Source organism: Papaver somniferum, chromosome 5 (assembly GCF_003573695.1).
Source record: "Papaver somniferum cultivar HN1 chromosome 5, ASM357369v1, whole genome shotgun sequence".
NCBI lineage: Eukaryota > Viridiplantae > Streptophyta > Magnoliopsida > Ranunculales > Papaveraceae > Papaver > Papaver somniferum.
Window position 1 is genome coordinate 172,884,396 of NC_039362.1, and position 70,326 is coordinate 172,954,721.

Below are 70,326 nucleotides of genomic sequence, written 5' to 3' on the forward strand. Positions count from 1 at the left end.
GAGTGAATGAAATGGAACCTTTAGTCCCACATTGTGGAAAACTAAAGAGGTGCTCCACTATATTACCATGTTCTCATGGATATGTTGTAAAACAATGTGGGTGGAGAAGGTGGGGCGAAAAATACATGTTTCGACCCATGCCCATGCGCGTGTACCAAGCACCAAGTCCGTGTCTACTTGAAATTATTTTTTACAAGTTTTTAACTTGATAAATAATTTATTTAAGAGTTTTATTTATGGAAAAAATTCCTTTTTTGTGTTTAATTGTTTTACAAGAAACAAAACTCATTTTATAAGAAAAAACTTAAACCTAACTTGATTTGCAAGTTAATTTTCCTATAAATACAACTCGAAAATCTCTTTTCAAAACACACAAGCAGCGACCATCTCTAGGTCTACTTTTCTTCATCTTCTTGCTTTTATTTTCGTGCGGCGTTTTACTTCCATCCCCGTTGCTGAGTTTAAGAGTGGGTAACTTGTATTGTGCTAATACAAGTTATATCGGGCAGTCTTATCCTGGACACATCTTCGCACGTTGGGGTTTAGCATTACTTTAGAGTATACCCGCGAACTAATGTGTTAAGGACATCTTGTTGAACCTGTGATTCCGCCCTCATCAATTTGTTCGTGGTAGAGTTGTTTGATACGGTTCTTTATATTTATTGTTTGATAAATCTGACGTTTCTTTTATTGTTGCAAGACTCCAACACCAAATACACTTGAAACCAAAGCCTTGCGAGTACTGTACTGGAGACCCAAGACCCTCACCTGGATGATATTACACTGCAATAATAAAATTTCAGCGGGTGTCTCCCGTTGTATGGTTTATGGATAAAAGATCAAATTCAACATAGAACTACATGAGTTAATATAACCCAAACACAATTGCCAAGTTATTGAACCATACCGATTATCTAGAATTTCAAGTTAGTACCACCACCTCTAGAATCTGAAGTGCACACCTGAAAAGGCTAATTGTCTAGTTTACTCATATATAGTTATAACTGAAACAAACTATCATAGGTAACCGATAAGGAAAACACACAATTTTGTGAAAATTCAATGCATCAACAATATTTAAAATACTGGCCTGCAAACATAGAGGACTATTATCTTGTCTACAGATGCTTTTGCAGCAGCATATGAATTTGCATACGAATTCAAATTTTCAATCATATTCAATTATTATGGCGTGAAAACTTAATTAACAGAAAACTGTGGAGATTTCCCAGTACAATTCCAATTCCTGAAAACATATGAAGGAGAATTCATCATCTTTCAAGTTTCAACCCCCCTTACCGCAAATTCTTAGTCTTCGTCATTATTTATCATTTCCTCAATTCTCTCTTCATCTACAATCTCTACTAACGACCTAAAATTAAACCCAATTGGATCCTCCATTAACCTAAACTAATTCAATCTTCTTCACAATACGATTAGTTTCTTCTCGCTGAAAATGAGATGGAACTAATCATTTTAATTTTCTAACTAATCAACTCTAAAAAACGCCCTGCCTTTCCCACAACCAATTAAACCAAAATTAACAACAGAATATTAAAAAAAAAAACACTTAATTGCAAAATAGATTCCCCACTTATGTTGAAATGAGAAATCAAAATGAATACAAATTTTCTCACTAATGGGTTGATGATTGAAGAGAGATCGATCCAAATGCAAGGTTTTATTTTCCTTCCTCTGATTTCATTTGATTTTTCTTCTCGTTATTGATGAAATCGAACCACCCTAAGAAAAATCACCACCACCATCAATTAAAAATGTTATTGAAACACCCTAAGAACAATCACCACCATCATTTAAATCTTCGAAACTTCATCGTGAAGAAAAAATAGAGAAAAGAGAGAGACAGAAAACAACAAATACGTATTTTCCCCTTGATATTTTGAAATTCACCATAATGTAGTGAGGACACAGAGAAAAGATAAAAACACAGAAGGGTTAATTCGTCATTTAACTGTCAACCGGAGAAAACACCTCTTTTCTTTATATTAGTTAGATAACTCGGAATTGAGTGATTCTTAGCTCGTTGAATCCGTAAGCTCATTCATTATAACATGAGAACCTTTCCATGGATAAAGGTTATTGTCACAAAATTCGTGGCTCAAATAACCTCGAGTATCTATACATAAATTACATTTACCGCCATAGGAATTGTTCCATAGAGTGAGCATTTTTTCGATAGATTAGAAAGGTAGAATTGAACAAGAGTCAAAACTAAATCAATTACCACATACCTTTGTTGATGAAGTCCTCATTGATGTCTTTCTTCTAGTCTTCAATCTTCATTCTTCAAAGATAGCTTCAATTCTATTTCTTAGACCTAATCTAGTCTGAAGCTAACTTTAGTATACTAAATCAAGAATGCGTTTTGGCAACTAAATTTGACAAATATCTTGACATACCAATGCTAGTGGGTTCAACCGAGCAATGCTCTAACAGACACGATTTCGTTGAACTTCCTATAACCAAGGGAAAAATCAAGACATATCAGCAGAGAATGTTTTCTTTCGAAATTGCTAACAGCTTATTCTAACAACCGAATGACCGCATGGTGATGTGGCAACAAGTGGCAGTAGGAAAAATTTTATTTATCATCCACGTCGTTAAAGTTAATATTATTTCTCCTTTGATTCCCCTCTTCTCTTCATCTCCCGGTTACAAATTGCAGTAACAAAATCAAATCGCCATGATGTTCACGGGGTTTAACTACCAATAGACGATCAATGTTAGAGACAGGAAAAGAGATTTCTAGAGAGACATTGAATCATCTAAAAATAATTGAAAAAGTTATGGGTTGTAGAAATGTCTTCGAATTTGAAATTTAATCTTGATCATACTTACCATCATGATTGGTTTGAAATTTCTTATGGAATCTTCCATTGAAAAACAATAGAATTTCGAAAAAGAACAATCTTCCTCTTACTTGATAATTGAATTAAATCGTCTAAATATATGTTTATTGTGTTTGTCTATATATTGGATCTTATATCTACTTCCTAAATCAATCAAATTATTTCAAGATTATACCTTATACAAGGGCTTCTCAGCTTAGGGGGCATAAAAGAAAATTTCTGTCAAAAAACAAGATAAAAATTGTGTATCTGAATTTATTTGTTTTCTGATTTGACGACGTAGTTAAGAGATGAAACTTATTTTGCAACTTCAGCTACCACATCAGATTCGGCTGTTAACTAGCTGTTATTCAGCTGATCACCTAGCAAGATTGGTTTTCTTTGCACATCAGAATATGGAGGAGACGAATATCCCGTTAGAGATGCTCTAATAGAGAGTCATCTTTTACAAGACAATATAAACGCATTCAGTTAATATAGAATGCAAATTTGTGCACCCCACCAATACCGGGGTGCACGTTCCGACTGTCGTCATTGGCTCAAATTGCATTGTGTGGTTTTTTTTTTCCCTAAAATTATGGTAAAATTGTACAAATTCGCCCCAATAGAATTCATCTTTGGCATCAAAAAGAAAATGTTTGTTTACTCCTAAACCTTCATATGATTAAAAAAAAAGTAAATAAAAAAAAATGAACCGTTTCGTTTCATTTCTCAGCATTAAGCACCCACCCACCCATCCCCTCTCTCAAAATAAAAAATAAAAATAACAAGGCTGTTATAGGGGCGGCCGGCATGTTCTATTAGAGGGGCGGCAGTGTGATAGCAATGTCGTTCTAGGTGGTTAGGAGATGTCCTATAGGGGTGTAAAATGACTAGATTACCCTCCCAATTTTTTAACCTAAATCAAAGCTAAGTTGAAAATTTGTTTTCTTTCTTCTTCTCTTCTCCTCCTGCCATCAACCGTAACCTCCATTAAAACTCAAAATTTCATCGTCTTCGATTAGTCGACGATTCGAAAATTAACCAAGTATAGTGTAATGATTTATATGAGGTATGTTTTGAAAACCTAGTTACGATTTGGTTTATTTTGTTCGATTTAAGTTTAATTTCTATCAAAAATTAGGGTTTTAGATGAAAAATTGAAATTGATATTGAAATTTCTGGGTTTATGTGAGTTACGGTTGATTTTAACTCAATTACGAACCGTAATTGGAGATTTTGATGTTGTTACGGTTGGTAATAGTTCAATTATCAACCGTATGTTCTTATATCTGAGAATTTTCTTCAGTTACGGTTGGTAACCATTTTAGTTTACGAACCGTAACTCAGTTACGGTTGGTATCGAGCATTTGGTTACCAACCGTAACTGAGTTACGGTTCATATCGAGCATTTAGTTACCAACCGTAACTGGTTTTAAGATTGGGTTTTCTTCATATTTAACCAACTACGGTTGGTAGTTCATCTTTTACGAACCGTAATTTCGATTTACGGTTGGTTATGAGCAAAATTCCAACCGTAATTAGCTCTGAAAATGTAAAAAAAATGAATTTTTTACGTACTTTAGATAACTTTGAGCAACAAAAAGCTAGTTGGGACTAATTTAGAAGTATACCCGGTCATTTTCGGGTCCTGGTTCTTCATTTTGTTGGTTAATTTCTTCAATTGATTGAAATTGACCTTCTCCTCTAAAATTTTTTTTAACTTTAAATATCTGATTTTGGTTTTGATTTTGAGTTAATATAAGTTAAATTAATCATTAACACTAAACTTGATTATCATAACTAAACTAGGTTATTAATTATGAGGGTTAATTTGTCATTTTCAATTTTTTTTTTGGATAAGGGACACTAGAATTATCATGTAATTACCCTTTTTATCTTATTACAATGCCACCCCTCTAATAAACCATGCCGCCCTATAATAATAGGTAAATATGAACCGTTTCGTTTCATTTCTCAGCATTAAGCACTCACCCACCCCACGCATCCCCTCTCTCCTCCAGTCTCCAAAATCTCCTTTTCTTCTTGAAACCCTAAGTGCGTGCCTCTCTTCTTCTGCCATTAAGCCTTCTAATCATCTTAAAGGGTTACAATGGGGAACTTCAATATTCTTCCAGAAGAGATTCAGATAGAAATCATATCTCGTCTTCCAATTAAATCTGTTCTACAATGCAAATTGGTATCAAAGCCATGGAAAAATCTGCTTCAACATCCATCCTTCTCACAAATGCACTTCAATCATCATCATCTTGATTCTTCTTCTGGTAACTTAACTTGTTGTATTTTCTATTCTCGTCAACCATATGTTAATGAATTTTATTACAGTGAGTATGCTGAAAATTGTAATGAGGCACCCTCTAATAGAAGAACAAGGATGAATTTAGGCGCTCCATTTGAGAATAGTTCTATATTTGGTTCTTGCAATGGTTTAATTTGTTTCAGTAGAAGGTTTAGGAAAGGATTTCGTGAATGGGATTATGGACGTGCTTATATCTGCAATCCAAGCACCAGAGAGTATACTACCCTTCCAAATTATGGAGGAAAGTACCAGTGGAATGGATTTGGTTATAGTTCTATGACCAAAGAATACAAGGTTGTTAGGATATGTAAGTCTGGGGGAGACTCAAATGTTGGAATTGCTCAAGTATACACTCTTGGTAGTGGCAAGGGATGGAAAAATGCAGGAACGGTCGGCATCAATATGCAACGGATTTGTGCTGGTGTGTTTGTAAATGGAGCTCTTTATTGGGCGGGGAAAGACAAGGGAACTATTGTTGCTTTCCATTTGGATGATGAAAATTTTAGTGAACTTCCACCGCCACCACCTTGTTTGGCACAACCTGGTATTATTGATGCTAAACTAAGGGTTTTAGGTGGTTTTATAAGTGTTACTTATGAATACTGTTCCGGTGATTGTGACATATTGTTGCTGAAGAAGAATAAAGATAATAATGATTTTAGCTGGAGTAAAGAGTTTAGTTTCGACAGTCACATATCACGGCCATTTGAGTTTACCAAGAGTGGTAGGCTTCTGTTCTATGGTCAAAGTGTATAGTTATGATCCAAAAGCTTCATCTGCTGAAATGGATGTGAGCTTTGGCAAGCGTAATTTTCAAGCAATTCCTTACAAGAATACTTTCGTTTCATTAAAAGTGTTAGGAGAAATGGATACAAAAGCAATGGAGTCCTGTGAAAGAGCAAGTTCAAGCGAGGAGACAAGCAACAATGATAAACTGAAAAAGCCGCAAAGGAAAGTAATAGATCTCTAGGTAAGTGTAATGGTAACTACCTTCATTGAAAATTTTCAGCATTTTGAGATTAGATAACAAGCCAGCTTTTCTGAATTTAATCAATAGACAATTTGTGCTGCTATAATGTCATGTCTGAATTCCTCTTATAGCTTTGTATTGTTATGTTTATTGCGTAACTAATTTGTGATTTTGTCTTAATGGAGAATGTAATGTGAACTTTGCTTAACTTATTTACCTTTATAAGAGATTGAAATTAGAGTCTTGAGTAGTATGTGCTGGAAATATCATGGGAAACGAATAGCTATTCCCATTAGTCCTAGGCTCATATCCTTCTAGAATGTCTATTCGGTTCTCAGTTCTGAGCTGGTATTCCTTTATTGCTGTCATTTTGGAGATTTTGTGTGTGTGTGTGTGTGATTTTAAGTTGCTGAATTTGTTCAACCTACAAAAACAAGTTCGTTGGATAGGAATCAACAGAAAAATTGTTTTCATTAGTCAGTAAATGTACAAAGAAAGAGAAAGAAACTTTCACTATGTACATTGTAAGCCGTTTAGATGAGAGTGAACATACTTAAGACCTAATTTTGTATGCCTGCTTGGTGCAGTGATAACCATTGGGTTCAGCTGCTAACGCACACTCTGCCAACATTAGCATCTATGACAAAGATTATGTTGGCATCCGTTTTTGGTGGAATGAGTTCACCCAGTAAACTTCCCTTTTCTAGTCTAAATGATTTACTGTTCTGAGGTTTGACAGATTGCTCATGAGTGAACACTATTCAATTCAACTTCCCTCACCTGCCTGGGTCTTTTAGTTTTCTGAGGAGATCACCTTGGTCTTAAATACATTATCAAGTAGGAAAAGTAGAAATGCACTTAGGATTTTATGGGTTATCCACTGTGTGCCATCATTTTATGGGTATATTGCTGACTTATGCTAAAATTTAGGCTTATAGATCTCAAACCATTTGCACTTTAGAGAAAAAGAAATGATGCAGCTCTATGTTATTTGGATTTCTTTTGCTTTATTGAAGTGACTATGTTTCAGTAGGAGAATGTTGTACATGTTAACTGATATATATCATTTATGCAGTAAAGAATGGAAGTTTCCTCGGTGTTGCTAAGGTACTAATTCATTTAGTTATGTGTATCATTAGGACTAGCAGGGGCTTATGAGAAAGATAAGCAGTGCAGCTCTCATTAGGTGTTGCGTATCTATTTTAAAGATATTTGTAAATGGACCTTCTTTAACATCAGTAAGCTGGTCCAAATCTCAAAGTGTTATGCATCCTGAACCAACATTTTCTTATGCTTCTTTCTGCTGTCCGGGATTCAATTGCAGGCTACTGCGCTTACTTCCTCATGACCAAAGAGCAAAAGTTATTCTTTCATCTTCAAGTTCTGGTGATGCAGAGCTGGGAAATATATCGAATGAGAGAGACAGAGTTTCATGACTGAAGTTTATATTTTTTTTATCTGAATTCACTTTTTTTAAGGCACTTTCGTTGAAAGAAGTTCTATTGGCTTATTTACAGGAACCAAGTCAATGAAATCCTTTACTTCCCTCTTTAGGATCCAGGCAATAACCAAGGCCAGTCTGTAGCTTGTTGTTAGATATCATGGGAAATGTTCTTGGAAATAGAATGCTCATAATTTATTTGTACTTAGAAGCTCCAGGAAATCATCCCAGCTTGTAGCCTTAATGGCCTTTGATGGTGCAGGTGAATGCGCTATTGCAGAGAATGCTGTATGTTTGTGCTCCGACTCTAAAGCTGTAATTGTGGCTTTTTGCACTGGTAAAATTCCTCTGGCAGTACAGTCCAGATGGTTGAGGATTGTCAGAAGTGTTAGAAGCACTGAGTTAAGGTTGTATGGTAATAAAGCTTTTTGCTCTTGTTTTTTTTTGCTTAAATCTGGTTTAGCCTTGGTATTGTCTGGGCTGAACCCTTTAGTAATCTTTGAAAAATACTCTGAAAGCAAAAGAAATTGCAATTTTAGCAAGACAACAGCATCAGCAAAGATTGTGGGTTAAAGTAAAAAAATTCAGATTTTTTTGATCTCTGTCTAGCTCAAAGGGTAGTGAACAAGCAAATGATCAACTCCTGCGATACGTCCAACCCTTAGACCAGACTTTCGACTAGCAGGAGGAAAATTGCAATGAGCCATCATACTCGCATAACACAGAAGAATAGTATAGAACAATTAGATATATTATTAAGTATATAAAATGTCATTAGTAGTATTTGGATTCAATGGTAGAGAAAACTAACTGAACCCATTTAAAACCTCGCTCTCTGCTAACACTCCTGTTATAATATCTACAAAGGCTCATTCCCCCCCTGCTAAGCATCTACCTAATGGGGATGTAAGGGAGGATGAAGAAGAACCACAACTCTTTTTATCTTTTTTCTATACATACCATGTCAAGATCAAAACCCGGTAAAGAAAAGAACAAAAAAAATCGAAAAGTATTAACAATCAGTACCCTACTAGCCCATCTTTGAGCAGAAATCTTGAGGAGGTGGATTTCCGTGTTACTGTTTCCCGTATTTCGTTGCCATCCAATGTGCTGGTTGACGTGCTAGGCCGTGAAGGAAGTAATAGGGGGACAAAAGGCTGACCAGATGGAGAAACAGGTAGCCTGGTTCTTGATGGTGGCGAAGGTGAGAAATTTAATCGTGGTGCTGGGTGAACGATCCCGTTGAGACTTGGAGATCTTGACATGTATTTTCCAGCAATTTTCGCAGGTTCTTGAAGAGGAAATCTGCAGGAATACTTCATGTCTTGTATGTTTTTTAGAGACTCGAGAATAGTTCTCATGGTGGGTCTTTCAGAGGGTTCCTTCTGGAGGCATTTGAGAGCAATGTCTGCAACTGTTCGGGCCGCTTTAGGAGGAAAACGACCTTTTAGACGCGGATCCATGACCAATGATAACCTGCAATCATCAGCTAGGAAAGGCCGGCTCCATTTAACCAAGTTCCTTTCTTCCTTGGGGTGTCTACAGTCAAGATTCTTCCTACCAGTGAGTAACTCAAGCAGAACAAGGCCGAAGCTCCATACATTGCTCTTTGGGGTGAGTACTCCTCTTTCTAATGTCTCCTCTGGAAGATTTGCAACTGCCTGAACAGGGGAAAACGCGTGTTAAGAGATTTCGTAAAAATCAAAAGATATTTGGCAGTTATTTGGAGAGCCTTAAAGATGATTTTGTTAACAAGTGGTAAAAACAAAGAGGTGGCGTGGGGGAATCGGACTATCTAATGATCACATAACCACCTCAACTTCTTCACATTCATTGGTCGTAAAAGACATGAAGTCTTTTCAGCCAGGACAATGAAACAATGCCAAATAATTGGATAGTTGTAATAAGTATAGAAAGTTCAATAGCAGAAAAAAAAATGAAGTGCAATAATACATTATGCTGAAATAATCAAGGAATTGGTAAGAGAATCGCTTCATAAATTCATGACTTACTGGGGAAGTATTTGATATTTCTGCTTCTGGATTGCGAGTAACACAACCATAGCCCGAAAGCTTTGCACTGAAGTCTTTGTCTACCTGTATGTTTGCAGTTGAGAACTCTGTGTACATTGCCTGCATACACAGCATAAGCATCTAGCAAGTCAGTCAAAGGAAAAGCAAGGGATAAAAAGATAAAGCTCCATCGGACTTGCAAAATTTGTACGATTATGTCCAAAATTACCTGGAAAGGTCCTTCTTCATGTAAGAAAGCAAGACCTTGTGCAGCACAAAGAGCCACTTTCATCCTAGTACACCAATCGATGGGTGGCCCATCAGATTTACCATATAAAAGCAAATCTAAGCTCCCGTGGAAGAGTCTCTCATAGACCAACATCCTTTGGTCTGAGCCCTCACGTGCATGGAAACCAATCAATTTACAGAGCTGGGGATGTTGCAAAGAAGAGATTGTGTTGACCTCGCTAATGAATTCTTTAAGACCCTGCAAGAACATACATGAGCTGAGAATCCACTCTGAACCCTATGCAGTTGTGCTGCCACAAGTGCAACCCAAAAACTTAAGAGATTCTATTACTGCAAGGACCATGCTCTAACCAACCGAAAAAATTACCCCTGTGGGTTGGCTTACAAGGGAACCGTATGCAAGAGTCAGCATAATCACACTCACCCATGGCATACTTAACCGATGTGAGGTTACATATTTCTAACCGCTAATAACGGCTAATTTCACCAGGGCAGAACCTCAGTTCTATGTCGCAGTTAATAATATACAGCAGTGGTACATGGAGCTAGGGTAAACATACCTGAGTGGATGGGAGAAGGCGAGTAACAGTAGCCTCCATCCTCTTGGAACTGGTTGAATCATCACCAAATGAAGCTTTATACATTACAGCCGAAAGACCTTCGGACATGCACCGATCCGCCGAGAATTGCTGGCAAGCACTTGATAACTCCTCATAAGAAAAGTTCTTTAGCCCTCCTCCTGACGGTGGCAATGGCAACGGACCACTAAAATCCGCCGGTTGTTTAAAACTTCCCAAATTCTTCAATACACTCTGCGGCGACGGCAAAGGAAGTGGTTGTGGTGATGGCGACCGATACTCCCTACTCAAATACCTAAACGAACCAGAATCATCCCCTCGTTCGTCAAAATCAGCCGAATAGAACATAGTATCCCTTTCCGCCGCCTCATTTAAACTCGACGGAGCAGATAATGTCCTACTCCTACCAGTTATTAAATTACCAACAGGTTGTTGCTGTACCACTCCTCCTCTACTCTTAAAACTCGACGGAGCCGATTGTAATGACCGGCGACCGCTAACGTTGTGTGGTTCAGGGAGTACCGACGATGATGGTGTAGATGTACTCTCCTGTTTAATAGATACCTCCGGCCGTTTTGATTTCTTCTTTTTACCTCTTTTCAACACTGTAAAACACCCCATTACCACAAATTTTCTCCTTTCTGCAACAACGAATATTGAATTTAATTGAAATGAATTTCTCCAAAATTCTGTAAAATTTTACACGAAATGAAATGAATTTGTTGATTGTTTGTGTGTTTGAAATGAAACCCAGGAGATGAAACCCATGAATTAATGAAAGGAGTCAAACATGGAATTCAACACGCTTTAAAGTTAGTTAGGATCAGTTTTTGTTTTTCTCAAATTACACACAAAAACAAACAAGTTTGACCCGTAAACCCAGAAATGAAGACCCATAAAGTAATCATTAAAAATCCGAACTTTGATGATGATGAATTGGTGATGATCAATTATCAAACACAGAAAACAAGAGATACAGAATCCGAGAATCAAGGAAATGAAATCTAAGAAGCAAGAATCTATAAAGATTTGATGGTACTTACTAACCTTAAAATAGAATCTTCAAGCCGGAAAATCTGTTGAAATACTCCTCTGGATGATGAATCTAAGGTGAATTTGGATGATGAATTGAAAAAATTGAGCTGAATGTGTGTGGAGGAGGAGATACATAAACCCTAAGTTAGAGAGAAGAAGAATTGAAGATTTACAGATAAGATGAAGAATTTAGAATTTGGAGAGAGGCAACAGTCAAACCTTCTCCGGTTTTTTATTGGAGGATTCATTCCCATTGTTACATCATTTTTTTCTGTTTATTCGAAGATTACAAACATACCCCTATTACTAATTTTGGGTGTTTAACAAAAAAAAATATTTATTCCTTTTATTTTAATTCTCTGGACGCAAGAACTATATAATAGATTTTTTGGAGTCTAATTCTGTGTACACTGTTTCGAATTGTATTTATTGGACTTCTTCATATAATTTTTGGAAACTATCAAATCGTTCCGCGTGTTTATAATTTTTTTTTCTACATGGTTAGGAAAATCCTTAAATCAAATAAGGAACTAGAAAGTTTGTGATTATTTTTAAAGGGTGTAAACAAAATTAGAATTGGTTGATTAGTTAACATTATTGCCAAACTTTGTAGGGTTTTTATTTTTGATAATAACAAAATTCGAACTTAATCTGCGGTTTTTCACGTCTCTTGGAGGACTTTGACTAATCTCGAGACATAAAATGAGTATCTATTAAGGAAAATCGAGTCTCCACTTATCGATTTGTGAGGCGAGTTTTGCTTGGTCAACTTCGTGATGGTTATACGTAAAATGAGTCATTTGTCCAAATATTTTTAAATCACAGTTCAAATGGACGAGTAAAAAATAGTTTGGGTGAAATGACCAAAAAAAAATAATAAATTTCATCCTAGTTTAAATTTAAAAAATAGCACTGGATACATCATGTGTAAATTAAAAATAAAAAAAAATATTTGAAAATGTGCACGATGAAACTGGTTACATCCTGCCTATTTTTACATTTTTTGTCCATTTACCCAGGAATTGTTTATTTTGGTCTTTTTAACCAATTTTATGATGGTTATAATAGAAACTTTTGTATAGATTGTAATTTGTTTCATTTTTTTCAATAATCTGGACCATTTAACTAAATATAAAATATAATAAAAAAACGAGATAATGTTGAAACACTTTACCTTAAAAAGAAAATGAAAATTTGAAGTTTGAATTTGTATACACTTTTTCTCTCGTGTAAAGATTTTGTCTATATATATTTACATAATTATTCGAATTAAATAAAATTCTAAAAATGAAAGACATCTGAAATTTATGAGAGTGCATAAACTTAATTTAGCGTGCGATTCAGTACAAAGGGTTTTCTTGGACTGAATTCGTGATAGAAAAAAAATATTATTTATTAAACTTTATAATAAAAAAATCAACATAATAAAATCAAAGGGTGTTTTTGGAAGAAATGTTTGGTAAACAAAGTAGCAATGAAGTACTGGTACTTTGTCCAAGTTTGGAAAATTTTAGTCAAACGTTGAAATCAATATTAAAACATTCATACTACTTTTATATTAGTCAATGAGACTTTATGATATGGATAGGTTCTTGACTGATTTTTAATCATTGGATGGTATTTTAAGATTCAGACGTGGACGGTATTGATAATATCTTGAGCACCGCGACAAACATAAAAGCACCACGCATTGGTAGACGAGGTGATAAGAGTTGGAAAAAGGGAAATACCGAGGTTAGACCATTATCCAAGATAAACAAAGAATAAATAGTGCATATGCTGATATGCTTCTACATTTATGAAGTTAGATTTTTCTTCTTACTAGTTAAGAATTTTGTGGGCGAACTTAGATTATTGGTATCATATTTGATTTTTTTTTAATCATATATTCTCTCCTTTCAAGTCCTAAATTAGATGAAGGTTTTCATATTTTCTCCCTAAATCTTTCTGATTTGTCCATGTTTTGTAATCATATATAAACATAAAGTATAATATAAGTTTAATTTCCCAAATGAAACTTTTAAATAATCCACTAATTTCCAAATCCACACTAAAATCTAGAAATTAAAAATTTAAATCATATAATATTCATCTTAAAATTTTTTGAAGACTTACTTGATTAATTTGTAACATTGTTGAATTGAATTAGTTTTCTTTAGTACTGTAATATAGTGACATTCGGAATTTTGTAGAATGTTCAGTTACTCGATTGATAAACATCAAACACTTTTGATGTGGATCGTTTTTTCCCAATGAATAAGCGTTGGGCGAAAAAAAAGTTAAGATGAGAAAGAATAAATAGTGTGTTCACTTGTGGAATTTTGAAGTTGGATTTATTTTTTTTATCGGTAAAATTTTTTATGTTAGTGAACTCATATTATTGGTATCATAATTCAAAGATTTAACATTATGCTACAGTGACATAATTATACACAAAATTGGTCAAAAAGACCAAAACACAAAATTCCTGGGTCATATAGATTCTTAGCTTTTGATACTGTTTATATAGCCAAAAATCAGAACTATTCTGTTTATATAGCCAATTTGGATATTTGGCCCAGGAAAATTTAAAAAAAAATGTCTCTTACCTAAAATACCCCCTAACCTTTTAAACCCTTCTTTTCAAAGAGAATTTATTTCTCTTCCCTTCCCGCAGAGCTCTGCAGGACCTCCTCTTCCCTTCCCGCAGATCTCTGCAGAAATCGGCAATTCAGAGCTCGTTTTTTTTTCTTCAGATCTCGTTTATCAATCATGATGATTAGCGATTGTTTAATACGTTTGTAGAATCCAAGTTTCATCTAATCGAAGTTTCATCAATCGGAGCTCTGCTGCTAATTTGTTTACATATTATCAATTGAATACATCCAGATTCAGAAGATTTGTTTTTATATATTCCTTTTGAAGATGGATCGTCATTTTCTCTGTGTAGTTATCCGGGGTACCGATGCGTGTCCATACCAAGTTACTACGAAGTCAACAGTTGATGAGTTGAAGGCGCATGTATGTTCTTATTGGAATAGCATTTTACCGGACTCAATTCAGTTTGTATTTGACTATGAGGGGAGAAGCAATGTTGTTGACAGTGATGTGAAGCTCTGTTCTTTCTTGTCATTGTGTATTGTTAACCAGTTGTCTTTCTTGGAGCTTCGTTTATTTGAACGTGTTCCTCTTCGTGCTCCTGATTTTGTTCGTGAACCTACTACGAGCGAGTTTCGTTTAACACCATACCCTAGTAGAGATCTGTTGGTTAATCCTTGTCATCTTTCGAGCAGCAGTAGAATGAGCGATTTTCGTTTAGCACCAGAGCCTAGTAGAGATCAGTTGGTTAATCCTTGTCATCTTCCGAGCAGCAGTAGAATGAGCGAGTTTTGTTTAGCACCATACCCTAGCAGAGCTCAATTGGTTAATCCTTGTCATCTTCCGAGCAGCAGTAGAATGAGCGAGTTTCGTTTAGCACCAGACCCTAGCAGAGCTCAGTTGGTTAGTCCTTGTCATCTTCCGAGCAGCAGTAGAATGAGCGAGTTTCTTTTAACACCAGACCCTAGCAGAGCTCAATCGGTTAATCCTTGTCATCTTCCGAGCAGCAGTAAAGTTACTCCTACACCTACAATGACGGAGTTGCTTTTAGATCAGTCACCTATTCCTTCCTCTCAAGAGCTTGTTTCGTCTCAAGATATCCCCATGTCTCAAGAACGTACATACAATGGAAAGTTGGCAATTAAAAGACCTTGCAAGGCGGCTGAATGGGAGTTTATTATAAAAGGTGTTGGTCAAGATTTTTATGGAGGACGATATGAAGATCATCTTGTTGTTGAAAAATATAACCATTTTTTTGGTCGCAGGGTGAGAGTCGTCAAGAGCAAGAACGATATACGGTGGAATGTTATTACAAGGAGAAATTGGAATGCGACTGGATGTTCCATGCAGCTCCCAAGACTTCCAATGTGAAGGGTCATTATTCCTCAAGACCTATAACGGGGAACATAAATGTTGTGCTGGTTATAATGATGGAACAAAGGCTGATCCGGTTACGCGCGAACTTATCAAGAGTTTGATATTTGAGCAGATTGAACAGAATCCCAACAAGAAATCCAGGGATATTGTTAGAGAACTCAAAAGTGATTATGGGTGCCGGGAAAGAATTAAGTTTCAAGGAATTGTATGGCGAGGACACTAAATCATACACTGACTTGAGATGGTGGTGTGAAGCCGTGAAGAAACACGATCCAGGTAGTATGGCTGATTTAGTTGTTGAAGGTGGCGAGTTTAAGAGTTTGTTCTTAGCCTTCGATGCTTGCATCTCTGGTTTCGAATATTGTCGCCCGGTACTGTTCTTGGATGCAACTTTCCTAACTTGAAAATTTAGGGGTTGTCATATGGCGGCTACCGGGAAGGATGCGAATAATGGTACGTCTTCTTTTATTTTTGATGTCATAAAAAAAAATTTATCTCAGATTATCGCTGGATGAAACCGGTTTCATCCTTAACTGGTGAAGTCAGACTAGAGAATAAAACTGGTTTCATTCTGTACAATAGCAGTTTCAGTCAGTTTGATATGATTTTTTCTTTTTGTGTTTATTTTGTTTCTGTAGGAATACTTACCCTGGCATATGGTATCGTATCAGCTGAAACTGTTGAGAATTGTCATTGGTTCTTGAAGAAACTAGAATCTATCTTGGGTCCTCGTGTACTAACTTTTATTTCGGATCACCATGAGGGTTTGATCCAAGGGATTCGTGATGTTTTCCCAACTTTCTATCATGTTTGGTGTTACCAGCATTTGAAGAATAATGTCCGTAGTAAGACCAACAAGAAAAAGGGAGAGCATTGTGCTGCGATGGGTTTGTTCAAAGAATGTTTCTATTCATCGACTCATGAAGGCTTTGATCAGGGTATGCAAAAGTTGAAGGATATGGGATGTGATGGTCTTCACAAATTCTTGAGTGAGATTCCAGTGGAATGTTGGTCCAATGCACATTGTCTGGGCTGTCGTTACGACGACATGTGTTCAAACATTGCAGAGTCCTTCAACTCTTGGATCAAGGAAGAAAAAGGTATGCCTATTGCAATACTTGTTAACTGGATCAGACTTAAAATTATGGAACAGATGAGTGCAAGGAAGAGGAAGGGGGCGACGTATAAAGGATTCATTTGTCCCAGGCTAGAGAAAAAAGTGTTGGCTTCCATTCGTGTTGGTGTCCAGTGGATAATAACCAAGTCTGGTGACATGGAGTGGGAAGTTTTTGATGGAAAGCACACGCATGCTGTTAATATTGCGAGGTTTCAGTACAGCTGTAGGGTTTGGTTTACTGAGAAGTTCCCTTGCGATCACGCTATTGCGTGTATGCATTCAAATAACATCAATGTTTACGAGTACATTAATCTGTATTTCAGCATTGCTAGATTCCGTGCTTCGTATGATCGTCCTATCAAGCCCATTCCTGATTAAGACAAGCCTATTGATGTTGCTACTGGAGATCTCGTGAACCCACCAACTGTCGTAGGAAAAAAACATGGTAGACCGAAGAAGAAGCGGATTCCTAACACGGGTAGTGCAAGTTTCAAGAGACCAATTACGTGCGGTAACTTCCATACTCAGGCACATCATAACAAGACGACGTGTCCTCATCCTCCTGCGGAAAAGCACGTTAATTTCCCAAATGAAACTTTTAAATAATCCACTAATTTCCAAATCCACACTAAAATCTAGAAATTAAAAATTTTAATCATACAATATTCATCTTAATAATTTTTGAAGACTTACTTGATTAATTTGTAACATTGTTGAATTGGATTAGTTTTCTTTAGTACTGTAATATAGTGACATTCGGAATTTTGTAGAATGTTCAGTTACTCGATTGATAAACATCAAACACTTTTGATGTGGATCGTTTTTTCCCAATGAATAAGCGTTGGGCGAAAAAAAAGTTAAGATGAGAAAGAATAAATAGTGTGTTCACTTGTGGAATTTTGAAGTTGGATTTATTTTTTTTATCGGTAAAATTTTTTATGTTAGTGAACTCATATTATTGGTATCATAATTCAAAGATTTAACATTATGCTACAGTGACATAATTATACACAAAATTGGTCAAAAAGACCAAAACACAAAATTCCTGGGTCATATAGATTCTTAGCTTTTGATACTGTTTATATAGCCAAAAATCAGAACTATTCTGTTTATATAGCCAATTTGGATATTTGGCCCAGGAAAATTTAAAAAAAAATGTCTCTTACCTAAAATACCCCCTAACCTTTTAAACCCTTCTTTTCAAAGAGAATTTATTTCTCTTCCCTTCCCGCAGAGCTCTGCAGGACCTCCTCTTCCCTTCCCGCAGATCTCTGCAGAAATCGGCAATTCAGAGCTCGTTTTTTTTTCTTCAGATCTCGTTTATCAATCATGATGATTAGCGATTGTTTAATACGTTTGTAGAATCCAAGTTTCATCTAATCGAAGTTTCATCAATCGGAGCTCTGCTGCTAATTTGTTTACATATTATCAATTGAATACATCCAGATTCAGAAGATTTGTTTTTATATATTCCTTTTGAAGATGGATCGTCATTTTCTCTGTGTAGTTATCCGGGGTACCGATGCGTGTCCATACCAAGTTACTACGAAGTCAACAGTTGATGAGTTGAAGGCGCATGTATGTTCTTATTGGAATAGCATTTTACCGGACTCAATTCAGTTTGTATTTGACTATGAGGGGAGAAGCAATGTTGTTGACAGTGATGTGAAGCTCTGTTCTTTCTTGTCATTGTGTATTGTTAACCAGTTGTCTTTCTTGGAGCTTCGTTTATTTGAACGTGTTCCTCTTCGTGCTCCTGATTTTGTTCGTGAACCTACTACGAGCGAGTTTCGTTTAACACCATACCCTAGTAGAGATCTGTTGGTTAATCCTTGTCATCTTTCGAGCAGCAGTAGAATGAGCGATTTTCGTTTAGCACCAGAGCCTAGTAGAGATCAGTTGGTTAATCCTTGTCATCTTCCGAGCAGCAGTAGAATGAGCGAGTTTTGTTTAGCACCATACCCTAGCAGAGCTCAATTGGTTAATCCTTGTCATCTTCCGAGCAGCAGTAGAATGAGCGAGTTTCGTTTAGCACCAGACCCTAGCAGAGCTCAGTTGGTTAGTCCTTGTCATCTTCCGAGCAGCAGTAGAATGAGCGAGTTTCTTTTAACACCAGACCCTAGCAGAGCTCAATCGGTTAATCCTTGTCATCTTCCGAGCAGCAGTAAAGTTACTCCTACACCTACAATGACGGAGTTGCTTTTAGATCAGTCACCTATTCCTTCCTCTCAAGAGCTTGTTTCGTCTCAAGATATCCCCATGTCTCAAGAACGTACATACAATGGAAAGTTGGCAATTAAAAGACCTTGCAAGGCGGCTGAATGGGAGTTTATTATAAAAGGTGTTGGTCAAGATTTTTATGGAGGACGATATGAAGATCATCTTGTTGTTGAAAAATATAACCATTTTTTTGGTCGCAGGGTGAGAGTCGTCAAGAGCAAGAACGATATACGGTGGAATGTTATTACAAGGAGAAATTGGAATGCGACTGGATGTTCCATGCAGCTCCCAAGACTTCCAATGTGAAGGGTCATTATTCCTCAAGACCTATAACGGGGAACATAAATGTTGTGCTGGTTATAATGATGGAACAAAGGCTGATCCGGTTACGCGCGAACTTATCAAGAGTTTGATATTTGAGCAGATTGAACAGAATCCCAACAAGAAATCCAGGGATATTGTTAGAGAACTCAAAAGTGATTATGGGTGCCGGGAAAGAATTAAGTTTCAAGGAATTGTATGGCGAGGACACTAAATCATACACTGACTTGAGATGGTGGTGTGAAGCCGTGAAGAAACACGATCCAGGTAGTATGGCTGATTTAGTTGTTGAAGGTGGCGAGTTTAAGAGTTTGTTCTTAGCCTTCGATGCTTGCATCTCTGGTTTCGAATATTGTCGCCCGGTACTGTTCTTGGATGCAACTTTCCTAACTTGAAAATTTAGGGGTTGTCATATGGCGGCTACCGGGAAGGATGCGAATAATGGTACGTCTTCTTTTATTTTTGATGTCATAAAAAAAAATTTATCTCAGATTATCGCTGGATGAAACCGGTTTCATCCTTAACTGGTGAAGTCAGACTAGAGAATAAAACTGGTTTCATTCTGTACAATAGCAGTTTCAGTCAGTTTGATATGATTTTTTCTTTTTGTGTTTATTTTGTTTCTGTAGGAATACTTACCCTGGCATATGGTATCGTATCAGCTGAAACTGTTGAGAATTGTCATTGGTTCTTGAAGAAACTAGAATCTATCTTGGGTCCTCGTGTACTAACTTTTATTTCGGATCACCATGAGGGTTTGATCCAAGGGATTCGTGATGTTTTCCCAACTTTCTATCATGTTTGGTGTTACCAGCATTTGAAGAATAATGTCCGTAGTAAGACCAACAAGAAAAAGGGAGAGCATTGTGCTGCGATGGGTTTGTTCAAAGAATGTTTCTATTCATCGACTCATGAAGGCTTTGATCAGGGTATGCAAAAGTTGAAGGATATGGGATGTGATGGTCTTCACAAATTCTTGAGTGAGATTCCAGTGGAATGTTGGTCCAATGCACATTGTCTGGGTTGTCGTTACGACGACATGTGTTCAAACATTGCAGAGTCCTTCAACTCTTGGATCAAGGAAGAAAAAGGTATGCCTATTGCAATACTTGTTAACTGGATCAGACTTAAAATTATGGAACAGATGAGTGCAAGGAAGAGGAAGGGGGCGACGTATAAAGGATTCATTTGTCCCAGGCTAGAGAAAAAAGTGTTGGCTTCCATTCGTGCTGGTGTCCAGTGGATAATAACCAAGTCTGGTGACATGGAGTGGGAAGTTTTTGATGGAAAGCACACGCATGCTGTTAATATTGCGAGGTTTCAGTGCAGCTGTAGGGTTTGGTTTACTGAGAAGTTCCCTTGTGATCACGCTATTGCGTGTATGCATTCAAATAACATCAATGTTTACGAGTACATTAATCCGTATTTCAGCATTGCTAGATTCCGTGCTTCGTATGATCGTCCTATCAAGCCCATTCCTGATTAAGACAAGCCTATTGATGTTGCTACTGGAGATCTCGTGAACCCACCAACTGTCGTAGGAAAAAAACATGGTAGACCGAAGAAGAAGCGGATTCCTAACACGGGTAGTGCAAGTTTCAAGAGACCAATTACGTGCGGTAACTTCCATACTCAGGCACATCATAACAAGACGACGTGTCCTCATCCTCCTGCGGAAAAGCACGTTAATTTCCCAAATGAAACTTTTAAATAATCCACTAATTTCCAAATCCACACTAAATCTAGAAATTAAAAATTTTAATCATACAATATTCATCTTAATAATTTTTGAAGACTTACTTGATTAATTTGTAACATTGTTGAATTGGATTAGTTTTCTTTAGTACTGTAATATAGTGACATTCGGAATTTTGTAGAATGTTCAGTTACTCGATTGATAAACATCAAACACTTTTGATGTGGATCGTTTTTTCCCAATGAATAAGCGTTGGGCGAAAAAAAAGTTAAGATGAGAAAGAATAAATAGTGTGTTCACTTGTGGAATTTTGAAGTTGGATTTTTTTTTTTATCGGTAAAATTTTTTATGTTAGTGAACTCATATTATTGGTATCATAATTCAAAGATTTAACATTATGCTACAGTGACATAATTATAACAAAATTGGTCAAAAAGACCAAAACACAAAATTCCTGGGTCATATAGATTCTTAGCTTTTGATACTGTTTATATAGCCAAAAATCAGAACTATTCTGTTTATATAGCCAATTTGGATATTTGGCCCAGGAAAATTTAAAAAAAAATGTCTCTTACCTAAAATACCCCCTAACCTTTTAAACCCTTCTTTTCAAAGAGAATTTATTTCTCTTCCCTTCCCGCAGAGCTCTGCAGGACCTCCTCTTCCCTTCCCGCAGATCTCTGCAGAAATCGGCAATTCAGAGCTCGTTTTTTTTCTTCAGATCTCGTTTATCAATCATGATGATTAGCGATTGTTTAATACGTTTGTAGAATCCAAGTTTCATCTAATCGAAGTTTCATCAATCGGAGCTCTGCTGCTAATTTGTTTACATATTATCAATTGAATACATCCAGATTCAGAAGATTTGTTTTTATATATTCCTTTTGAAGATGGATCGTCATTTTCTCTGTGTAGTTATCCGGGGTACCGATGCGTGTCCATACCAAGTTACTACGAAGTCAACAGTTGATGAGTTGAAGGCGCATGTATGTTCTTATTGGAATAGCATTTTACCGGACTCAATTCAGTTTGTATTTGACTATGAGGGGAGAAGCAATGTTGTTGACAGTGATGTGAAGCTCTGTTCTTTCTTGTCATTGTGTATTGTTAACCAGTTGTCTTTCTTGGAGCTTCGTTTATTTGAACGTGTTCCTCTTCGTGCTCCTGATTTTGTTCGTGAACCTACTACGAGCGAGTTTCGTTTAACACCATACCCTAGTAGAGATCTGTTGGTTAATCCTTGTCATCTTTCGAGCAGCAGTAGAATGAGCGATTTTCGTTTAGCACCAGAGCCTAGTAGAGATCAGTTGGTTAATCCTTGTCATCTTCCGAGCAGCAGTAGAATGAGCGAGTTTTGTTTAGCACCCCCTAGCAGAGCTCAGTTGGTTAATCCTTGTCATCTTCCGAGCAGCAGTAGAATGAGCGAGTTTCGTTTAGCACCAGACCCTAGCAGAGCTCAGTTGGTTAATCCTTGTCATCTTCCGAGCAGCAGTAGAATGAGCGAGTTTCGTTTAGCACCAGACCCTAGCAGAGCTCATGGTTAATCCTTGTCATCTTCCGAGCAGCAGTAAAGTTACTCCTACACCTACAATGACGGAGTTGCTTTTAGCTCAGTCACCTATTCCTTCCTCTCAAGAGCTTGTTTCTTCTCAAGATATCCCCATGTCTCAAGAACGTACATACAATGGAAAGTTGGCAATTAAAAGATCTTGCAAGGCGGCTGAATGGGAGTTTATTATAAAAGGTGTTGGTCAAGATTTTTATGGAGGACGATGAAGCTCGTCTTGTTGTTGAAAATATAACCATTTTTTTGGTCGCAGGGTGAGAGTCGTCAAGAGCAAGAACGATATTATGGTGGAATGTTATTACAAGGAGAAATTGGAATGCGACTGGATGTTCCATGCAGCTCCCAAGACTTCCAATGTGAAGGGTCACTTATTCCTCAAGGCCTATAACGGGGAACATAAATGTTGTGCTGGTTATAGTGATGGAACAAAGGCTGATCCGGTTACGCGCGAACTTATCAAGAGTTTGATATTTGAGCAGATTGAACAGAATCCCAACAAGAAAGCCAGGGATATTGTTAGAGAACTCAAAAGTGATTATGGGTGCCGGGAAAGAATTAAGTTTCAAGGAATTGTATGGCGAGGACACTAAATCATACACTGACTTGAGATGGTGGTGTGAAGCCGTGAAGAAACACGATCCAGGTAGTAGGGCTGATTTAGTTGTTGAAGGTGGCGAGTTTAAGAGTTTGTTCTTAGCCTTCGATGCTTGCATCTCTGGTTTCGAATATTGTCGCCCGGTACTGTTCTTGGATGCAACTTTCCTAACTGGAAAATTTAGGGGTTGTCATATGGCGGCTACCGGGAAGGATGCGAATAATGGTACGTCTTCTTTTATTTTTGATGTCATAAAAAAAAATTTATCTCAGATTATCGCTGGATGAAACCGGTTTCATCCTTAACTGGTGAAGTCAGACTAGAGAATAAAACTGGTTTCATTCTGTACAATAGCAGTTTCAGTCAGTTTGATATGATTTTTTCTTTTTGTGTTTATTTTGTTTCTGTAGGAATACTTACCCTGGCATATGGTATCGTATCAGCTGAAACTGTTGAGAATTGTCATTGGTTCTTGAAGAAACTAGAATCTATCTTGGGTCCTCGTGTACTAACTTTTATTTCGGATCACCATGAGGGTTTGATCCAAGGGATTCGTGATGTTTTCCCAACTTTCTATCATGCTTGGTGTTACCAGCATTTGAAGAATAATGTCCGTAGTAAGACCAACAAGAAAAAGGGAGAGCATTGTGCTGCGATGGGTTTGTTCAAAGAATGTTTCTATTCATCGACTCATGAAGGCTTTGATCAGGGTATGCAAAAGTTGAAGGATATGGGATGTGATGGTCTTCACAAATTCTTGAGTGAGATTCCAGTGGAATGTTGGTCCAATGCACATTGTCTGGGCTGTCGTTACGACGACATGTGTTCAAACATTGCAGAGTCCTTCAACTCTTGGATCAAGGAAGAAAAAGGTATGCCTATTGCAATACTTGTTAACTGGATCAGACTTAAAATTATGGAACAGATGAGTGCAAGGAAGAGGAAGGGGGCGACGTATAAAGGATTCATTTGTCCCAGGCTAGAGAAAAAAGTGTTGGCTTCCATTCGTGTTGGTGTCCAGTGGATAATAACCAAGTCTGGTGACATGGAGTGGGAAGTTTTTGATGGAAAGCACACGCATGCTGTTAATATTGCGAGGTTTCAGTACAGCTGTAGGGTTTGGTTTACTGAGAAGTTCCCTTGCGATCACGCTATTGCGTGTATGCATTCAAATAACATCAATGTTTACGAGTACATTAATCTGTATTTCAGCATTGCTAGATTCCGTGCTTCGTATGATCGTCCTATCAAGCCCATTCCTGATTAAGACAAGCCTATTGATGTTGCTACTGGAGATCTCGTGAACCCACCAACTGTCGTAGGAAAAAAACATGGTAGACCGAAGAAGAAGCGGATTCCTAACACAGGTAGTGCAAGTTTCAAGAGACCAATTACGTGCGGTAACTTCCATACTCAGGCACATCATAACAAGACGACGTGTCCTCATCCTCCTGCGGAAAAGCACGTTAAGTACCTGCTTAAGAACATCTCCAACCTTCATTTCTTCTGTGCAACTTTTTACCATGATATCTTTTATTAGATTTTTACCATGATATCTTTATTAGTTTATTCTTCTCTGCAGCATCTTGTTGCACATTTAAGATTCATTTACCTTGAATTATATTTTCGCAACTAGTATTTACCTTGGATTGTTTCTTTTGTTCATAAAAATATATCTTATGGAATTATTTTTTCAAGTATTTCTCTTCATTTTAATAGTATATATCTTTTAGTCTTATGTTAATTGTTTAATTGTACATTCCCTTCAGTTTTTCACTGTAAAATTTGAATGTTTGCGAAGATTCAAATTTAATTGTACGGGATGTAACCAGTTTCATCCTGCCTATTCTGCAAAAAATGAGATTTTTGGCCAGGATGAAACTGGATTTCATCCATCACATATGGACAGAAAAACTATTTTTTGTCAACCTGCACACTCTGAAAACAGTTTTTATACAGGCTTTGATGTAACCAGTTTCATCCAAGCCTGGTTACAATCTGACAAAAAAAAATGAAGTTTTATACAGGCTAGGATGTAACCAGTTTCATCCAAGCCTGGTTACATTTTCAACCTGCAAATTTAATCATTTTTGTCTAACATATTCAAACACAACCATCATGAAATTGAAGTATAGGCATTTTTCAGTAAAAAAGTTCATATTTTAATTAAGACGAATCCACGGATCACAACTGTATGCGAAGACATAGTTCAACAAAAAAAAAGTACTACCAAATGAACTACATTAATAAAAATTTTCTAAACAACCTAAACATATCAAACTTTCCAGCAGCTATTCTCATCAGTTAGGATTTCATATGCCAGATTGACTCGTCTTGTGCCCATATCCTCTCTAATAGTATCTTTGCCTTCAAAGGAGTAACCGTATGTCATTGCCCATTCCATGTAGTAGATAACATACATCATCGAATCATCACTGCAAGACAAATGAATATGTAATGTCAGATTAACGATCTGGAGAAAAAAAATGTAATGTCGATTCAAACTTCGTTTCAGTTTATATGTTATAATCTCAGTTCAAAGAGTTAACGACCTACCTTTCGCACTGTTGTGGAAAATCTGATTGAACGACGACATCAACGTCATCCATACTAGTACTTTGAATTTGAACTTGAATGAGATGATTTATTCTTTCCGCCATCATTTGAGCTTCTTTTAAATAGTTTGAAGAACCTATGCGAAAATTGTAGTGTGTCCAAGTTCTTCCATGGATGTCAAGGTGAAGCAATGTGAAATGTTCTTTCTCATTCAACATTGGGATGAACAAGTGTTGCGTTTCGACATCAATCTTTTGCAGTTCAGTATTTATCATTTTTGCAGCGTCCAACTCATCTCCCGCAATGACATTAGCCTGAATACAAATTTGAATCAAAACCAGTTAAACCATATTTTTTTATATGGATGAAACTCAATTACATCCTGTCATTAATGCTAGATGAAAACCAGTTTCTGCAGGTATCATATGAAACCTAGTTACATCCTATACATAATAGCTAGATGAAACTCCGTTTTATCCTACACTAGTGAGAGAATTATATTTCAAGCAACAGATGCAAGCCAGGTACATCCTACACTAACTTAAAAGTTATATGAAAACAAATTGCAGACCTAAGTTCATTCATTTTAAAATGTAGTATTCAAAATGTTTACCCATACAAGCGCACTGAGAAAGATTGACTTGGAGTGTCCTTTGGTATCACCGCCAGATTGAAACAATTGTCTCCATTTTTCGATTTTGAACTCCAAAATAGTGTTCACCAATGGCTGATTGAAAACAAGTTGCTGGATGTGTTCTCCACTGATACATACACCTCCATTGGACTTCCAAACGCAGTCGCTGCATTTAAACAAGTTCATACAATTTAGTATAAACTTAGAAGTACTTTTACAGAAATAAGAAAAGTAGAATGAAAAAAAAACAGCAAAAGAATGCAGATACATACCTTACTTTTCCAGTTACAAAGTACTCCTTTATTAACTTCTCTTCATCTTGTCTTATTCCGCTCATCAAATAATTTTTTCACATCTTGTTGTTCCTTGTTAACTTCCTCAACTTATCGTCCTTCTGCTTCTTCTCTGCACGCTCATCATCATCTGATACAAACTTGTTATTTATATCCCTTTTATATACGTTCTTCACTCTATTCTCAAGCGATCCAATAACTGCCAGAGGTTCTGCTGCGATAATTTCTTCTTGGTTGATTTCTGATGCAGGAACTGGTGCTAGAGGTTCTGCTCGAGGAACTGGTGTTACAGGTTCTGCTTCGGGAATATTGTCAGCTTCCTCCACAGGTTTGTTCATCTCTCGAGTGATGTCGTCTTTAGGAACAGCCTCCTCCACAGGTTTATTCATCTCTTGAGTGATGTTAAGGTTGAAATAGTCTTCAGGTGGGGTGTAAAGAATAATCTCTTGAGAGGAAGCTTGCGGAGTTCCCGGTTGAGGCTTGAGTTGCGCTTTCAAGGCTTCCACTTCACTTTGCAAGTCTGAGATTGTCTTATCCTTTGCTTCAGACTCAGCCTCCTTTGCTTCCAACTCTGTATTCCTTGCTTCCAACTCGTCATTCAAGTGACGGATAATCTTGTCCTTCTCAGCTAGTTCATTATTCAACTTGGAAACATCATCTTCATCTGTGTTTTCTTCTTCATCACCAAACAAGCATAGTTTTTTCTTCCCATGACTCCATCTACCAACAAAGTCAACAACCTAAAATTTATCATAACACATGATGTAACTGGGTTTCATCCACTAATAACACAGGATGAAACTTGGTAGATAATGGGTTTCATCATTTTATAACATAAGATGTAACTGGTTTCATCCAGTTATAATAGGGGATAGAATTTTAAAAATGAATCTAAACAACATCAACACAAGATGTAACTGGATTCATCCAGTTATAATAACAACAAGATATTTACCTCACTGCTTGAAAGAGTTTCAAGCTTCCCCTCAATTTCGCAAGATACTTTATACAAGTCCCATCTTGCAAACCTTGGCCATGAATCACTGTTGTCTTTCCTGTTAATGCCTTTCATTTGCTCAAAAATCCATAACTGCAAAAACAAAAATATATCCAAAAGATAATATATAAGATGTTACTCACTGCGTGATACATTTAACGTAAGAAAAAAATATATTCAAAAGATAGAAGACGATACTCACCAGCAAATATAAGCTGCAACCATAGATAGAGTATGGTGTCTCGTATACAGCTTTAACATTTTGCATTAAATGCTCGTGAATGAGATCGGGCCAAGATACTTTGTTAATAGTGTCGATTGACTGTAGGAAGTTCAAATACTTGTAGTGGACATACATACCTCCAGTGTTTTTGAAGAATACTGTACAGAACATGAACAACAACAAAAGTTTCGCCAAGTCTTCTTCTGTTCCTTCTTCATTCATAGCAGTATGTATTCCTTCGACAATGTATTTCTTATCCAACTTGTCCCCAGTATTCTTCTCTTTCCTTTTCTTCTCTTTGGCTCCAACCTTCTTCTTTTCATCATTCTTTTTCTCCTCTTCATCCCTTCTCTTTGGCTCAAGAAAGTACTTTTTGTAAAATTCAGAAGTTTTCAAACTTGGGTCTTCTTTTGGTATATAAAGTTTCTTATCTTGTTCACTCATACGTATTCTCTGCATTTTGAAAATAACAGCAAGATGATTTGCATCGGTCTTGAAAACTTGATCACCAATCTTGAATGCCAACTCTTTCGGGTCAAAATTTCTTATGATGAACTCGAACTCCCTTGGAGATTTGCTACATTCAGCCTTGCCCACCTTACCTTGTTTGATCGCCTCAATAAAGTTCCAGAATTTAGTCTTCCTTAACACAACCTCTTGTGCTTCAGTAAATACCAGTTTTTCCAGCACTTCAACTGTCGGTTTCAGGTTTGATCGGAACGTTTTTTTCCCTTCCTTTTTCTCTAACTTGTCTTCATCCATTTCGGCATCCACAAGTTCCATATCCCCTGTGCTAGACTCTCCGCCCACTTTCACATCATGCTTATTCTTGGATGTAATTTCAACAGCAGCACTCTTCTTACTTTTCTTGCTACCGCTTCCTGCAACAATTTGGATGAAACCAGTTACATCATATCTTTCATGCTAGATGAAAACAAGTTTCAGCAGGTTTCAGAATAACTGATTTATGGCATGAAGCTAAAATAGGACCTAACTTTAATACAGATCTTCAAAAGTTAACTTTAAAAAGTAGCAAAATCCTGGATGTATCTGATTTTATCTAGTCTTAGTCTGCTGAAACAACATACACTGCAAACTAAACCTGGATGAAATCAGTTTCATAATAGTGTAAACCTGCTGAAACAGTTGATATAACCAGATTCAAGCCAAGATGAAAACCAAATTACATCCAATCTCACTTCAAGCAATTTAACATTTAAAAACAATTAAATAACAAGATGCAAACCCATTTAATCATTAATTTAATACCACCAATATGTCATTTACATTCTAACTTAAAATTTGATGAAAACCAGTTTCAAACACCTGCTGAGCATCACTTCGTAGCCAAATCCAAACCCAATTTCGTTCAATCCATAACATAGATTTTCATACATCCCATTCACAACATACTAATAGTCTTATATTAACCGCAGATGTATCTTTAAACCTGAACGAAACTGGTTTCATCCAGTGTTAATCTGCTTGAAACAATATACACTGCAGATTAACAAAAGATGAAACCAGTTACATCCTGGTTTAAAACCTGCTGAAACAAATCAGATACCCAGATCCAATTTCACTTCAACCAATTTCACAGTGAAACAAATCAGTTACATCTTGTTTTAAACTGGTTTAATACTTAATGAAACCAGATGCAAACCAGTTTCATCTAATTGAAATTTAAAATAAAACAAGCAATTCAACACATAAATCAACTAAAATGAAAATTAAAACAACCAATTCAAAAATTAAATCATGCAATTCTGAAATTAAGAACAAAAAAGAGTTAGGGTTTGAAAACTTACGAGTTCTAGGAGACATTCTGTGGAAACTTATTGAAACACTAACTCTCCAAATACACTGAAACAGATCGATTGAAACCCTAAAATCTCCCAATACACTGAAATTATTGAAACCCTAATTCACTGAAACCATTGTTGTAGTGTTGATTGTGTATTAGAGACGGAGGATGAAAACAATTTCTAGTATCGTTGATGGTGGTGTTGACGGTGGATGAAACTGATTCCCCTCAATTTGTTATGAGACAGTGGATGAAAACGATGAAATTGAAGAGAAGATGAAAACGATTTCTGGTAACTGGGTATGAAGATGAAGATGATGAAAACGATTTCTGGTGTGGGGATGAAGATGAAGGACGGTGGGGGTGAAAAATTTCTGGTTTCCGGAGGAACGTTGTGGTTTTAGTGAAGAGAGAGGGAGATCATGGGTGGTTTTGATGAAAACGTGGGGTTAGAACGGTTACAAAAGGGTAGTAATGTCTCTCCACACTAAAAAGATTCCATTGGCTATTTGACCCAGGCCAAATTCTAACTATCCATTTGGTCCAGAAAAAGAGCCTTTTTGGCTATATGACCCATTTTCTCATAATTATATGTAGAATGCTCTGTTGGTCAATTGACCGGTATAAAACAACGTCACTTTTGAAAGATGGGTAAATAGCGTGTTTGCTTGTGGAATTTTGTAACTTGATTTCTCTTTTCATCAGTGAAGATATTTTGTGTTGACTAACTCAGGTGATCGGTATCAAAATTTAGAGAATTTAACGTTGTACTATACTAACATTCGAAATTTTGAAAAGTGCTCAATTGCTAGATGAATAGGCTCTTGGGACAAAAGAAATCCAAGATAAAAATAATGAATTGTTAATTTTTGCTTGTGGAATTTGAAAGGTGAGATTTTTCTATTCATTGATGAATGAATATCATGTTGACGAACTCAGGTCATTGTTATAATAATTGAAATTTTTAACATTACATTACAGTGACATTTAAAAAAATTCAGATCATTGTCATCATAATTCATTTCAAGAAGTCTATAAATGTTGAAAAACCAGCTAGAATCACAAAATACTACTGCAAACTAATTAGATTTATACAAAATCTTTCAATCTATAAAACTTGACTTGTTCTCCACCAATCTGCTTCACATTCGTAGTCTCTTCCGATCTCGGTCTCTAAATAATAGAGTTAGGGCCTCCACCGGCGGACACTGCTACATCAGGGCGCCTCCGACTGTTACAAAGACAATGGCGACAAGTAAATTATTGAGTGCTCGTAGCAACATGCTAACAAAATGTAGTATTTGCAATGACACAAAGAAAAAACTCGTGAACTTACTGCTCGAGAGAATGTTTCGAACAAAATCGGAAGAGACACACCAACGCCACCATGATATTATCAGTCGCCGCCACCATGACATTAACAAAGAAATAAAGAATTTCGCCGTAGGCGAACAATACGAATAAGAATAAATTGTAAATGACAGCACTAATAGTAGTATAGAAATGTAGATTAAGCGTTTAGAAATGTAGATAATGATTCCTCCCCCTCGTACATCATTCGTCACCGAAACCCATCGAGGAATTAAGTCGAACACATTCCGGGAGTCACCCAATTCCTGCAAACCAAATCGCCGGAATTTCTAAGAATTTTTTTTCCATACGAATTCACGAAATAACAATGTAATGTTGAAGTAAAATTGCCACACATACCTTCTTCATACGCCCACGATTTAAAGGAGATGAAGGAAATCCAATCTGCGGTTTCGAATAATCCGAATCGATCTTCTTTATATCGGGCACAAATTTCTTAAGACTTTTGGGACGAAGTTTTCCCAAGAGTTTAAGAAATTTCGATTTGAAAGAATTCCGTTTATTCTTTTTCATAACTACTGGTTCGGATTCCACTTTCAGGAAGAATTTCCGGATCTTGACGAGGATGGAGAACTGGGTAGTGTCGATTCTAAAAGACGAAAGAAATGTGGATGAAGCGACGATGGTGAGATCAAAGTTCTTGAAAGCCTTTGCACGGATTGAGATTCTCCATGGCTGGGTCTGAGGAGGAGGAGGATTCTTAACTGATGCTGCTTCCATTCCCCCTTTCTCAATAATCTCTTAGTAAAGACATAATTCAAAGGGGATATAATTACTGGAATCTATTTTAGGAAGTTGAATGAATGTTAGAATTTGGGAAAGTGATTACTGAGATCGCTGAGAATGGATGAATTGCCATATTGGTTTGATAAAATCAATTACTAGCCGTTATGAGTGGGATTTTTTAATAATTTCATAAATTTGAAATAAAGAGAGAAACTCTATGGTATGGGTGCATGAGCCCAATATAAAATGTTTCAACTTTACTTCTTGGACCACCAAGCTCAAGTAAGGCCTCATTTTTGGATTCTACCCAGCATAGCGCGGAGAGGATAATACAAATTTAGTTTTTTCTGTTTAGGCAGGGAACTCGGCATCCGATCTAACATGCCCAAAGAATCTTTTGCAAGAAAGAGTTTCATTGATGTGCAGGAGTCATCGTTATTGCGTTGCTAGACCAAGAATGCACCAGAATGATGCAGAATGAATGAAGGGTGAACATTAGATAGTTTGTATGACCCAATCTAGAAAACGCATACTTGCAAATTACATGGCACGGGTGATATACATACTTGTGAATTATTTGTGAAAGACCCTTCGGTTGGCTTTGGCTTTTAGTTGCTGGTACTGATACTGTTAAACTACGGTCCGTGCTTGATCCCTTTACAGTATGAAGAAGGTTACATGGACAGCCACAATGAGTTGCAGCGTTAGTGATTTAGCGCTTTGTTGCCCATATCACTTAATTGAGAGCTGATTGTGACATTATGATAACTGATCATATCATATGGCTTGGCATTAGGATACAAGGGATGATTGTTTCAATATTTAATGATGTAAGTTGCATTCCATTTATTGGATGCTCATACTTCTCATCAAGCTCTTTTATGTTGGCATTCACCAATTGCAAATTAGGCATAGCACAGGAAAGGAATCTAAACTAGTGTATAAGTTTGAGGAGCTTTCCAGGGGCAGGGCCAAGATTTCTGAATAGGGGTGCAAAAATTCACTTTGGGGTGCAATTTTTTTATGGGGTGCAAATAAGCAAAAATGTTCGTGTAAATAGCAAAAAAAAAATCTATTATTGGGCCTAAATTGGCTTTGGAGCCAGCTGGGAAAGGGTGCAAGTGACCACCCTTGCAATGGGTTGGCTCCTCCCCTGGACTTGCATGCACACTTGTATTGCCGGAACGATGCAAGACAAGGATGCGATGAGCCTGACTGATGCACCCTTGGCACGAGGTAGATTAGTGCATGTTTTAAGTAATGTTGAAACGAAGTAAGGAATATGGAATAGGCTTGTAATGACTTATGTGCAAGTCCAAGACATTTCTTATGCCTGGACAAACTCAAAAGTCAGAGATGCATGCACAATGCATCGAATTTTGCCTTTGTAAGCCTGCACCCTTCGCAGAATAAGGGTAAAATGGAACAATGTGCAAACTAAGTTTAAGGCATTATCTTGAAAACACATGCTTGGCGATGCAAAGGAAAGTGCATTTTCCTGGAGAAAAGCGAAGTTTTAAGGCCGAACAATGAGTTGCGAGTTGTGCATCAGAGAGTTTGGGCCTGCGCGGCTGGACGTTCTAGGCGTAATTTTCCGTTCGTTACCACATCTTAGATTTTTCTTTTCTTTGAAGCTTGTTATTTACTTTCCAGTACTAGCTTTAGGTTTTAATTTTGTGTTTTCTTGGATTGAATTTCCAGTTTTGTTATTTAGATTAATGTTTTTCTTGTTTTTTCTTTGCTCATATGAATCAAAAATTTGATTAAGATTGATGGTCTGGTTCTTTACAAAAGAACATCATTTTCCCCTGCATTTAGAGTTTCAACCATATATAATGATAACAACAACAAGAAGAACTATAACAATAACGCCAATAACATCTGCAACGGAAATTACATTATTGTTTTTGATCGATCAACAACATGAACTGAACCCTCTAACCTAAAGGATGGGAGTTTAACCCTTGGCCAACTGGGATAATGCCAGTTGGTTCACTTAAGGAAAAAAATAGATAAACTACATCAACACAACTACAAGTGACTTAAAAATCATTTACCGCAGATTTTGACTGATTCATAAGAACTTGATATCATTTCTTACTTTATGATTAAAACCCTACTATATGATTAAAACCATTAAACCCTTGAGGAATGGGTGTATCATTTATAATTCTAACATTAGTGCTTCCTAAAGTTCTGTTTCTGTTCAGGTCTATCCCAGTGTTTACAGGTCTCTGAAATAATTATAATAAGGTTAAATCTGATGTTCCTAATATGTGGAGTAAATTCTAGTAGCATCTTTTCTTATGACTACACCCAAGAAGATCTAAAGAGTAAAAAACTACTAACAAGCTAGATTCATCCACAAACAAGAAGTAAATGGCAAGAAAGTAAAGATTGACACAAGTATGTAACATGGTTCGGCCATGAAGACCTACGTCCACCGGAAGAAGATGTATTCTTTATTATGATTATAGGTATTACCCTTGAAGGATTTACAAATATCTCTAAGGTTTCTCACTCCCTCTCTATCTAGATTTTCCTCAGGAATTCTCTGTAGAAAGACCATCTGGGATAACATAAGTTGCCAATTTCCTGTTACATGGACTGGTATTTATAGATAAATAAGACTCGTGAAGGTGTGGCCTCGCCGAGTACACGGAGTTTGTCATCTTCTTCCTAGGGACTTCGGGCGAACTTCTATACTATCCCTCGTGATGGTATGCTGGGTTCCTCTCCGAGACATCTCGCCTTGTGCACCATCGTGCGGCCCTTCCGAGTAACTTCGTGTTGTATCATCTTCGAGCTATAATATAGGTCGTCCGAACTCTCTAGGGTGTTATAGACTCGCTTGCGCCTCTTCTGATCCTTCATTAAATGCGGTCCTCCTTTTTAGACTTGACCGTCTGAGTATATTAGACCACTCCTTACACACGTCATTCATGTGACGTTGTAGCAGGCGTCTTGATTCAGACGAACCACTTTATGTGGTATGATTTGGTGCTTCTCTCTTATCGTCTCATCATGAGATCATCTCTTAAGATGATGACACGTGACGATTGAGTATTTTACCCTCACATTTTGCTCATTTTCTTTGCAACATGCCAAGGACATGATGGGAAGAAAACTTCGTAACCATCCCACATTTTTCGCCACGTCTGAGATTTCTGCCACGTCTGCACCTAAGTGCGCTTTCATTGGTTTAGGGCATGGGTTGGTTGTTTTAAGGACTTCTCTTTTTCGAGAAATACTTTTATTTATTAATTTTTTGCAGATTTTCTCCGGATTTCTCGTCGTCTTGTTTACCACGTCTGGAGTTTTTAGTCATTGATTATTTTTCCAAGGATTTTCCTTTATATAAAAGGCCTCATTTAGATAAGAAGTTTAGTTCTACTTTCTTCTCTTTTCTTAAATAGTTCAAGGCTTTCTCTTATGAAAATTTTCATGGATATTGTAAGTTTTCCTCCTCGTCCTCCGTGGTGTCAGGGGTTTGCTTCTTTGAGTGTGACAGTATAACCTCTCAACTTCTCAATCTATTAATCTTCTTTGATCCGATCTCTAGATCATCTCCAATATTTTCTTAGGGGGACTCATCTTATGCCCGTCGTCTTCTAGCTAATCGAAGATTTATGAAGATTGATGTTTTTGCTAGTGCGTTGTTCTTTTTGCTGGAAGGTTTCTAATCGTCTTTGTGCCCCTTCGTGCGTTTTGGCTTAGAAACACCTCCAGCTGCGCAACTTTGCACCCTGTTTAGCTTGGAAACACTTCCTGCCGTGCAACTTTACACCATGTTGAGCTTGGAAACACTTCCTGCCGTGCAACTTTGCACCCTGTTGAGCTTGGAAACACTTCCTGCCGTGCAACTTTGCTCGTCAGTCATGTTAAAGGCAACGTCTTTTTCTTTTGAGAATCAATAGTCCTCATAGGTTACTGTTGCTCTTTTTATTATCGTGAGTCGTCCGAACTTAGAGGTGTTGGGGTATAAAATATTAGTTTACCGATATTTTTAGGTATGTATATTCTTCTCCTGTATTAGACTTCAGCCTCTTTTAGTTCAGGCGACTTTTCGTCTCCGGGATTGGCGATTGGTCTTTTTGGTGGGAGAGATGTTTTGGTTGTGACCAAAGTACTCCCAGCGAGATGCTCGTGGCATCGTCTGCTTAGGATTCGTCTAGGTTCTTTCAGTTTCATGCTCAAGTGTTGTGTCCGAGTAATTTTCCTTTGTTTGGGGAAGTTTTATTCCCTTTGATGTAAGTTGTGTTACATAAATCGTACTTTTTGTTTATTCACGACTTTATTGGAGACTATTTTTCATACTGTTAATCTGATCATGGGTGACAAGTCCGAAGAGTGATCAATTCCTTAGTCGGAAGGGTCATCTCTTACAGTACCAGGTTTTGAGGATGATATATTTGCTCCTGTTGTTGCAATTCTCTTATGGACTTGACTTGTTTTAATAGTGTCCAGTTTTGTTTACACTTTACCCTTTGGTTGTTGATGAGTTGTGTCATCTGTTCGTCCTTCTTGGGGTGATATCTCGGTTGAGTGACTCATGCCTTAGCCAGAGGCGAGTATTCCCAAATCTGGATACCTCCTGTTATTGCAGGACATCATCCGATTTCATGATCGTGATGGCATTATCCTATGTATTTTCCGTGTTAGGTAGCTTATGGTGTCCCCCGCTTCATCTGTCTTTGCGAACTAGATGGCATTGTCTTAGGTCAATTTTCGTCTGGGGCAGCTTGAGTGTTGGACCCGCATCATTCCTAATAGAATGGAAGGTGTGGATAACACTGTGTCATCGTTTTGAATGAGTTTTTATTGCTAATGCATATGTATGATTATGTATGTAAGTGCAAAAATAAATGACTAAAGAAAACAAATATTCGGAAAATAAAAATAAAATTAAGAGCAAAAAAAATAATAAAGAACATGCTATGTATGATGCAAAAGATGTAATTTTGTTGAATTCAAAAGAGGGATTTTTAGATACCCTAGTACATTTGGGCAATGTTTCATGACCTTGTTACAAGTATGGGTTAGATCCGTCCTTCAAGAGCTAACCTTTTTATGAGGTTGTCTAATCATTATATGCTTTGAGATATTTGATATTCCATGGGCGTTCTAATTCTTCGCCATATGATTTGAGCAATATGTATGCTCCATCGCCTTCCTTAGCAATGACTGTAAGTGGCCCTTCCCAAATTGGAGCGAATTTTCCTGCCTCGCGTTGGTATGGCGGTATTTCGCGCCATACTTTGTCACCTGGGCTAAATTGTCTCGGATGAACAAGTTTGTTGTATTATTGTGCTAATCTCCGATGGTAGTTTTCTAGCTTCTGAAGTGCGATTTCTCGGTTCTCCTCGATAGCTTCGAGAGTATCATGTCCGAGGTTAGGTTCATTTCCCAAGCCTCGGTTTTTGTTGTTGGAATCATTGCCTCTGTTGGTATGATCGTTTATGTTCCATAGGTGAGAGCGAAGGGGGTCATCCATGTTGCCTCCCTTCGGATAGTTCGATAGCCCCATAGAACGTTATGTAATTGCTCGCACCAGCTTTCCCCATGCCCATCTAACTTATTTTTTCAGCAATGGTCTTGTTTGTGGCTTCCGCCTGACCATTGCTTTCGGGATAGATGGGTATGGACTTGTTCTTCCTTATCTTGAAGCAGTTAAAGAGTAAGTCAATATTTTTCCCCCGGAGTTGGGCCCCATTGTCTGATACAATGGCGGCTGGGATACCGAAATGGCATATGATATGCTCGAAGAGAAATTTGAAGACATCATGGTCTCTGATGTGTCTGAGGGCCTCTGCCTCCACCCATTTGGTGAAGTAATCAGTGGCCACGATTAAATATTTTCGTTGTCCCGTGCCTGTGCGCAGCGGCCCAACGATGTCAACTCCCTATTTGGCGAATGGCCAAGGGTTGAGGACGGATTTTAGGTCCATTGATGGTGTGTGCCTTCTTTTACCAAATTTTTGGCATTCGATACATGACTTCGCCATTTTTTTAGAGTCCTCGTTCATGCGAGGCCAAAAATATCCTTGTAATCTGGCCTTGTGAGCTAGGGATCTGCCCCCGCTATAGTTTCCGGCATATCCCTAGTGGATCTCTTTTTATATTTCATAGCCTTCTTTGAAGGACAAACATATGAGCAATGGTCCCAAGTATGATTGTCTGTACAAGATACCATCTCTGAGTTGGTAATTTCCTGATCGGGAAATGATTTTTTGTGCGAGTTTCTGATCGCTTGGGAGGTATCCCATAACTAGATATTTTATAATTGGTGTTCTCCAATCATCTTCGGATGGAGTTACGTCTTGGTTTATTGTGTCCATATTGAGGACTTCGGGATTTCCTTCTTCAGATACTGAAGGGAGCATGATCCTGTCAATCGTAACATTCGTGGATTCAGGATCGACTGTCATGGATGCTATGAAATCCAAGGCATCTGTGTGCGTGCCTGTTAGTGTTCCTATTCAGGTGTCAGAACATGATATTTGAGATCTGCCCAATATAATGTTTAACGAGTTGTAAGTATCTCTGCAAACTTTCGTCCGAAGCTTGATATGCTCCGTCAATTTTTCGGATGACTAGTTGTGAATCACTGGTAAGTCTTACATCAGTGATGTCGAGTGCGATTATGACTCAGAGAGCATGTATTACAGCTTCATACTCTGATACATTGTTGGTAGCGGGGAATTCTAGCCTTAGGCTGTAAACGATCCTTCGACATGTTGGCGTGGTGAAGACCGTTCCGATCCCCGACCCTTCCGAATTACTCGATCCGTCAACGAAGACCTCCCATCACCTTGGATTTTCAGACCGAAGCAATTCGGGCGTCCCTTCTAGCTCGTCCTCCATGCCCGGGATATCCTCGACCTCCCCGGCTTTGTCTAAGGGGAAGTCAGCGAGGAAGTCTGCAACCGCTTGGGTTTTAATTGCTGTCTGAGTTTGGTATCTTACTCCAAACTGTTTGATTTGTGCCCCCCATTTGGAGATTCTTCCTGCACTATGTGCATGGTCCAACACCGACTCTATCAGAGCTTTGGTTATGACCGTCACTATGTGTGCATTGAAATATATGTTCGCAATTTTTGCGTTGCATATACCAAGGATAAGATGACCTTTTCGATATATGAGTAATTTTTCTCTAGTTGTGTCAGAGTTTTACTTATGAAGTAAATGGGCTTTTCTTCTTGGTCGTCTATCCGAGTCAAAACCGCACTTATTGAAGTGGTGGTTGATGCTAGGTAGATGTACACAGGTTCGCCCGTATTTGGTTTTTGGAGGATTGGCAAAGTGGCCAGATGCTCCTTGATCTTCTGGAAAGCTTCTTTGCATTCGTTCCTCCAAGAGAATTTTTCTCCCTTTTTAAGGGTACTAAAGAAGTCTTTCAACTTATCTGATGACCTGGCAATAAACCTTCCTAAGGCTGCCAAGCGGCCATTCAATCTCTGCACGTCTTTAACTGTTGCAGGCGAAGGCATTTCTAGTATCGCCCGAACCTTGTCGGGGTCGACCTCAATGCCTCGTTGGGTGACCAGGTATCTCAGGAATTTTCCGGATGTCACCCCGAAGGTGCATTTCGCTGGGTTAATTTTCATATTGAATTTCCTCATTTGTTTGAAGATGTTCTCTAGATCTCCTGCATGATCTCTTGGAAGCTTTCTTTTGACAAGCATGTCATCCACATATACCTCAACGGTTTCTTTTGAACGTCCATATTGTAACAGTATTTAGCTTCATCTGAATATCCTTAGATTTCGACGACTCCACTTGGTGTGGGAAACCTTAGTTTCTGATGATACGTCAAGGAGACTCCTTTGATCCCATGGATCCAGGATCGCCCGATGATGGTAGTGTAGGGCGAAATTACGTCCACTACACAGAATGTGGTGAGTGTAAGGATTCCTCCTACACGAATTTCGAGGGTTATTTCTCCTCTTGGGCGGGTAGATGAGCCGTTGAACCCAAATATGTTATAGGTGGATGGTATTAAGCATTCATCTCTTAGGCCTATCCGTTTGAATGTTTCATAAAATAAAATTTCAACAAAACTCTCTCCGTCTAGTAATACTTTGGGCATTGCCCATGGAAATCCCTTAAGCTTTTCATCTACTCCTTCGGGTTCAGGAGTGCAATGTCCATTGTGACCACTAATGGGTCATTGTGATTTCGTCAATTATATGGTACCTCCAAGGCTGAAAATGTTTTAGGGATTTTCATCCAATCCTCCATGGGAGGTTTTTTGGATACGCTGAAAACTTCTTCTCCTTGGAAGTTGTGTTTGTGGATTCGCCCTGTGATGTTTCCATCTGGCATAGTGACAGCCGAGTGCGAGATTGTATTGCACCCCAAATATTGTGCTTCGCGTGGTATTTCTACACGATGTACGGGTGGTCCTTCCACTGGTTGGATCGCTGGCTGCGCGATATATACCTGAAGCTTTCCTTCATCAATCAGATCCTGCACTACCTTTTTCAGGTCTTTGCATGAATCTGTTGGGTCTCTATGGAATTGACGGAATTCACAAAAGTTTGTTCTATTTTTCGTACGTTCTGGATGTTGTCCCCTATTCCATGGATAAGTGATTTTGTATTTTCCTTCAATCTTCTTGACGATTTCGGATATGGAAGTGTTCAAATTTGTATATATTGGATTCACAAACTTCTCTTTCTTTTGATGGGCTTGGTCTCGACCTTTCCATCCTCCGCTTCAATGTTTATCGAAGTGGGTTGACCCGTTATTGGATCCTCCGGCTCCTCGGAATTGTGGTTGAGGGTCCTGTGGTTCTACCACATTGGCTCCCCTACTAGTTCCTTTCACCAATTTGTGATAGGTTCCGTCTTGGAGTTCTTCCAGGGCTATGTAGTCCTCCTGAATCTCCCTTAGATTTCCCAAATTAGGTGGCATGGTTTCATACATACGGACAATTATAGGGTCCGTTTTTCTTAAACTATTTTTAAACCCTAAGATCGTGTAGGTTTCAGGGACTCTCCCGATCTCGGCACATAATTTTCTCCAGCGAGCCACTAGTGATCTGAGGGACTCGTTTGGTCCTCGGGCGAGTTGAAATAAACATATCAATTTCCGGCTTGACTCGGCTATTATGTTTGTACGCCTCTAGAAACAATTCTGATAAATGGTCAAAGGATTTGACCGACTCCTTGGGTAGGTTGTTGAACCACATCAGGGCTTCGTCTTTTATACTTTCCGGGAAAAATCTACACTATACTACGTCGTAATGGTTCCATTGAGTTGACGTCATTTTATAGGATCTGAGATGTTCTATGGCATCTCCAGTCCCGTTGAAGGGAGTCACAAATGTAGGGAGTGAACATTTTCTTGGAAATGGCTTGGAAAATAGACTCCTTGATAGTGGAGATTGCCCTGCTTCTTGTACGACTTCCGCCAGTTTTTTGCCTTCTCGCCTTCCTGGTGCTTCTTTGCACATGGCCTCCAGGTGGAAAATTCAAGCTTGTAATTGATCATCTGTCTGTCGCCTTTTGGCCTTCTTTTTTCACCCTTCTTCCCTTTCGGCTGAGAACGAGGTTTCGGGGTGGAGATATCTGGATCGGCCCGACTCTTCTTCGAGAGGCTCAACATATGAGCATATCTTAGAGAGAGTGGACTTTTCCTTCGTGGTTTCCCCTCGCTTAGGGTTGGTGACCACGAGATTCTCAGGGACATTCTGACTCCTGGTTTCGTCCTCCTTCCTTCGTTCTCGTCTATGTTTTGGGTCAACATCGGACGAACCTTACGAGGGATATTCGTCCTCGTTTATGATTTTTCTATTCCCCTTAGGGAATTGCTCCTCCGTTTCCTCGTTCGAGGTATTCGGGACATTGACTCGCTCGTCATCCTGCAAGATCTCAAAAGGATTTTCGTCTTCAAGAATCCCTTTGTGAGACGCCTTTTTCTTTGGTTTTCGTTTTAACGTACGGCCCCTCCATTCTAGCTTCTTGTTTCTCCTTTCTAGTTTAGCCACTCTCTCATCCTGGGCATTTTGTGCCCTCAGGATGGTGGCAAGAATCGTCGTGGTGTCTCCGAAGTCAGAAGGATTTTCCTTCTATAACTCTCGGATTGGTATTTGCCTTGGCAAATCATTCAACCCTCATGGTTGAGTTATATTAATGTCATCTTGACCTTCGAAGGGGTTTCCTTCTTGGTCAGAGATAGAGTTATCAGTTAGACCTTCTCTATATTGCTCATGGGCTTGTCCTTCTCTTGGGACCGCACGGTTGTGCATTGGATCGCCTAACTCCATGTCGTCTAGACCTTCGGGTGGGGATCCACCAGTATCACCAGGGTTCGTTCGAGTGGATTGTCTCGTCACCATGGCCTTCCCTGCAACATATGCAATTATTTTTAATTTGTCTTTTCTACCAGTAAGGGGGGACCCTAAGTTTGCAGGTCACGTGCATTTACTAAGCCATAGTTCAGGCTGAACATTTTTAGTATAGAAAGACTTTTATCATAAAATTATGAAAGACATGTGAAAATGTCAAAACATTCTCCCTTTCCATAGAGTAAAGTGGTGGGTCAAGGGTATCGTTCTTGTCTCTTCTTGGGAGAAATACCCCTCTCTACACGTCACCTTATCGTACTTCGGGAGATGAGGTCATGATGACCTCAGAGTATCTTTCATTTATGGAAAATATCTCTGTGTCTTTTGAACTCTTGGTTTTCAGCAAGTTTTTAGCTTTGAAAACTGATTATTTACTCATTAATCTCTCCCCTTGACTTAGATTTGAGTTTCTAAGAAGAAGATCTAGGATTATTTTGAGTTTTTTTTTTTTGAAAATCAAGTAAAGATTGTCTTTTCAACTTTCATAAGGTGATGTTTTCACTTATGAAGCTTAGTGACTAAAAATCTTTCCCAACTCTTTCATGAAGGAGATCGCTTGAGTGGTATTTTGAAGTGCTTGTGACTTCTTTTTCCCTCTGATCTTCAACTCTCTTGAGTATCTTTAGGAAGATATAAGAAATCTTAAAAAATGAAAATTTTTAACGAAACAAAGAGAAAAAGTGTATATCTGCTGATTTCGAGGGTCATCAGAACTTCACTGATCTTTGTAGATCGTGTATGAGTCCGAGATCTACTCGTGCATCTTAGCAGAACTTTACACAATGGTATGAAATCCACCTTTTCTTAATGAAATCATGAAAACAATATAGAGCTGTTTTAGGGACGTAGATTATATCTTCATACCTCCCCATTTCTATCGCCAAAATGTAGTAGCATCTTTTCTGATGACTACACCCAAGAAGATCTAAAGACTAAAAAACTACTAACAAGCTAGATTCATTCACAAACAAGAAGTAAATGGCAAGAAAGTAAAGATTGACACAAGTAAGTAACGTTTTTTTTTTTATCAGAAGAGGGAATTATATTAAGATGAAAAGAATGTACAAAGAACTACGAGAGATAGTTTAAAGAAAGAAAAAAATTATTCAAAAACAAGACTCCAATTATTAACACAAGTATGTAACGTGGTTCGGCCATGAAGACCTACGTCCACGGGAAGAAGATGTGTTCTTTATTATGATTATAGGTCTTACCCTTGAAGGAGTTATAAATATCTCTTAGATTTCTCACTCCCTCTCTATCTGGATCTTCCTCAGGAATTCTCTGTAGAAAGACCATCTGGGATTACATAAGTTGTCCATCTCCTGTTACATGGACTGGTATTTATAGATAAATAAAACTCGTGAAGGTGTGGCCTCGCCGAGTACACGGAGTTTGTCGTCTTTTTCCAAGGGATTTCGGGCGATCTTCTATACTATCCCTCGTGATGGTATGCTGGGTTCCTCTCCGATACATCTCGCCTTGTGCACCATCGTGCGACCCTTCCGAGTAACTTCGTGCTGTATCATCTTCGGGCTATAGTATAGGTCGTCCGAACTCTCTAGGGTGTTATAGACTCGCTTGCGCATCTTCTGATCCTTCATTAAATGCGGTCCTTCTTTTTAGACTTGACCGTCTGAGCAGATTAGACCACTCCTTACACGCGTCATTCATGTGACGTTGTAGCAGGCGTCTTGATTCAGACGAACCACTTTATGCGGTATGATTTGGTGCTTCTCTCTTATCGTCTCATCATGAGATCATCTCTTAAGATGATGACACGTGGCGATCGGGTATTTTATCCTCGCATAACTCTTATTATGATATATATTTTTGAGCATCTGAAATCTAATTTACCGGCCAGTCTTATAACGATACTGATTTGGTTCTTTTCATGTAATTTAAAATTTATTTAAAATTATTTAATAATCAGTTAGAATCAAACTTTCTACGCAGCTTTGATTGGTAGCGAAGCAACAAGTTAAGCTCAAAAATCAAATAGAAAATATAGAAAAAATCTTAATTTTTTTAAAATAAAATTTATGTCATTTTTTTTTAACTCGGATGTACCATTACATCTGCTAGAGTTAATCTCACATGATTTTTCTTAGAAATACCAAAAAATTTCATGTACAACTCTTTGACTCTTTAACTCTTTTACCGGCAGCAGCTTTGCGAATATTTCTACATTGATTAAGAATTACCATCGGGTTTGGCAAGTTGTAGACCGGTAGTGTAGGTGGGACCTACGATCACAGTACTTCATGGCGTGGCCAACTAGATAACTGTAACACGAGTTAGGTAGCATCAGATCATCTGTAGACGAGAAGGTAAGTAGGTTCAAAGGAATGGTGATTAATGTAGACACGTCAGTACTGTTGAATTCAGTACCATACGGGGGTAGACAAAGACTTCAACTCTCGAAGATATTTTTTCTGATGTCTATGGCAATGCAATTGAAAATGACAAAGATGCCCACCCTTGGTAGTTTCCACTTGTCAGTAAAATCAGGTGTTATGGGCTCATGCATGAAGGGAGCTTCCTCAGACTTTGGAAGAGATTGGCTGTTTTCTCTAGTTAGAAACGCATTATGCATTTCGCTTAAATTTAGAGAAATGCAAGAAAATCCAGTGTTGGATAAAATAAAAAAAATCCAGAAAAGAATATTAAAAATAGAAAAGAATAGGAGAGAAATGTTCTCTAGTAGGAAATTTGGGATCATGGTGGTATCATTTATCTGAGCTGAGAGGCAAAAAAGGAAGATTAGGAAGGTTGTGTACAAACAAAATATACCCCCAACCGACTTCTTAATTGTGCACCAGAAGATGCTGGTGGTACGGGTAAGTAAGCCAAAAATAATGGGATGGTAGGTGAATTGAAGGGTTAGTAGGAGCACCACCCAAGCCACCAAACAACACCACCATACACTCAAAACTTATATAACAACCGAGTACATTTAGTCACTTCCTTCTCTTCTTGTTTACCATCCATATTCATTTCTTCTAGCTAGAGCTCTGATACTTCTTCTACTGTTAAGCAACAGTTCCCTAGCTAGTCATACCACTCTAAGAACTAGTAAGTTTCATCAGCAAATCGCTTAGTTTGTCTTTTCGTTTGTATAGTTTTATCTGTTCAATGATTCTTGAGAATACGCTTCAAATGATTTAATTATTTTGGGTTTTTCTTTTTGTGTTTGAATTTTGGGATGATCAGTGGGTGAAACGAAGGACGTTGAGTCTGCTACTAAGACGGTGCTCGTGGATGACATTCCTTTCCCGCAAAACATCACCACTGTGACTACTGAAAAACAATTGCCTCTGTTGGGACAAGGTATGCTCCATCGCTTCTTGTTCACAGTTTGTCGATCTCCTGTAAAATTTCTCTAACATTTTTAGAGAATTTTTTTTTTGAGAAGTGACAGTTTCAATTTGTGCCTAGACGTTGAAATTTGTAAAGCTCGATGGGCTGTACTTTTTTTCTTATGCGTCCAACTATATGTTTGATAGGAATTACGGACATGGAGATACATTTTCTCCAGATCAAATTCACAGCAATTGGAGTTTACTTGGAACCAGAAATTGCTAGCCATTTGCAGCAATGGAAAGGCAAAACCGGAGCTGAATTGTCCCAAGATGATGAATTTTTCGCTGCTGTGGTTTCGGGTAACTGAGTCCACACCTCTTTGATATATTACCCGTAATATGTTGTTTAGGTGAAATGCTAATGACAAATTTTCGTATGTGATTTTGCAGCATCGGTGGAGAAGTATGTGAGAGTAGTGGTGATTAAAGAGATAAAAGGATCACAATACATGTTGCAGCTAGAGAGTTGGGTGAGGGACGAATTAGCAGCCGCTGATAAGTACGAAGACGAAGAAGAAGAGTCCCTTGACAAAGTTATTGAGTTCTTTCAGTCTAAATACTTGAAGCAGCATTCTGTTATTACCTTCCATTTCTCAGCTACCACACCTGCCGTTGCCGAGGTTATTATCAGTTTGATTTACTACTAAATAGTTTTCATAGATTTACTACTAAGTTTCATCGTGACCTTTGCTTAATTGTTTTGCGCAGATTGGGCTGGAAATAGAAGGACAGAAAGATCTGAAGATAAAAGTTGAGAACGGAAATGTAATCGAAATGATTCAGAAATGGTATTTGGGTGGGACTAGGGGAGTCTCCCCATCAACCACTCAGTCATTGGCAACTAGCCTTGGGGAGATACTACTCCAGTGATCAGCAACGAGTTTAGCCCAGTATGAGGATGTTTCCTTTGGTTTCTGTTTTAATTGTTTTCATCCTGTTTTATTGAGCAGTAGTGACTTATGTTACACGATAAATTCAACATCACCAGTTGTTGATTTCTAATAAAATGTAAAAGTCATGGTTGATCGAATCCTAAGATTCTTCATGAAAACTAATGACTAACTAGATCATAGCTCACTCAATTTTGTTATGACATCTAAACAAGAAGATTTTCAACTTTCAAACATCAAACTGAGCGAAAAATAAAAATATTCAAGATACGAAATTTTGTTACAGTAAACGAGATCAAACAAATACCAAAGTCTAGCTCCGTCATATCATCAACCATAACTGATACCAGTAAGCGGGGCTAAAACAACTCTCTTCTTATGGAAAATACCACGACCGTAGGTAGATGTGAGAATGTTAATAAATAGTGGCAATTGCAACAGACCGAATAAGAGCACGGGGATGCTAGCTAAGACGGACACAGGAATGTAAACCCAAGAAGCTTCTCCACGAAGAACAATAACCAGAGTTGCCGCAAAAGTTGCCATCATGGTTGCTATAGATATAAAGAGAGTGGAGAGACCAAGTATCATTTTCTTAGGCATAGATGTCAGGAAGTCAATTTCTGCATAGCGTGATGTTAATATAGCGAAGAACATCAAAACCGAAATGCATGAAGAAAAGAGTGAAACAGCATCCAATGTAGGTACACGAAATATGATTGCCACGTGTCATACTAAGTAAGGTAAGGAAATCCTAATCAAAGATATGTGTCAGTGACTTGTCAAATCAGTCAACATCAGAAGGAGAAATACAAATCCCAAGCACGAGATAACTCCCCACCCCGAATAAAGTAGAAGGACCATCAAGAGGAACAAAGGCGAAGCCACAAAAAGATTACTTGGCGAAGAAGATAAACCGCGAAGTAGGAACAGTAGGGCTCAAGAAAAAGGACAGGTGTCCCGACAAGACCACGTGAAGTCAGCGAAAGGTGGGGAAAAACTTTATGGAATATGCTCGGGGCGAAGCATAAAGTAACCTCGGCGAGATGATATGAGTTGTATGCCACTAATGTTGCTTAGGCCTATAAATAGAGACCTTTGGACAATGTAAACGGAGAGATCTTTTGGAGAGGGAAAGGTCTAGCATAGAGAGAGAGAGAGTTAGAGTTTCCTTGTGATTCATAGGATGGGAGAAGGGATTAGGGTTTCCTTGTAACCCACGAGTGTAACTTGTATTTCGCTTGAGATTAATAAATAAGTTTAAGCTCTAGTGTTTATTATGTCTTAGATCTTGCATATTCTCCATTTGAGTGTGTTGCTGGATTTCCAGTAATCACATCCAAAATTATAAAAATCTTGAAAGCTTTTGTTATTGCACGTAAGGGACGACCTGTGTTTTGATCACTACCACCGGGTAGTGTATGTTGGGGTTCAGAGCCATCTACATGCTAATACTGCGGAAACAAAATAGCTAACAAGAAACACTTGATCTCTCAGATTGCTCCATGAACCTCACTACGATCTAGGATAAGAAGAAGAGAAAGAGAACCACATATATGCAAGCCATAAACAAAGCAACAAGAAGTAAAGTACTCACAAATTTAACGTGGTTCAACAATGTACACGATGTGTGAATATTGTCTACATCCAACAAACGGCTACGACTGTAACTACTGAAAATCCAGTAGCACACCCAAAAGGAATATAACCAAAGTCTAAGACATGTTTAAGTAATATAAACTAAAAAATCTTTATTGATGAATTCTAAGGAAACGAAATACAAGTTCTTGAACACAAGGAAACCCTAATCTCCCTCTCTAAGCTAAGCTCTCTTCTCTCTCCAAAATCCGATCCCCTTTGCCTTGCTCAAGGACCTCTATTTATAGGCCAATCAATCCTAATGGGGTACAACTCATTTTACTTCGCCAAGTTCTTTCGGGGGTGCTTATACTTCGCCCAGGCCATTTTCCATAAAGTTTTTCCCCTTCTTTCACTATATTCACATGGGTTTGTCGGGACACCTGTCTCTTTTCTTACTCCCCAATATAACTTCGCAGGTTATCCTTTTTCCAAGTTATTGTACTTCTCCCTTTCTATTTCGTCGTTGATATCCTGTTGGGTACTCTAACTTGGTCTTTCGTAACTTAGATTCTTCGTGTAAGTCTCTTCGCATCCCCTTTGTACTTCGCGGGATTGATCGGTGACGAGGTAATTCTGACATTTGAATTGACAAGTCCCTGATTGGAATCTGTAAATGAGATTCTCTAGCCATACTTCTTCCTTTTATGTCCGACACGTGGCGAACCTATTTCGTGTACCCACATTTTTCCTTTTCTTATTCTATTCGATCCGTTCGAGAATGGAATAAGAACCGCTTTGGATTCCCTTGCCGCCACGTTCTCCACTTTCCTGCCTCCACGTGACCACGTTCTCTGGGTAACCGCCTATTGCCGGTTAATATACCTCGAACGTGTCGTCAACCCGCTGAGCCAGTCATCTTCTCTACGCTATTTATATCCAACTGGACTTAGGTTTGGGGTTTCTTTTCCTCTTCTTCCTCCCTTCGCTTTGTGTTTATCTGTTTTTTGCACTTTCTTCATCTTCTGCCATTGTCTACCCTTCTCGACCTTCTACTCTCTTTTTGTTACCATGGATCCCAAGAAGGTTTCCACAACTGTATCACTCAAATCCTTTGAGGAATTCCAAGCGGATTTTCAAAAGATGGGTTTAACCCTAACTCCTGCTGTTGATTCTTCTGTGAGTCCATCTGTTGCTGCTACTAGGACATGGAACTGAATTACAGATGGATTCAGTCGGATACTTGGGCGACCGACAAGATGATCGTTACTGTGGGCCAATTGAGGGCTGGATTATCTTTCCCGCTTTACGACCCTTCTAACCCCATCTTTCTTGAGATTCTGAGTAAGATGCAGTGTGGAATTTTTCAACTCTCTACTAATGCAATTCGCATCTCCAACGAGTTTTGGGTTCGCTCAGGTAATGGTACTTCGCAAGTTCCATCAGCAACAGAAGAATTCGATTCTCGCGACTTCAATGTGGACTCTTTCGTGGCCAACTACTCAGCTAAATTCACCAGCATGAGAGAGTACCAGGAATGGGACATTGATCTTGTTCGAAATGCTGTTGTGGCTCCGACCAAAGCTCTCTTGTTAGATGTGGATTCCCAATTTCTCCTCTCTTGTGATGATGATTGGGCGATGTTTCCTCTGGTGGTTAGTGGCCATTTTGTTTGGGGTTTTGACGAAAAGGGGGCTCCTCGCCAAGGCCTTCTTCCTAAACATTTCTATCTCGCTGATTGCGATCCTTGGAAATTTCGGTGGTCTGTACCAGCCGAGATATGACTTTCTTCCTTATGATTTATCTCGTTTCGGGGCCCGATTTGTTCTTATGTTCCCCTTTTCTTTCAGTTCGTGATGCCTGCCGCTGGTCTTCTCAAGACGTCCAAGGGAAAGGTTGTTACTATCGAGTCTTTAACTCCCAAACAGGTATCTACCTCGCCTATTATTTTCCTCTCGTGATATCCTTAAATTCTAACCTTCTATTCTTTGCCGGATGACACTCTCCTCGTTAAGCAGCCTATTCTTGAGTCAACTAAGGGGCGAAAAAGGCGTGATCATCTTATTCCATCCTCCTTCTTCCCAGTTATCTACTTTGTCATTATTGTCACTTCGCATATCCCATCCAATTCTAATTAAGTCTCTAAGATACATAATTAAGTCCATACATATAGGTCAGTAATCGAAATACCATTACATGAAATCATATAATTCAAATAATAAGAACTTGATTGAACTCTAACTATTTTGCATATCTAAGAGCTACCCAAACATCAAAAACATATGACATACATAGAACTGAAAAAACTTATGAATTCAGAAGATGTACTTTTATGGTTAGGAATTCAGTGAAGATGGCTTCATTGAAATGATGAAGATATGTTGCAGTGGGAGGCTGCGCCCGTACAATATTTGAGATGACTATTGACTGGATTAAGATGAAATCAGTTTCTGCTTAGGAATTCAGAAGATGTACTTAGGGTTCAGGTGCAATTTGCAGTATGGAAGGAAGTTTAACACAGCTATACCTAAGTGTTAGATATCATGCAACTCAAAAATCTTAGTTCAGAATCTGAACTTCAGATCAGACAATGACATCTGTTCAGAGACAATGACATTCATACACATGAATGTATAAAATCAGAGAGAGGATACACCTGGCCCCTGCCTTACTTGGCTATGTCATCAGCTAGGTGATTTTTCAATTCTACGTATGTCATCAGCTAGGCGTAAACAAAAACAGGTACTTTGTTTCTACACATAACTAATTAAGCAGCATCACCTCTCATAATGAGACAGATACAAATTGTAAAGAAGAAAATAACAAGAAACAAAGATGATGATTTTTTTTTTTCCGTTAATTTTTGTATACACAGTATATGGATAGATAGCAAATTACATATCTCTGTTGCAAATATCAAAAGATAAAAACATCCCACAACCCCAGCAGACTCAGAACCCCTACAATAATTAGAACTTTAAAGAAGAACCAACACTAAGCTAAATAAAGTATCCAAAATGGTGGAGAAAGAAACACTAAACCATCTCCTCCTTTCTTTCATTTTGTTAATCTTTGATGCACTAGCTGTCTACTAATAATTTACTTTCTTTTTCTCAGCAGCAGGACTGTAAATAAAACCTCTAGACTAGAGCCAAATAGCAACAACTTCTTTAAGTTCAGGAACAAGAGTACCATTAATATGAGAAGCCATAACTCTATCATAATGTAATGACCCGTCCCTCCACTGATACTGTCCCCACTTAGCCACTGTGGTTATCCGGCAGTGTGGGGTTTTCAACGGGCATCACTGCGGTCATCTAGCAGAAACTTCCCGGGAGGTCACCCATCCCAGGATTGCTCCCGCCCGAGCACGCGTAGCTGCAGAGTTTTCTGCCAACTCTGGAGCCAATTGTGCTGAAAAGGCCTCGGTGTTAGGAAAGGACAAACCATTACCTATATTCCACTCCATCGGCGAACCACTACCGAAATCGGGGTATTACAATACCACCACCTTAAATTGGAGCCGTCCTCGGCTCCGGAATATATACAAGACCAGATCTCGATGTTCCCCCCCCCCCCCCTGAGAAGCACCTGGACCAACCTCATCCAGCGTACCTTCACCCTCGGCAGGAGACCCATCTTCGGCTCTGGTACCATTTGTAATGACCCGTCCCTCCACCGATACTGTCCCCACTTAGCCACTGTGGTTATCCGACAGTGTCGGGTTTTCAACGGGCATCGCTGCGGTCATCCAACAGAAACTTCCCGGTAGGTCACCCATCCCAAGATTGCTCTTGCCCGAGCACGCTTAACTGCAAAGTTTTTTGCCAACTCTGGAGCCAATTGTGCTGAAAAGGCCTCGATGTTAGGAAAGGACAAACCATTACCAATATTCCATTCCATCGGCGAACCACTGCCGAAATCGGGGTATTACACATAAAGAACATTCAGGTGACAGAATGAAGAGTTTTGGCTGTATGATGAAGCAAAACTAAGTCATTAGCTAATTCTCCACACAGTTGGCATTGACTCAAGAAACAATCCAAGAAAATACGTGTACTTGTTAGGCTGCCTACAAACACACTGACTGATTCCAACTACAAATATGTAAATTTTCTTTCAATCTAAGTAGCTTAACTTCCTAACAACAAAATGAGCAACCCCACATAAATAATTACTTCAACTACATAAAACCCTCCTAGTATTTGGGTAAAAAGATGGAAAAGGAAATCTGGGTTTAGTGAATTTTCACCTGAAAATTAGTTTGGATTTCAAATCAGGAATTAATTGAGGAGGAGGAGGAGGAGGAAAAACCACTTATTAAACCCTTCATTAGCTTTGCACACTCAAATTCCTCGTATTCTGCAACAAATTCATATCAAACAATGTACATCAATAAGCTCAATTAAGATTAGCTATGATTGGAACTACGTCTAATCAATCATATATTGGAACTGTCCTAATCAATTAAGATTACCTAATATCGTATCCTGCAACATGCATGAAATCGTAAAACCCTATGATTTTTTCAATCAATTTAACACAAAAAAAATAAAATGAAACAAAATCAATTTTGAAGTTAGATCTTACCTTGAATCAACCGATTAAAGGGTTCTAAACGAGATCCGTTAACAGCTTTTAATTTGATATGTAACTTGAGAGGTGTGAGAGGTAGTGGTAAATCAGATAAAGAAGGGTTTTATGCTTCTGCGTTATGGCTTCACAATAATCATCCTAAAACCCTAGCTATTAATCTCAAAGCCATGGCTGATTGCGGGTACTTCAAAGATTTATCTGAGAATCTGAGATTCTATTGAAGAAATGGTTGAAGGAGAAAACGATGTGGAAGAAAAAGAGAAATGTTAATTTTCTGTATTAGATTAGATCAATTTGATAAAAGACATGGAGTTAACATTTTACCCCTTGTTTGTTTTAAAATAACGGATCAATGGGCACGGGATAAAAGAAAGGACAGGGATTATTTGGTCTTTTACATATATGAGGCGGGTAAGCGGGTAGGATAGGATAATTTCGGGTTGTATCCGTCACCCTACCCATTTGACGGCGGATAAAATAATGTTTACCCGTCACCCTACCGTCAATGGCGGTAAGATAGGATACGGGTAAAAATTCTGACGGATAGGACAAGGTGGCGGGTAAGGGTAGGATATGTGCACCCTAGTTGAGAACGGGAATCAAAGCAGTGGAAATGGTATATATAGTTGAAGCTTTCTTTGCATTCCCTAACCATGAATGTTATTTAGTACTTCATAAATAATTAAAATGAGTTTAGATAAAGCATTAATCCATGTAGCAGTGCTGACATTCAAATTTCTACATCAAACTCTAGTCCTTGCTCCTAATCGACACACGGATCTGTAGATGTTTCAGGTGAACTGAAAACTTCTGTATATAAACCTGAACTATAAAATTGAAATGACCAGAAAAACTATTGTATATCATCTTTATCAGTCGAGTGCAACTCGCAAATCAATAGAGAGTGAAAAAGTAATAACTCAGATAAACTTCATTCTTACGACCAAATTTGAAGTACTCCTTACATGCTCTAGTACAGGTTTGCTTGCCACTTCACGGTGTCCCAAACCAAATGATCGAAGTAGATCTGAATGCTGCTGATCCAATATTTCTTCTACTTCTAGAGAAAAAATTGAGAAGCGACGACAATTTATTTGGGCCCAGACCATGAAATTATTAAAGGCCAATGGGCTGTACAGGCTTGGATCTCGATAAATTACGCGCAATCTAAACGGTACGTACCCCACTTCACGGTATCCTCTTTATAAATCGTGGCAATCTATAGTTTGGAGTTGAAATACTCTGCTGGAATGTTCAATGCCTGACTTGGTCTCTGCAGCCTTGGCAGGAAAAGTAAACGGATTTGAAACAATTAGCAAACTGCGTAGGTAGGAGCAAGTACCCTGTCAGAGTGGCTGGCCTGTTGCAAATTCCGGTAAAAAAAAGAAGATCGTACAGGTTTGTCGCTGATATAGAGGGCGAAGTAAGGTTGTATCTTGCTGCCAAGCCGGAAAGGCGTCAAAGTACAAAGCAAATTAAATGAAAAGAGAGAAATATTTATTTTGGGCTTAGACCTTTAAGGGAGGCCCACGAAAGTCGAACTCCATTCAGGAGTTTTTTTTATGAAGACAAAAGAGCTGTTTAGGTATGGATCTATTTTTCGAACAGTTTACTGGGGACCATGGTTTTTTTGTGGGGATCATGATTTTATTTGGGTGAGACATTAGAAATAAATGTAGGTCACGTCTTATCTAGAGTATTATTTCCTACTTCCCATCCCCATTTTTCCTACTTCCTATCCTCTTCACAATTTCCAAAGTTAATCTAATTTTCACTTTTGATTTTTCCTACGTACCACCTATAAAAGTCAAATTAATTCTAACTATGAGTATTATTCCGTTTGTTGTTGTTCCTTTTACTACTGTTCTTCTTTATTAACCTCTTATTTTCAATAACCCTAAAAATTAAACCCTAAATTAGATTTTAATTATTATGATACGCCTATTCTCCATCTTTTATTATTGAATTCTTAGAGACGTAGAAGAATCAATTGGCAATTAAAAATGTCGACGTAGAATCTCGACGTAGACTAAATATGGAAGATCGAGTTCAGACATAATCGTTTCATACTTTCATCTATGAACGACTAGTTCTTCCTGTTATTATAAAGTTTAGTCTTTTCTATGTACAAACTGGTTCATTTTAATACAATCAAAATCTTCTAATGCAATAAAAGTAGCTAGGTAAATGATCATACATCATCACCTCCAGTCCAAACTTATACTAGCTAGCATATACCACTATCTTGTATGGAAAGTTAATCTCCATGGTAATGGACAATTTAAAACACGTTCTCTGTTTGTACATATTTTCATAAACAGTAACCTAAATTCGGTTTACTTATTCTGTTATTCACAGTAGGAACAAAAACGTAGGGAAATAAACCAATACAATTTATATAGTATGTTTCAGTTTTGGGATGCTTAGACAAGTGTTAATGGCCGTCGATTATGACAACTACATTAAAATAGACTTTGAACAGCACTTTCGTTACACAATCACACGTTCATCAAAATACGGTAGTAGGTTTGAATAATTAGATTAAAAAAAAAATCGGCGTGATGGCCAGTTGGGGAAGAAGAAGGTGGATCTGTTGGGAAGAAGACGGTGGTGGAAACAAAGAGTAGGGTTTTTGTTTTGATCTTAGGGTTTTTAGTTGTGGGTGGATAGAAAATACGTATGAAACAAAGTCAAAAACAAAAGAGGTTGGGATTTAGGATATTCTAAAATTTATTTGGATGGTACTTAGGAAAACTAGGGATAGGAATTAATGTGGATGGAAACTAGGAAAAATTGGGTTAGGAAATAGGTAAAACCTTTATATTAATGCCTAAATTACCCTCCTGATTAATTTTAGATAATGATTAGTTAGTGTTAATAATAGTTAGTGTAATGATTAGTAAAATGATTAAGTTAAAGATAATTAGTGAGATCAAAAAATCAGATGGTTTTTTCTAAAAGAAGTAGAATTATTGAGAGAGCAAAGTTAGAAGATGAAGAAGGAAAACATGAAAAACGATGGATTTTACCAACCACAACCGGAGGAAGAGTATTTGGGTACCCAGGTATGGTTCAAACTTAGATAATGTTGGTTGAATTGCTCAAAATTTTCAAAAAACTGTAAATTTTTAGAGTAGATTTGGGCTTGTTCGGTTACCTTATGTGAAGAACAGGTTACCGAACTCATCTGAAAGTGTAGTTCGGTTACTTTTTCCAAACACGCAGGTTACCGAACTCGCTCTTTAATGGAGGTTTTTAGTCGTTCGGTTAACAGACATGTTACCGAACTTTGTTTATAGGATTTACAGAGTAATGTTCGGTTGGTTCGCAAACTTTAACCCAACAACATATCTAACCGAACTCCACATTATGCAATTAGTGAAGAGTTCGGTTTGTTAAGATTTTTTGCGAACAAACCGAACATAGTGTGACAAGTTCGGTTAAATTGAAACTCAACATAGTAGGCAAAATAACATAGTTCGGCCCCTCCATTCTAGCTTCTTGTTTCTCCTTTCTAGTTTAGCCACTCTCTCATCCTGGGCATTTTGTGCCCTCAGGATGGTGGCAAGAATCGTCGGTGTCTCCGAAGTCAGAAGGATTTTCCTTCTATAACTCTCGGATTGGTATTTGCCTTGGCAAATCATTCAACCCTCATGGTTGAGTTATATTAATGTCATCTTGACATTCGAAGGGGTTTCCTTCTTGGTCAGAGATAGAGTTATCAGTTAGACCTTCTCTATATTGCTCATGGGCTTGTCCTTCTCTTGGGACCGCACGGTTGTGCATTGGATCGCCTAACTCCATGTCGTCTAGACCTTCGGGTGGGGATCCACCAGTATCACCAGGGTTCGTTCGAGTGGATTGTCTCGTCACCATGGCCTTCCCTGCAACATATGCAATTATTTTTAATTTGTCTTTTCTACCAGTAAGGGGGGACCCTAAGTTTGCAGGTCACGTGCATTTACTAAGCCATAGTTCAGGCTGAACATTTTAGTATAGAAAGACTTTTATCATAAAATTATGAAAGACATGTGAAAATGTCAAAACATTCTCCCTTTCCATAGAGTAAAGTGGTGGGTCAAGGGTATCGTTCTTGTCTCTTCTTGGGAGAAATACCCCTCTCTACACGTCACCTTATCGTACTTCGGGAGATGAGGTCATGATGACCTCAGAGTATCTTTCATTTATGGAAAATATCTCTGTGTCTTTTGAACTCTTGGTTTTCAGCAAGTTTTTAGCTTTGAAAACTGATTATTTACTCATTAATCTCTCCCCTTGACTTAGATTTGAGTTTCTAAGAAGAAGATCTAGGATTATTTTGAGTTTTTTTTTTTTGAAAATCAAGTAAAGATTGTCTTTTCAACTTTCATAAGGTGATGTTTTCACTTATGAAGCTTAGTGACTAAAAATCTTTCCCAACTCTTTCATGAAGGAGATCGCTTGAGTGGTATTTTGAAGTGCTTGTGACTTCTTTTTCCCTCTGATCTTCAACTCTCTTGAGTATCTTTAGGAAGATATAAGAAATCTTAAAAAATGAAAATTTTTAACGAAACAAAGAGAAAAGAGTGTATATCTGCTGATTTCGAGGGTCATCAGAACTTCACTGATCTTTGTAGATCGTGTATGAGTCCGAGATCTACTCGTGCATCTTAGCAGAACTTTACACAATGGTATGAAATCCACCTTTTCTTAATGAAATCATGAAAACAATATAGAGCTGTTTTAGGGACGTAGATTATATCTTCATACCTCCCCATTTCTATCGCCAAAATGTAGTAGCATCTTTTCTGATGACTACACCCAAGAAGATCTAAAGACTAAAAAACTACTAACAAGCTAGATTCATTCACAAACAAGAAGTAAATGGCAAGAAAGTAAAGATTGACACAAGTAAGTAACGTTTTTTTTTTTATCAGAAGAGGGAATTATATTAAGATGAAAAGAATGTACAAAGAACTACGAGAGATAGTTTAAAGAAAGAAAAAAATTATTCAAAAACAAGACTCCAATTATTAACACAAGTATGTAACGTGGTTCGGCCATGAAGACCTACGTCCACGGGAAGAAGATGTGTTCTTTATTATGATTATAGGTCTTACCCTTGAAGGAGTTATAAATATCTCTTAGATTTCTCACTCTCTATCTGGATCTTCCTCAGGAATTCTCTGTAGAAAGACCATCTGGGATTACATAAGTTGTCCATCTCCTGTTACATGGACTGGTATTTATAGATAAATAAAACTCGTGAAGGTGTGGCCTCGCCGAGTACACGGAGTTTGTCGTCTTTTTCCAAGGGATTTCGGGCGATCTTCTATACTATCCCTCGTGATGGTATGCTGGGTTCCTCTCCGATACATCTCGCCTTGTGCACCATCGTGCGACCCTTCCGAGTAACTTCGTGCTGTATCATCTTCGGGCTATAGTATAGGTCGTCCGAACTCTCTAGGGTGTTATAGACTCGCTTGCGCATCTTCTGATCCTTCATTAAATGCGGTCCTTCTTTTTAGACTTGACCGTCTGAGCAGATTAGACCACTCCTTACACGCGTCATTCATGTGACGTTGTAGCAGGCGTCTTGATTCAGACGAACCACTTTATGCGGTATGATTTGGTGCTTCTCTCTTATCGTCTCATCATGAGATCATCTCTTAAGATGATGACACGTGGCGATCGGGTATTTTATCCTCGCATAACTCTTATTATGATATATTTTTGAGCATCTGAAATCTAATTTACCGGCCAGTCTTATAACGATACTGATTTGGTTCTTTTCATGTAATTTAAAATTTATTTAAAATTATTTAATAATCAGTTAGAATCAAACTTTCTACGCAGCTTTGATTGGTAGCGAAGCAACAAGTTAAGCTCAAAAATCAAATAGAAAATATAGAAAAAATCTTAATTTTTTTAAAATAAAATTTATGTCATTTTTTTTAACTCGGATGTACCATTACATCTGCTAGAGTTAATCTCACATGATTTTTCTTAGAAATACCAAAAAATTTCATGTACAACTCTTTGACTCTTTAACTCTTTTACCGGCAGCAGCTTTGCGAATATTTCTACATTGATTAAGAATTACCATCGGGTTTGGCAAGTTGTAGACCGGTAGTGTAGGTGGGACCTACGATCACAGTACTTCATGGCGTGGCCAACTAGATAACTGTAACACGAGTTAGGTAGCATCAGATCATCTGTAGACGAGAAGGTAAGTAGGTTCAAAGGAATGGTGATTAATGTAGACACGTCAGTACTGTTGAATTCAGTACCATACGGGGGTAGACAAAGACTTCAACTCTCGAAGATATTTTTTCTGATGTCTATGGCAATGCAATTGAAAATGACAAAGATGCCCACCCTTGGTAGTTTCCACTTGTCAGTAAAATCAGGTGTTATGGGCTCATGCATGAAGGGAGCTTCCTCAGACTTTGGAAGAGATTGGCTGTTTTCTCTAGTTAGAAACGCATTATGCATTTCGCTTAAATTTAGAGAAATGCAAGAAAATCCAGTGTTGGATAAAATAAAAAAAATCCAGAAAAGAATATTAAAAATAGAAAAGAATAGGAGAGAAATGTTCTCTAGTAGGAAATTTGGGATCATGGTGGTATCATTTATCTGAGCTGAGAGGCAAAAAAGGAAGATTAGGAAGGTTGTGTACAAACAAAATATACCCCCAACCGACTTCTTAATTGTGCACCAGAAGATGCTGGTGGTACGGGTAAGTAAGCCAAAAATAATGGGATGGTAGGTGAATTGAAGGGTTAGTAGGAGCACCACCCAAGCCACCAAACAACACCACCATACACTCAAAACTTATATAACAACCGAGTACATTTAGTCACTTCCTTCTCTTCTTGTTTACCATCCATATTCATTTCTTCTAGCTAGAGCTCTGATACTTCTTCTACTGTTAAGCAACAGTTCCCTAGCTAGTCATACCACTCTAAGAACTAGTAAGTTTCATCAGCAAATCGCTTAGTTTGTCTTTTCGTTTGTATAGTTTTATCTGTTCAATGATTCTTGAGAATACGCTTCAAATGATTTAATTATTTTGGGTTTTTCTTTTTGTGTTTGAATTTTGGGATGATCAGTGGGTGAAACGAAGGACGTTGAGTCTGCTACTAAGACGGTGCTCGTGGATGACATTCCTTTCCCGCAAAACATCACCACTGTGACTACTGAAAAACAATTGCCTCTGTTGGGACAAGGTATGCTCCATCGCTTCTTGTTCACAGTTTGTCGATCTCCTGTAAAATTTCTCTAACATTTTTAGAGAATTTTTTTTTTGAGAAGTGACAGTTTCAATTTGTGCCTAGACGTTGAAATTTGTAAAGCTCGATGGGCTGTACTTTTTTTCTTATGCGTCCAACTATATGTTTGATAGGAATTACGGACATGGAGATACATTTTCTCCAGATCAAATTCACAGCAATTGGAGTTTACTTGGAACCAGAAATTGCTAGCCATTTGCAGCAATGGAAAGGCAAAACCGGAGCTGAATTGTCCCAAGATGATGAATTTTTCGCTGCTGTGGTTTCGGGTAACTGAGTCCACACCTCTTTGATATATTACCCGTAATATGTTGTTTAGGTGAAATGCTAATGACAAATTTTCGTATGTGATTTTGCAGCATCGGTGGAGAAGTATGTGAGAGTAGTGGTGATTAAAGAGATAAAAGGATCACAATACATGTTGCAGCTAGAGAGTTGGGTGAGGGACGAATTAGCAGCCGCTGATAAGTACGAAGACGAAGAAGAAGAGTCCCTTGACAAAGTTATTGAGTTCTTTCAGTCTAAATACTTGAAGCAGCATTCTGTTATTACCTTCCATTTCTCAGCTACCACACCTGCCGTTGCCGAGGTTATTATCAGTTTGATTTACTACTAAATAGTTTTCATAGATTTACTACTAAGTTTCATCGTGACCTTTGCTTAATTGTTTTGCGCAGATTGGGCTGGAAATAGAAGGACAGAAAGATCTGAAGATAAAAGTTGAGAACGGAAATGTAATCGAAATGATTCAGAAATGGTATTTGGGTGGGACTAGGGGAGTCTCCCCATCAACCACTCAGTCATTGGCAACTAGCCTTGGGGAGATACTACTCCAGTGATCAGCAACGAGTTTAGCCCAGTATGAGGATGTTTCCTTTGGTTTCTGTTTTAATTGTTTTCATCCTGTTTTATTGAGCAGTAGTGACTTATGTTACACGATAAATTCAACATCACCAGTTGTTGATTTCTAATAAAATGTAAAAGTCATGGTTGATCGAATCCTAAGATTCTTCATGAAAACTAATGACTAACTAGATCATAGCTCACTCAATTTTTGTTATGACATCTAAACAAGAAGATTTTCAACTTTCAAACATCAAACTGAGCGAAAAATAAAAATATTCAAGATACGAAATTTTGTTACAGTAAACGAGATCAAACAAATACCAAAGTCTAGCTCCGTCATATCATCAACCATAACTGATACCAGTAAGCGGGGCTAAAACAACTCTCTTCTTATGGAAAATACCACGACCGTAGGTAGATGTGAGAATGTTAATAAATAGTGGCAATTGCAACAGACCGAATAAGAGCACGGGGATGCTAGCTAAGACGGACACAGGAATGTAAACCCAAGAAGCTTCTCCACGAAGAACAATAACCAGAGTTGCCGCAAAAGTTGCCATCATGGTTGCTATAGATATAAAGAGAGTGGAGAGACCAAGTATCATTTTCTTAGGCATAGATGTCAGGAAGTCAATTTCTGCATAGCGTGATGTTAATATAGCGAAGAACATCAAAACCGAAATGCATGAAGAAAAGAGTGAAACAGCATCCAATGTAGGTACACGAAATATGATTGCCACGTGTCATACTAAGTAAGGTAAGGAAATCCTAATCAAAGATATGTGTCAGTGACTTGTCAAATCAGTCAACATCAGAAGGAGAAATACAAATCCCAAGCACGAGATAACTCCCCACCCCGAATAAAGTAGAAGGACCATCAAGAGGAACAAAGGCGAAGCCACAAAAAGATTACTTGGCGAAGAAGATAAACCGCGAAGTAGGAACAGTAGGGCTCAAGAAAAAGGACAGGTGTCCCGACAAGACCACGTGAAGTCAGCGAAAGGTGGGGAAAAACTTTATGGAATATGCTCGGGGCGAAGCATAAAGTAACCTCGGCGAGATGATATGAGTTGTATGCCACTAATGTTGCTTAGGCCTATAAATAGAGACCTTTGGACAATGTAAACGGAGAGATCTTTTGGAGAGGGAAAGGTCTAGCATAGGAGAGAGAGAGAGAGAGTTAGAGTTTCCTTGTGATTCATAGGATGGGAGAAGGGATTAGGGTTTCCTTGTAACCCACGAGTGTAACTTGTATTTCGCTTGAGATTAATAAATAAGTTTAAGCTCTAGTGTTTATTATGTCTTAGATCTTGCATATTCTCCATTTGAGTGTGTTGCTGGATTTCCAGTAATCACATCCAAAATTATAAAAATCTTGAAAGCTTTTGTTATTGCACGTAAGGGACGACCTGTGTTTTGATCACTACCAGGGTAGTGTATGTTGGGGTTCAGAGCCATCTACATGCTAATACTGCGGAAACAAAATAGCTAACAAGAAACACTTGATCTCTCAGATTGCTCCATGAACCTCACTACGATCTAGGATAAGAAGAAGAGAAAGAGAACCACATATATGCAAGCCATAAACAAAGCAACAAGAAGTAAAGTACTCACAAATTTAACGTGGTTCAACAATGTACACGATGTGTGAATATTGTCTACATCCAACAAACGGCTACGACTGTAACTACTGAAAATCCAGTAGCACACCCAAAAGGAATATAACCAAAGTCTAAGACATGTTTAAGTAATATAAACTAAAAAATCTTTATTGATGAATTCTAAGGAAACGAAATACAAGTTCTTGAACACAAGGAAACCCTAATCTCCCTCTCTAAGCTAAGCTCTCTTCTCTCTCCAAAATCCGATCCCCTTTGCCTTGCTCAAGGACCTCTATTTATAGGCCAATCAATCCTAATGGGGTACAACTCATTTTACTTCGCCAAGTTCTTTCGGGGGTGCTTTATACTTCGCCCAGGCCATTTTCCATAAAGTTTTTCCCCTTCTTTCACTATATTCACATGGGTTTGTCGGGACACCTGTCTCTTTTCTTACTCCCCAATATATTTACTTCGCAGGTTATCCTTTTTCCAAGTTATTGTACTTCTCCCTTTCTATTTCGTCGTTGATATCCTGTTGGGTACTCTAACTTGGTCTTTCGTAACTTAGATTCTTCGTGTAAGTCTCTTCGCATCCCCTTTGTACTTCGCGGGATTGATCGGTGACGAGGTAATTCTGACATTTGAATTGACAAGTCCCTGATTGGAATCTGTAAATGAGATTCTCTAGCCATACTTCTTCCTTTTATGTCCGACACGTGGCGAACCTATTTCGTGTACCCACATTTTTCCTTTTCTTATTCTATTCGATCCGTTCGAGAATGGAATAAGAACCGCTTTGGATTCCCTTGCCGCCACGTTCTCCACTTTCCTGCCTCCACGTGACCACGTTCTCTGGGTAACCGCCTATTGCCGGTTAATATACCTCGAACGTGTCGTCAACCCGCTGAGCCAGTCATCTTCTCTACGCTATTTATATCCAACTGGACTTAGGTTTGGGGTTTCTTTTCCTCTTCTTCCTCCCTTCGCTTTGTGTTTATCTGTTTTTTGCACTTTCTTCATCTTCTGCCATTGTTGCTACCCTTCTCGACCTTCTACTCTCTTTTTGTTACCATGGATCCCAAGAAGGTTTCCACAACTGTATCACTCAAATCCTTTGAGGAATTCCAAGCGGATTTTCAAAAGATGGGTTTAACCCTAACTCCTGCTGTTGATTCTTCTGTGAGTCCATCTGTTGCTGCTACTTAGGACATGGAACTGAATTACAGATGGATTCAGTCGGATACTTGGGCGACCGACAAGATGATCGTTACTGTGGGCCAATTGAGGGCTGGATTATCTTTCCCGCTTTACGACCCTTCTAACCCCATCTTTCTTGAGATTCTGAGTAAGATGCAGTGTGGAATTTTTCAACTCTCTACTAATGCAATTCGCATCTCCAACGAGTTTTGGGTTCGCTCAGGTAATGGTACTTCGCAAGTTCCATCAGCAACAGAAGAATTCGATTCTCGCGACTTCAATGTGGACTCTTTCGTGGCCAACTACTCAGCTAAATTCACCAGCATGAGAGAGTACCAGGAATGGGACATTGATCTTGTTCGAAATGCTGTTGTGGCTCCGACCAAAGCTCTCTTGTTAGATGTGGATTCCCAATTTCTCCTCTCTTGTGATGATGATTGGGCGATGTTTCCTCTGGTGGTTAGTGGCCATTTTGTTTGGGGTTTTGACGAAAAGGGGGCTCCTCGCCAAGGCCTTCTTCCTAAACATTTCTATCTCGCTGATTGCGATCCTTGGAAATTTCGGTGGTCTGTACCAGCCGAGATATGACTTTCTTCCTTATGATTTATCTCGTTTCGGGGCCCGATTTGTTCTTATGTTCCCCTTTTCTTTCAGTTCGTGATGCCTGCCGCTGGTCTTCTCAAGACGTCCAAGGGAAAGGTTGTTACTATCGAGTCTTTAACTCCCAAACAGGTATCTACCTCGCCTATTATTTTCCTCTCGTGATATCCTTAAATTCTAACCTTCTATTCTTTGCCGGATGACACTCTCCTCGTTAAGCAGCCTATTCTTGAGTCAACTAAGGGGCGAAAAAGGCGTGATCATCTTATTCCACCTCCTCCTTCTTCCCAGTTATCTACTTTGTCATTATTGTCACTTCGCATATCCCATCCAATTCTAATTAAGTCTCTAAGATACATAATTAAGTCCATACATATAGGTCAGTAATCGAAATACCATTACATGAAATCATATAATTCAAATAATAAGAACTTGATTGAACTCTAACTATTTTGCATATCTAAGAGCTACCCAAACATCAAAAACATATGACATACATAGAACTGAAAAAACTTATGAATTCAGAAGATGTACTTTTATGGTTAGGAATTCAGTGAAGATGGCTTCATTGAAATGATGAAGATATGTTGCAGTGGGAGGCTGCGCCCGTACAATATTTGAGAGACTATTGACTGGATTAAGATGAAATCAGTTTCTGCTTAGGAATTCAGAAGATGTACTTAGGGTTCAGGTGCAATTTGCAGTATGGAAGGAAGTTTAACACAGCTATACCTAAGTGTTAGATATCATGCAACTCAAAAATCTTAGTTCAGAATCTGAACTTCAGATCAGACAATGACATCTGTTCAGAGACAATGACATTCATACACATGAATGTATAAAATCAGAGAGAGGATACACCTGGCCCCCTGCCTTACTTGGCTATGTCATCAGCTAGGTGATTTTTCAATTCTACGTATGTCATCAGCTAGGCGTAAACAAAAACAGGTACTTTGTTTCTACACATAACTAATTAAGCAGCATCACCTCTCATAATGAGACAGATACAAATTGTAAAGAAGAAAATAACAAGAAACAAAGATGATTTTTTTTTTCCGTTAATTTTGTATACACAGTATATGGATAGATAGCAAATTACATATCTCTGTTGCAAATATCAAAAGATAAAAACATCCCACAACCCCAGCAGACTCAGAACCCCTACAATAATTAGAACTTTAAAGAAGAACCAACACTAAGCTAAATAAAGTATCCAAAATGGTGGAGAAAGAAACACTAAACCATCTCCTCCTTTCTTTCATTTTGTTAATCTTTGATGCACTAGCTGTCTACTAATAATTTACTTTCTTTTTCTCAGCAGCAGGACTGTAATAAAACCTCTAGACTAGAGCCAAATAGCAACAACTTCTTTAAGTTCAGGAACAAGAGTACCATTAATATGAGAAGCCATAACTCTATCATAATGTAATGACCCGTCCCTCCACTGATACTGTCCCCACTTAGCCACTGTGGTTATCCGGCAGTGTGGGGTTTTCAACGGGCATCACTGCGGTCATCTAGCAGAAACTTCCCGGGAGGTCACCCATCCCAGGATTGCTCCCGCCCGAGCACGCGTAGCTGCAGAGTTTTCTGCCAACTCTGGAGCCAATTGTGCTGAAAAGGCCTCGGTGTTAGGAAAGGACAAACCATTACCTATATTCCACTCCATCGGCGAACCACTACCGAAATCGGGGTATTACAATACCACCACCTTAAATTGGAGCCGTCCTCGGCTCCGGAATATATATACAAGACCAGATCTCCGATGTTCCCTACCCCTCATGAGAAGCACCTGGACCAACCTCATCCAGCGTACCTTCCACCCTCGGCAGGAGACCCATCTTCGGCTCTGGTACCATTTGTAATGACCCGTCCCTCCACCGATACTGTCCCCACTTAGCCACTGTGGTTATCCGACAGTGTCGGGTTTTCAACGGGCATCGCTGCGGTCATCCAACAGAAACTTCCCGGTAGGTCACCCATCCCAAGATTGCTCTTGCCCGAGCACGCTTAACTGCAAAGTTTTTTGCCAACTCTGGAGCCAATTGTGCTGAAAAGGCCTCGATGTTAGGAAAGGACAAACCATTACCAATATTCCATTCCATCGGCGAACCACTGCCGAAATCGGGGTATTACACATAAAGAACATTCAGGTGACAGAATGAAGAGTTTTGGCTGTATGATGAAGCAAAACTAAGTCATTAGCTAATTCTCCACACAGTTGGCATTGACTCAAGAAACAATCCAAGAAAATACGTGTACTTGTTAGGCTGCCTACAAACACACTGACTGATTCCAACTACAAATATGTAAATTTTCTTTCAATCTAAGTAGCTTAACTTCCTAACAACAAAATGAGCAACCCCACATAAATAATTACTTCAACTACATAAAACCCTCCTAGTATTTGGGTAAAAAGATGGAAAAGGAAATCTGGGTTTAGTGAATTTTCACCTGAAAATTAGTTTGGATTTCAAATCAGGAATTAATTGAGGAGGAGGAGGAGGAGGAAAAACCACTTATTAAACCCTTCATTAGCTTTGCACACTCAAATTCCTCGTATTCTGCAACAAATTCATATCAAACAATGTACATCAATAAGCTCAATTAAGATTAGCTATGATTGGAACTACGTCTAATCAATCATATATTGGAACTGTCCTAATCAATTAAGATTACCTAATATCGTATCCTGCAACATGCATGAAATCGTAAAACCCTATGATTTTTTCAATCAATTTAACAAAAAAAATAAATAATGAAAAAATCAATTTTGAAGTTAGATCTTACCTTGAATCAACCGATTAAAGGGTTCTAAACGAGATCCGTTAACAGCTTTTAATTTGATATGTAACTTGAGAGGTGTGAGAGGTAGTGGTAAATCAGATAAAGAAGGGTTTTATGCTTCTGCGTTATGGCTTCACAATAATCATCCTAAAACCCTAGCTATTAATCTCAAAGCCATGGCTGATTGCGGGTACTTCAAAGATTTATCTGAGAATCTGAGATTCTATTGAAGAAATGGTTGAAGGAGAAAACGATGTGGAAGAAAAAGAGAAATGTTAATTTTCTGTATTAGATTAGATCAATTTGATAAAAGACATGGAGTTAACATTTTACCCCTTGTTTGTTTTAAAATAACGGATCAATGGGCACGGGATAAAAGAAAGGACAGGGATTATTTGGTCTTTTACATATATGAGGCGGGTAAGCGGGTAGGATAGGATAATTTCGGGTTGTATCCGTCACCCTACCCATTTGACGGCGGATAAAATAATGTTTACCCGTCACCCTACCCGTCAATGGCGGTAAGATAGGATACGGGTAAAAATTCTGACGGATAGGACAAGGTGGCGGGTAAGGGTAGGATATGTGCACCCTAGTTGAGAACGGGAATCAAAGCAGTGGAAATGGTATATATAGTTGAAGCTTTCTTTGCATTCCCTAACCATGAATGTTATTTAGTACTTCATAAATAATTAAAATGAGTTTAGATAAAGCATTAATCCATGTAGCAGTGCTGACATTCAAATTTCTACATCAAACTCTAGTCCTTGCTCCTAATCGACACACGGATCTGTAGATGTTTCAGGTGAACTGAAAACTTCTGTATATAAACCTGAACTATAAAATTGAAATGACCAGAAAAACTATTGTATATCATCTTTATCAGTCGAGTGCAACTCGCAAATCAATAGAGAGTGAAAAAGTAATAACTCAGATAAACTTCATTACGACCAAATTTGAAGTACTCCTTACATGCTCTAGTACAGGTTTGCTTGCCACTTCACGGTGTCCCAAACCAAATGATCGAAGTAGATCTGAATGCTGCTGATCCAATATTTCTTCTACTTCTAGAGAAAAAATTGAGAAGCGACGACAATTTATTTGGGCCCAGACCATGAAATTATTAAAGGCCAATGGGCTGTACAGGCTTGGATCTCGATAAATTACGCGCAATCTAAACGGTACGTACCCCACTTCACGGTATCCTCTTTATAAATCGTGGCAATCTATAGTTTGGAGTTGAAATACTCTGCTGGAATGTTCAATGCCTGACTTGGTCTCTGCAGCCTTGGCAGGAAAAGTAAACGGATTTGAAACAATTAGCAAACTGCGTAGGTAGGAGCAAGTACCCTGTCAGAGTGGCTGGCCTGTTGCAAATTCCGGTAAAAAAAAGAAGATCGTACAGGTTTGTCGCTGATATAGAGGGCGAAGTAAGGTTGTATCTTGCTGCCAAGCCGGAAAGGCGTCAAAGTACAAAGCAAATTAAATGAAAAGAGAGAAATATTTATTTTGGGCTTAGACCTTTAAGGGAGGCCCACGAAAGTCGAACTCCATTCAGGAGTTTTTTTTATGAAGACAAAAGAGCTGTTTAGGTATGGATCTATTTTTCGAACAGTTTACTGGGGACCATGGTTTTTTTGTGGGGATCATGATTTTATTTTGGGTGAGACATTAGAAGTAAATGTAGGTCACGTCTTATCTAGAGTATTATTTCCTACTTCCCATCCCCATTTTTCCTACTTCCTATCCTCTTCACAATTTCCAAAGTTAATCTAATTTTCACTTTTGATTTTTCCTACGTACCACCTATAAAAGTCAAATTAATTCTAACTATGAGTATTATTCCGTTTGTTGTTGTTCCTTTTACTACTGTTCTTCTTTATTAACCTCTTATTTTCAATAACCCTAAAAATTAAACCCTAAATTAGATTTTAATTATTATGATACGCCTATTCTCCATCTTTTATTATTGAATTCTTAGAGACGTAGAAGAATCAATTGGCAATTAAAAATGTCGACGTAGAATCTCGACGTAGACTAAATATGGAAGATCGAGTTCAGACATAATCGTTTCATACTTTCATCTATGAACGACTAGTTCTTCCTGTTATTATAAAGTTTAGTCTTTTCTATGTACAAACTGGTTCATTTTAATACAATCAAAATCTTCTAATGCAATAAAAGTAGCTAGGTAAATGATCATACATCATCACCTCCAGTCCAAACTTATACTAGCTAGCATATACCACTATCTTGTATGGAAAGTTAATCTCCATGGTAATGGACAATTTAAAACACGTTCTCTGTTTGTACATATTTTCATAAACAGTAACCTAAATTCGGTTTACTTATTCTGTTATTCACAGTAGGAACAAAAACGTAGGGAAATAAACCAATACAATTTATATAGTATGTTTCAGTTTTGGGATGCTTAGACAAGTGTTAATGGCCGTCGATTATGACAACTACATTAAAATAGACTTTGAACAGCACTTTCGTTACACAATCACACGTTCATCAAAATACGGTAGTAGGTTTGAATAATTAGATTAAAAAAAAAATCGGCGTGATGGCCAGTGGGGAAGAAGAAGGTGGATCTGTTGGGAAGAAGACGGTGGTGGAAACAAAGAGTAGGGTTTTTGTTTTGATCTTAGGGTTTTTAGTTGTGGGTGGATAGAAAATACGTATGAAACAAAGTCAAAAACAAAAGAGGTTGGGATTTAGGATATTCTAAAATTTATTTGGATGGTACTTAGGAAAACTAGGGATAGGAATTAATGTGGATGGAAACTAGGAAAAATTGGGTTAGGAAATAGGTAAAACCTTTATATTAATGCCTAAATTACCCTCCTGATTAATTTTAGATAATGATTAGTTAGTGTTAATAATAGTTAGTGTAATGATTAGTAAAATGATTAAGTTAAAGATAATTAGTGAGATCAAAAAATCAGATGGTTTTTTCTAAAAGAAGTAGAATTATTGAGAGAGCAAAGTTAGAGAAGATGAAGAAGGAAAAACATGAAAAACGATGGATTTTACCACCACAACGGAGGAAGTATTTGGGTACCCAGGTATGGTTCAAACTAGTAATGTGGGTGAATTGCTCAAATTTTCAAAAAACTGTAAATTTTTAGAGTAGATTTGGGCTTGTTCGGTTACCTTATGTGAAGAACAGGTTACCGAACTCATCTGAAAGTGTAGTTCGGTTACTTTTTCCAAACACGCAGGTTACCGAACTCGCTCTTTAATGGAGGTTTTTAGTCGTTCGGTTAACAGACATGTTACCGAACTTTGTTTATAGGATTTACAGAGTAATGTTCGGTTGGTTCGCAAACTTTAACCCAACAACATATCTAACCGAACTCCACATTATGCAATTAGTGAAGAGTTCGGTTTGTTAAGATTTTTTGCGAACAAACCGAACATAGTGTGACAAGTTCGGTTAAATTGAAACTCAACATAGTAGGCAAAATAACATAGTTCGGCCCCTCCATTCTAGCTTCTTGTTTCTCCTTTCTAGTTTAGCCACTCTCTCATCCTGGGCATTTTGTGCCCTCAGGATGGTGGCAAGAATCGTCGTGGTGTCTCCGAAGTCAGAAGGATTTTCCTTCTATAACTCTCGGATTGGTATTTGCCTTGGCAAATCATTCAACCCTCATGGTTGAGTTATATTAATGTCATCTTGACATTCGAAGGGGTTTCCTTCTTGGTCAGAGATA

At 38.2% G+C, this 70,326-nt stretch overlaps 8 protein-coding genes across 9 annotated transcripts; 6 read left to right on the forward strand and 2 right to left on the reverse strand.

Annotated features, from left to right (window-relative positions):
* Positions 1-4,843: 4,843 nt before the first annotated feature.
* Positions 4,844-8,112, forward strand: LOC113283677 (F-box protein At3g07870-like). Of its 2 annotated transcripts, none has more exons than XM_026533005.1 (2): positions 4,844-6,139; positions 7,464-8,112. In XM_026533005.1, exon 1 carries the CDS (start codon positions 4,963-4,965, stop codon positions 5,923-5,925), a length of 963 nt encoding a protein of 320 aa, XP_026388790.1. In that variant the 5' UTR covers positions 4,844-4,962; the 3' UTR covers positions 5,926-6,139; positions 7,464-8,112. The 2 variants fall into 2 exon arrangements, with proteins under 2 accessions (XP_026388790.1, XP_026388791.1); XM_026533006.1 differs by having other exon boundaries at positions 7,843-8,112.
* A 203-nt stretch (positions 8,113-8,315) lies between these two features.
* Positions 8,316-11,673, reverse strand: LOC113283678 (probable serine/threonine-protein kinase PBL1). The gene is made up of 5 exons (XM_026533007.1): positions 11,467-11,673; positions 10,402-11,060; positions 9,822-10,079; positions 9,593-9,712; positions 8,316-9,241 (listed from the first exon to the last, which is right to left on the reverse strand). The coding sequence occupies exons 2-5, from the start codon at positions 11,038-11,040 to the stop codon at positions 8,600-8,602; spliced, it is 1,659 nt and encodes a 552-aa protein (XP_026388792.1). The 5' UTR covers positions 11,041-11,060; positions 11,467-11,673; the 3' UTR covers positions 8,316-8,599.
* A 3,905-nt stretch (positions 11,674-15,578) lies between these two features.
* LOC113280082 lies at positions 15,579-16,903 on the forward strand. Its single transcript, XM_026528729.1, has 2 exons — positions 15,579-15,726; positions 16,047-16,903. The coding sequence occupies exons 1-2, from the start codon at positions 15,579-15,581 to the stop codon at positions 16,901-16,903; spliced, it is 1,005 nt and encodes a 334-aa protein (XP_026384514.1).
* A 2,324-nt stretch (positions 16,904-19,227) lies between these two features.
* Positions 19,228-20,552, forward strand: LOC113280083. The gene is made up of 2 exons (XM_026528730.1): positions 19,228-19,375; positions 19,696-20,552. The coding sequence occupies exons 1-2, from the start codon at positions 19,228-19,230 to the stop codon at positions 20,550-20,552; spliced, it is 1,005 nt and encodes a 334-aa protein (XP_026384515.1).
* A 2,061-nt stretch (positions 20,553-22,613) lies between these two features.
* Positions 22,614-24,191, forward strand: LOC113280084. Its single transcript, XM_026528731.1, has 3 exons — positions 22,614-22,860; positions 22,952-23,149; positions 23,335-24,191. The coding sequence occupies exons 1-3, from the start codon at positions 22,614-22,616 to the stop codon at positions 24,189-24,191; spliced, it is 1,302 nt and encodes a 433-aa protein (XP_026384516.1).
* A 6,166-nt stretch (positions 24,192-30,357) lies between these two features.
* Positions 30,358-31,652, reverse strand: LOC113278152. The gene is made up of 3 exons (XM_026527072.1): positions 31,142-31,652; positions 30,768-31,047; positions 30,358-30,662 (listed from the first exon to the last, which is right to left on the reverse strand). The coding sequence occupies exons 1-3, from the start codon at positions 31,520-31,522 to the stop codon at positions 30,643-30,645; spliced, it is 681 nt and encodes a 226-aa protein (XP_026382857.1). The 5' UTR covers positions 31,523-31,652; the 3' UTR covers positions 30,358-30,642.
* Positions 31,653-44,798: 13,146 nt separating this feature from the next.
* Positions 44,799-46,279, forward strand: LOC113283679 (probable chalcone--flavonone isomerase 3). The gene is made up of 5 exons (XM_026533008.1): positions 44,799-44,954; positions 45,093-45,209; positions 45,386-45,541; positions 45,632-45,861; positions 45,950-46,279. Coding segments are annotated over exons 1-5 (666 nt in total). The 5' UTR covers positions 44,799-44,953; the 3' UTR covers positions 46,112-46,279.
* A 12,823-nt stretch (positions 46,280-59,102) lies between these two features.
* LOC113283681 (probable chalcone--flavonone isomerase 3) lies at positions 59,103-60,583 on the forward strand. Its single transcript, XM_026533009.1, has 5 exons — positions 59,103-59,258; positions 59,397-59,513; positions 59,690-59,845; positions 59,936-60,165; positions 60,254-60,583. Coding segments are annotated over exons 1-5 (666 nt in total). The 5' UTR covers positions 59,103-59,257; the 3' UTR covers positions 60,416-60,583.
* The last annotated feature ends 9,743 nt before the right edge of the window (positions 60,584-70,326 follow it).

Excerpts from the sequence above, each read along its gene's own strand:
- LOC113283677 (XM_026533005.1), top strand. The coding sequence starts at position 4,963 with ATGGGGAACTTCAATATTCTTCCAGAAGAGATTCAGATAGAAATCATA.
- LOC113283678 (XM_026533007.1), bottom strand. The coding sequence starts at position 11,040 with ATGGGGTGTTTTACAGTGTTGAAAAGAGGTAAAAAGAAGAAATCAAAA. Across the intron at positions 9,713-9,821 it reads ATGAAGAAGGACCTTTCCAG|GCAATGTACACAGAGTTCTC; the intron begins GTAATTTTGGAC and ends CTGTGTATGCAG. Across the intron at positions 9,242-9,592 it reads AAATATCAAATACTTCCCCA|GCAGTTGCAAATCTTCCAGA; the intron begins GTAAGTCATGAA and ends TCCCCTGTTCAG.
- LOC113280082 (XM_026528729.1), top strand. The coding sequence starts at position 15,579 with ATGGGTGCCGGGAAAGAATTAAGTTTCAAGGAATTGTATGGCGAGGAC. Across the intron at positions 15,727-16,046 it reads TGAAGGTGGCGAGTTTAAGA|GAATACTTACCCTGGCATAT; the intron begins GTTTGTTCTTAG and ends TTGTTTCTGTAG.
- LOC113280083 (XM_026528730.1), top strand. The coding sequence starts at position 19,228 with ATGGGTGCCGGGAAAGAATTAAGTTTCAAGGAATTGTATGGCGAGGAC. Across the intron at positions 19,376-19,695 it reads TGAAGGTGGCGAGTTTAAGA|GAATACTTACCCTGGCATAT; the intron begins GTTTGTTCTTAG and ends TTGTTTCTGTAG.
- LOC113280084 (XM_026528731.1), top strand. The coding sequence starts at position 22,614 with ATGGTGGAATGTTATTACAAGGAGAAATTGGAATGCGACTGGATGTTC. Across the intron at positions 22,861-22,951 it reads TATTGTTAGAGAACTCAAAA|CCGTGAAGAAACACGATCCA; the intron begins GTGATTATGGGT and ends GGTGGTGTGAAG. Across the intron at positions 23,150-23,334 it reads CGGGAAGGATGCGAATAATG|GAATACTTACCCTGGCATAT; the intron begins GTACGTCTTCTT and ends TTGTTTCTGTAG.
- LOC113278152 (XM_026527072.1), bottom strand. The coding sequence starts at position 31,522 with ATGGAAGCAGCATCAGTTAAGAATCCTCCTCCTCCTCAGACCCAGCCA. Across the intron at positions 31,048-31,141 it reads ATCGTGGGCGTATGAAGAAG|GAATTGGGTGACTCCCGGAA; the intron begins GTATGTGTGGCA and ends TTTGGTTTGCAG. Across the intron at positions 30,663-30,767 it reads TCGAAACATTCTCTCGAGCA|TCGGAGGCGCCCTGATGTAG; the intron begins GTAAGTTCACGA and ends TCTTTGTAACAG.
- LOC113283679 (XM_026533008.1), top strand. Across the intron at positions 45,210-45,385 it reads ATTGCCTCTGTTGGGACAAG|GAATTACGGACATGGAGATA; the intron begins GTATGCTCCATC and ends TATGTTTGATAG. Across the intron at positions 45,542-45,631 it reads TTTCGCTGCTGTGGTTTCGG|CATCGGTGGAGAAGTATGTG; the intron begins GTAACTGAGTCC and ends GTGATTTTGCAG.
- LOC113283681 (XM_026533009.1), top strand. Across the intron at positions 59,514-59,689 it reads ATTGCCTCTGTTGGGACAAG|GAATTACGGACATGGAGATA; the intron begins GTATGCTCCATC and ends TATGTTTGATAG. Across the intron at positions 59,846-59,935 it reads TTTCGCTGCTGTGGTTTCGG|CATCGGTGGAGAAGTATGTG; the intron begins GTAACTGAGTCC and ends GTGATTTTGCAG.